The 60,948-nt window shown below is 38.9% G+C and overlaps 1 protein-coding gene across 5 annotated transcripts; it reads right to left on the bottom strand.

Moving 5' to 3' along the window:
- Positions 1-765: 765 nt before the first annotated feature.
- On the bottom strand, positions 766-48,407 carry INPP4A (inositol polyphosphate-4-phosphatase type I A). 5 transcript variants are annotated; one of them, XM_080346483.1, is made up of 23 exons: positions 48,216-48,407; positions 47,375-47,419; positions 45,806-45,924; positions 45,574-45,690; positions 44,470-44,549; positions 41,855-41,966; positions 40,816-40,906; positions 39,982-40,129; positions 38,648-38,778; positions 38,168-38,272; positions 37,256-37,364; positions 32,898-33,081; positions 31,347-31,565; positions 29,906-30,197; positions 26,566-26,598; positions 22,173-22,345; positions 20,600-20,723; positions 19,848-19,974; positions 16,719-16,859; positions 15,094-15,191; positions 13,364-13,476; positions 12,852-13,006; positions 766-3,755 (listed from the first exon to the last, which is right to left on the bottom strand). In XM_080346483.1, exons 1-23 carry the CDS (start codon positions 48,319-48,321, stop codon positions 3,623-3,625), a joined length of 2,955 nt encoding a protein of 984 aa, XP_080202609.1. In that variant the 5' UTR covers positions 48,322-48,407; the 3' UTR covers positions 766-3,622. The 5 variants fall into 5 exon arrangements, with proteins under 5 accessions (XP_080202609.1, XP_080202612.1, XP_080202611.1 ...); XM_080346486.1 differs by having other exon boundaries at positions 30,059-30,197; XM_080346485.1 differs by lacking the exon at positions 16,719-16,859.
- Positions 48,408-60,948: the final 12,541 nt, after the last annotated feature.

Genomic DNA, 60,948 nt, shown 5'->3' with positions numbered 1-60,948 from the left:
ATTTAGGAATTCCTACCTGTCAAGCATGTTCTCTTTTTGCATGTTGAATGAAAGGCAGTGTGGGTTTTCCCCTGGTACTGTTTTTCTTTCTATGTAACAAGAAAAACTAATTCATTGAGCCCCACCCCGGCCCTCTGTCGTGCCAATAAAATGGTATTGGGCAGTTCTCAAACATCCAGTGACAGCAGCATTATATTTTTGTTTTCTTTCTATTTTATAGAAATCAGAATGCTCTGGATTACTGTCTGTTACACCACTATATACAATTTATTTAACCTGAAATCAGAACGACAATCAACAATGACAACCTATCCCTGCTGAAAAGCAGCACAACCACCAAAGCTGCTGGAGGGAAGAGTTGGCTGAAGTGGAAACAGCAGCAGAGAAGGAGTTCTGTTAATAGAAGGAAGAGTGAAAAACATTCAATGACGCTCAGTAAGGTCTCATAGAAAATTCATGGAGAAAGTATATAAAATATTTTTAAAATATTTCATACTGCTGCTTTGTTTAACTGTTGCTGCTGAATGATTAGAGTGTGGGACAAACTGGTGCCTGACTTAATTACAGAAAATTGATAGCAGCTGTCCTTTAGCAGGGTAACTACTTCCTGACTTGCAGATCTCTATAAAATATCCCCATACACAACTTAATATATTCCCCAGCAAATACAACATATCAAACCCAGAAACCTGAAAGCGTTGTTTTTAATTTACCATAAACACATTAGAAGTAAGCCGTCATTTGTTATTCTTGTCAGTTCTTTATTGGTTTTCATCCTAAAGACTAGCACATTTACAGCATACATGGATTTGATGAACTAGAATATATAAAACAATAGCCATATGTTTATGATATATTAATACTGCCCAAAAACAAATAAATAAAATATTTCAATGCACAAAGCTTGGCAAATACAGTTGTGTTGGGACAAAACAGTGTTGTATTATACAATAATTTTACATGTATAAATGAAACAAAAGGCAACTGTGCTGTAGGTACTTTCACAGAACATACACAGAACATACTTGGCAACATTTTTTTTTACCTTTGTATGTTTTGTAATTTAAAAAATGTACTCAAAAAAAGAACATTAGACAGAACTTCACTTTACAGTAATCCTTAAATTTGTCTCTCCTGTGCAACAGAAAAGCTTACTTCACCCTGGTGAAGCGTCCTACGTGGATTTCAAGTTTCACAGTTTTTTGATGAACTGCTCGAGATCTTACGGTTCATTCCGCCCTTTAAACAAGCCCGTCGACGAGCATGTAACAACCATGTTGTATCTATAAAATGCTAGCTGGATGACCATGTTGTACATGTAAGTATACTGAAATCAGAATATTTTAAACAAAATAATGCAGTACTTGAGATCGGTATTCCACCACTTTAAAAAGGTGAGCAAAAACCATGCACGTACAAAATCCTGCAACTTCTTCCGATGATAATGGTATACAAAATAAATAAAGGATCGTTAAGTTCTAGAGTAGTTCTAATGTTTGTTGGCCACAGTCTAAGAGAGTGGCTCTGCTAATTGTTACAATAGACCTCTTGTTATTTTCTTCTGAAGCTGAACATTGGAATATTTTTAGTGTAACAATATAGGACTTAAAATAAAATTAATTATGTTTAAAATATACAAAATAAAATTATCAACTCATAAAAACTAAGGGATATAAAGAGTATAGTTTATACAAAAATAAATGTAACATTTAATAATGGGTTGAGGTTAAGCAGAACTAATGGACTAACGTGGAAAGAGATCCCATTCAAATGTTTTTCACCACGTGTTTACACATTAGCAATAAAATAAAATCAACTCTCATGTATTAATTGGCATAGAGGGTTTGTACAGTTTCCAAGGGACTTTTCTACTGTAGATGATTTGTTCAGACCTGGGACAGGTATGACAATACACTGGATTTGCACAGCATTTAGTGAGCTTTTATCCTAGAGAGAATGAAGGAATGGTAACAACCTAGTTCAGCAGAACTCTGTGACCTGGCTTTGTGACATGCTGCTCAGGGTTAAACTGAAAAAAAGCAAAATGCAAAAACTGCTAGACCTGGAACCCCCAAACCTACATGGGAGCAGAATGGACATGACTGATTGATAGAGCAGTGACAGCACAGACAAACATCAGTGAGAGGGCGAAAGAAATCAGAAAACAGCCATATACTTACCTGGCTGTTGCTACTCTCACCAGAATAAATAGGCAGATTTTTCTATTTTAAAGCTTATATGCTTAGAAACCAAGAAGGAAAAGGGCATAGTGTGCTGAATGAAGCTAGCTAGAGGTGACTTAATCCTGTTAAAATTTGGAAATAATGTTGAGCTGCTTTTTAAAAAGGTATCTTAGCTTCAAAGTCATTCTTTGGGGATCCTTTCTGAGGAGATCTGTTGAACATTTTTCATCAAATGATATCCAACTGATCTCCTTAGTCATAAGCTAGAAAACATCTGCAGTTCTCATGCATTAGCAGTAGCACATGAGCAGTTCCTTTCTATTAACACGGGGCATTGCCACCTTCCTCGCAAATACTCTGAATACAGTTGTACTTTCCTCCCCCTCCGGGATTCTGAACATCTACCCAGGTAAAATGCAAAGCTAAACAGAAACCAGTTTTGATTATGAAGTAACGAGGATGCGCTGGGCACTTTGAGCACTTTTCTGTTGGCATACAAAATTGATATGAAAAAAAAAAACACCAATCAAAAAAAGGTGACACCCCAAGATACTAATGCTTACAATCCAAAAGTGATATAAAAACCCATGGATAAAAATGTGTGAATTAATGTACAATATCATGGAACATCCTGAACATGTCACGTGCAACATTAGCAACTGCTTGTTGCACTTGCCTTCTAGTGGGGAAGGGCAGGGGGAACAGTTGCTGGCATTAATAGTTAAGTATCATTATGGTTTTGAAATACTTTTTAAAATCAGTTACGATGTGTGCCCAAGTCCTGATCTGCCCAAGACAATAATTTGTTTTATTTGGACGGAACCAGAAACTAAACCTCATATGCATGGCCTTGTACGTATTGTTAATTTCATATACGAAGGTGGCATCCTATATACAGTAAAATAATTTATACTCCTGGTTTTTATTGTGCTGATTCATTTTAAAAAGTTAAACTTCGGTTTCATGATTGTAACAATGCATTCTACAGTTATTAGACTGTCTAGGATCCAATTCCTTTTTATTTACAACTTCGGAGTTTTACTCTCAGTTTTAAAAAGTTTATGAAAAGCTCAATCTCAAGTCAACTCAGTATAAAAAGATGTCATGTGAAACAGCTGCCTAAATGCCGTTCTTAGAGTCCTTGCCCATCCAGGAGGTACCTAACTATTTGCATATAGGTAATTATTAAGTAGCACAATATCTGTTCATCTTACAAACACTGAAGGCTATTTAAATGGGCAGAGAGTCATCACACTATTCTCAAGCTAAGGTGTCAGAATAATTGTTACTATAGATTCCAATTCTGTAGGTAACATGCTCTGTGTAACCTAGTGAAACGTACGAAAAGGTTATTGATCTCTTCTGGATGACAAAATCATGTATTAATCTAGAGTGTATCCACATGTTTAAATGAACAGCAATTAAAGGACATAGGATGCTTATGTTTCAACTTTTCCATAAGTTCCTTCTGGAGGCCTGTAATACTTTGGGAAAGCCTTCAGTTGCAGGGAATTAAATGCATACTTGCGACATCCAACATTCTTCATTGTATTTTCTCGCCGACAACCCTCACTGGGGAAAAAAAACAAGCACAAAAAATGACAGCAGTAAAAAAGAAAAAAAAAAGACTTAAACTAAGATGAAATGAACTGGTTATTTTATAGCATTAACAAAAAGCTGGTTATACTTCATGAGCATTTAATTAATTTGCCACTGCAAATATTGAAAATGATGACTCATCATTCAATGCTAGTAAGAAGCACACAGAATGGATACATGCTATGTCTGATTGCTAGTTTTGCATTTGTAAAAAGCAGCAGTGCATCTACTGAAAAATGTTCTTTCACGACGGTTTCATGTATTTCAGGGTGCACCATTGTGGAGTTCACATGCCACTTCATTGCACAAGAGATCCCATGAGATTGCTTAAAAGCAGTTCTGCTAATTTATTAGTATATTAAGCTGAAAAACTGCTATCTCCCAATAAGAGCTTTAAAGTAATTTTACTGTTCCACGTATGTCAGCATTATCAGTACTTAAAGATTAGAGCTGATACAAAAATAATGAATTTTCCCTTATCTCTCCATGCATAAACTGACTTGAAAACCAACATACTCTAAAAACAAATCTTGATCACGAAATATCAGCTTTGAGTGCAAAAAAGATCGGCTGTGTTGACAGTCATCACCCCAATGAAACAAAGCTGTGAGAAATTTAATTAGTTTTGGTGCAACTGCCCCACATTGCAAAGAGGTTCTGTGCTACAATAAAAAACTACTTCAGTTATAAGGCTTCTTTACACTTGTAAATCTACTCCACAGTTCCTTTGATTATATCCAAAAACAGACATACAAAGAGGAAGCACTATCTTTAAAATATATATTAGAAATCAATTTAGGCTTGTAGGAGGATGTCTTTCCCTGATAGAGAACCAAAACCTAAACAATGAATAGTAGAACTTTATGGCAAAGCGTACAGTACACCATCTGATGGTGGAAGTGTCCTGTCTTGGAGATGGCTGCAGCATCTACCAGGTAGGCTGTGGTCATCTCATTCAACAGGAGGATTTGGATTCTGGTTCAGTTTTAAAGTTTTCTTGCGGACCTCATTGTTCTTCTAATTTTGGCTAATCAAACTGACTGTAACTGTGTTCTGTGTGGACCGCTTAGTTTGACTTCATAAAACATTGTAACTTTTTGCTTTCAGAAACAAGTTCAAGTAAATTTGAAATTTGTCTCTGGAGCACATTCTGTGCATGCTTTTTAAAATAGAATGGATCATACGTGATGACACTATTTTCATGGTATTGTGTCGTGTTTTACAGACCTCCCCGCCCCCCCCCCCCCCCAGGCTGTCAAAGTCAAATAGTTCCATCAAAAATTTGCACAAATTATACTTCAGAGATCTAAGAAAAACTTGTTTAACTAGCAAATCTGGGATGCTAGATGAGCATTTTCACTCCAAATGGAATAATTATTTTCATAACTCATTCCACTGCATCTGGCTATTGCACATGTCTCCCTGTGGCACAGCTGGCCCACAGATATGGTGACAAAGACGTATTTCACACACCATTTCATGTGCCACGTTTCTTCTGCTGGAGGCATGTAAGCGGTGTGCACTACAGCATTTTAAATCTGAATGCCTGAACAAAAGCAGAGATCAAGCTAAGAAAGAAAAGTGATGAAAACTTGTCCCCACCAAAGTTTAAGAAAAAAAAAGAAAAAAACTACATTATTTTCAAAAAACTTAGGCTTTCATTCTTGATGAATTTAAGGGTGGACTTACTGCAGCTCTAATGATAGTCGTTATCAAAGCCTTCACACGAATTAATAATTAAACAGATCAATAATCTCAGGGAGTTGAGTGCAGATATGCCTAATAAAGTTACTTTCACATGGTGAGAGACTGAACCCAGGACACCCAATCACATTGTGAGATTGAGGCCACAGTGCAACCTGACATTTGTTTGCTTGGTAAATAGGTAGATTTTGGTACCCATAACAAATGAACCAGTGCTTGTCAGAAAGAAGAGATAACTTGTACAGAGACACAGTGGTATTAGATATTAACACAGGACATGGATATGTCCAATACCATCATACCACGATTTTAAATCTCATCAGTAGCAAGGCTTTACCTAAATTCACTGCAACTAGAAACAAATATGATACATGCTTAAATATATTAATGTAAATATACATGCATGTCTTTTTTTTTTCTTTTAAAAAGAAAATTGGAAAAATAGTGAGGAAAAACACCAGGAGATAGTGTACTGTACAGTCTGATTTCACAAAGACACAAATATAACCACATACTTTTTCCTTAGTTAGAATATCCAGCAACTTTAGGATTTTATTCTGATTTTTATTCTGTGCTTTTTTCTTTTCTTAAGGTTACCTCTCTCAGAAACTTTCCAGTTTCATTGAAGTTGATAATAAAAGCTATAGCTACCTATGTTTTTTGAGTGAGTTAATAATAGTAGAAAATAGAAATCACAGTACTAGAAGAATTCTCCTCAGAAGCCCACTTTTCTGTCATCTCAGGCACCAAGCGAAGTAAATCCCTTTATGAATTTAGCAAACTACATTAAATGAGGTTAGGTTTTTTGATCAGCTATTGCTATTGCCAAGCTCTGCCAGACCACGGCATCAACAAAATCTTTTGGTTTAAGTAGGCCTTTCACAGTTTGGTGCAATATATAAATGATGATTAAATTTCATCTGTAATTATTCTGCGTGACTAAACTAGGTAAGCTGCTTTAGTCTCACCACTTAAATAAATGTTAACTTAACCATCATTCGTTTATCTCTAAGTCACTATCAACATCATAATTTATTAAAGCTGTCCAACACTTATAAATGGAAATAACAGTAATATTTAGTCTAGTGTAATTAAAACAAAGCTCAACGGAAAACCTCAAAGCCACCTACTAGAGGAGGTAACTGATACCTCCCTCCTCTTGCCTGAAATATTAACAATCAGTATCTTAACTTCTAAGATGATAATGACCCTGTTTCAGACTAAATTCTCTAACAAAGCACCTGAAACAGATAATGGATCATTAGCAGGCTAATGCCAATTACATCTTCTTCCTAACCACAAGTCATTCTCTTTATGTCTTCAATACATTACAAAATGCAGATCTACAAACAGAATGAAATAATCCTGCATGCAGCGCACCGCAAGTTATTTTTTGAGAGGGTACACTAGTCTATTGGAACATACTTAACCATGAGAAAGGAACAAGACAGTTCTACAGGAACAACAACAGTTCTACAAACTGTTCAGTAGTGGAATTTGGATATTATGCTTTGAAACAAAGGTAGAAATTTGTCTATTTCTTTAAATAAATGTCTTATAATTTCTTATAAACCCCACCCATGTTTTTATTTTTCTCTTCATACCTCATAAAAATGAAAGGCAAGATTCGCATACACCTTAGATATACAAAAAGATACAAAATCTTTCAGATAGAGTTCCTTTCTCTGGAATACATGAAACAAGTAACACAAAACTATATTTGGATCTTCAGGCCGGCTAAAGTAACGAGGTAACAGGCCAATGTCAGACTATGTTACAAGCACTGAAAGCAGAACAATAAAGTTTCAATACAATTCTTTTTGATAAAATAATTTGATGTATATTTACAGTTTAGTACAATAGAAACGTAAAATTGTAAGGCATAATAATTCTTGGCAGACAATGCTATGACACATTCCTTTGTCCAGCAGGTACCAAGTGGCAAAACACATTCAAGCACTTTTTTTGTTTGTTTAAATCATCTTTATCTTCACTTGCAACGTAATCTGGCCACCAGGTATGCTATGCTCAGAAACAGCCACACAATCAGTAAATTGGGGCTGAGAGCTAGTAAAGGAATAGAGTAGAGAAGGCTGGGATCTAGTCTGAAATCTCGGATGGGCACCAAGCCACTCAAGTTCTTCTGGGTGACTACCTCCCGTGTTCCAATGCTGTGAAAAGGAAGAAGGTTGGGAGGAGGGAAAATAAAACAGAAAGGAAGACGGACATGCAAATGAATGTATAAAAAGAGATGGTAACACAAGGTGGTCGAGAAAATGAAAAAACATGGAAGAAAGCACAACAAAACCAGAAGATGAAGTAAAGAAGGAGTGGAAAAAACATCTCAAAAATATGTATCAGCATAATTACAGAAATAAGGAGAGGGAAAGAGAATAAAAGAGAAAAATAAGAAAGAAGTACTGTAGTCTACTGAAAATAAACACATGTAGGTTGAACATAAATGGTTTTCCATGTTCATTCTTTCAGATTACTAAGCAACAATATCCCATGCTGCTCTGCCATGCTTCCACATGCTGCAAAGAAGTGGAGCTCTGAAAAGCAAGCTGAACATGAATAACCATTGTGGTATTTGACCCTTTCAAACATCTTTCCATGTAGGCTGCAGTGAAATAATTTAACCTCTTAACTACCTACTCAATATACAAACAAAAACACCAAACCACCCACTTACTCTTCTGCTTCAACAAGAATTCAAATGTGTATCAATATGCTTTCCAAATCCCATGTTTGTGAAGTGCCTCAATATATGCATGTGAAGGCGAGACACGCTATAGAGCCCATCTCATTAGGCTGAGGCTTTATAGTGTGGTGTTTCATTTTGGATCACTCTGACACCCTGTGCAGTCCAACTCTATTTTTAGTTCACAAAACAACAACTAAATGCAATCTGTGAGCCTGATCCTGTTAGAACAAGTGCACTCACTCCATCCATAAGAGGTAATACATAACCTTGCTGGTTGTGTAGTGAGGTTAGGTAACCAACAGAGAATGTCTTGGAAGACATCAGAGGTGGTCAAAGAGAAAAGTAGCCTTCGGATACCAGTGACACTTCAAGTCAAATGGAATTAGGTGGGCAGAGAGCTAAACCAACTGTATTTCTGATCTGGATTATGTTTTCACTCCTGGTGCCTACACTGGATAAGGGCAGATCGAATCTGTGATGCCCACAAATCCCAATTCTCTTTGGAGGGGAAGGGAGGGGTGTGTGTGATCAGGAGAATCAGTAAGTGGGAAACTGATGTTGACTGGAAGGTGATGGATAAAGCTGAAACAGAATAGTCTGGAGGAAGAAAAGTGGTTTAGGATATAGATAAGGAAGTAAAACAACTGGAGAGGGAAAGAGAGAAGAAAGGCTCAAAAATGACAGTTTTACACAAAGACATATGCACAGACACATACAGTGGGAATGAAGGCAAGAGCTGGAAAGTGCTTTTCTTGTTACTGTTGGCCCATGAAGACGTTTCCAACTGAGGGGCAAAAAGTCACCTCTTGAAAATACTAAATATACCAAATTGTACAGTGTCTTAAATCAAAACATTCATCAGCAGACCATCTCTAGGAGAGGACCAGGGTAAAGAGACGAAGCAAATTCAGTGCTCATCCAGCTTGTGTATGGGAATCCTCTCTGTGAGAAGATGCCAGGGCTGCCCCGTGATGGACACAACCAGCTCCAGCTGAGTCAAATGGAACCACCGCAGGCACAGCCAAGCCCCTCAGCTGCGATAGCGGCGCCTTGGGGAAAACGTGCGTAAGAAAAGGCAAAACGCTGCATAGCAGTGAGAAGTGATGGGAAAAGATGCAAAAAACAGCCCTGCGAGCACCGAAGTCAGAGAAGAAGGGAAGAAGGTGCCCCAGGTGCTGGAGCAGGGATTCCCCTGCAGCTGTGAACATGACCATGGTGGAGCAGATATCCACACTGCAGCTGTGGAGGACCCAATGGTGGAACAGGTGAATATCTCCTGAAGGAAACAGGAGCCTGTGGGGAGCCCACACAGGAGTAGGTTTGTCTTGAAGGGCTGCAGCCTGTGGGATGGACCCATGCTGGAGTGGGGGAATGTTGTGAGGAGGAAGGAACAGCAGAGAGGAGGTGTTGTGGACTGACCACAAACACCTGTTCCCCATCCCCTGTGCACTTCTCACTGTGGGGCGGAGATAGAGGAGCTGGGAACGAAGGAGTGAAGCACTTGGGCCTGGGACAAAAGGGGTTGTGGAGGAAAGGTGTTTTCATTTTTGTCTTTGTTTCTTACCATCCAAATCTATTTGCAATACAATAATTTTCTCTGAGTCTGTTTTGCCTGTAACAATAACTCGCAAGGGATCTCCCTGTCTTTATCTCAACACATGAGCTTTTTCATCATATTTTCTCCCCGTCATGTTAAGGAGGTGGAGTGAGAAAGTGTCTGGGTGGGCGTCTGCCAGGTGGCCAAGGTCTACCCACCACAATTTTATTCTTAAAGGAGGTCAACCAGTGAAGAAGTTTGATCAAGCTTTTTATCATGGCAGTTTTACTGCAGTGGGTAGTCATATCCAAACATGACTATGTAGTCTTTCAGTCTATGTAGTCTTTTTACTCAGCACCAAGGCAGCTAAAAGTGATTATTTCCCTCACCCCATTTCCAGTTGCTTTTTAAGAGTCTATATCAGAGACAGCTCTCCTCTGTTGTCTGAACTGCTTGTGTCACAGCTTGCTAATTGGTTTAATGAAAATGAGCTAGGCTACCTTAAATGTGTAAAGCATTTTGCTACCCAGGCTGATTTTAACTGAAACTGGATTAGAGCATATTCCCACAAACAGCTCTGCTGGTGTATCTGACAGGACAGCAATCAATGGGGAGGGCAGGGGGTCATGGGTCTAGTGGGGGGTGTTGGTACTACTGCAGATGGAAGAGGCTACGTGATCCAGTTGGACTTTGATTCTTGAGCTGCCTTTATTGGCCAGGTATTCATTTCCTCTGTAGCTTGGACTTCAGACACATCATCATTATTTTACTACTTGTAGGCTGTGAGTTACCATATCTTTGATTTGAGATTGGAAAAGCTGCAACTTATTTAAAGAAAAGTGAGTTCATTCTAATAGGATATTTGTTCCTAAGGGGAAAGACACAAACTTGTATCTCTGAATTGCTACAAGAATCTATAATGGGCACTCAGTGTCCTCTTCCTCATGTCCATGCTCACTGAATATAATTATTATGGATACATAATTATCACAAGACTAGGAAGGAAAGGAAGTCCATGAGGATGAGTAAGTGGAAACTTACACCTCTGAAGACCAATGTCACGTGAGAGAAGAAGGTGCTTTCTTTGATTTTTCAAGAAGAGCGTATGCAAGGATAATTTTCTTCTCTGGAAAATTACCAGTAGAGATGAAATACTTCTTTGAGTCCCACAACTTAATAGTACTTCTTTCCTGCCCTTCCAACTGCCCCCGAAACTTGAGAAGTCTTCAAGACTGAACCAAGCCTTCCTTCTCCAGTACAGTTACACAAATAAAAAGATGCAAGTTAAAAGAAAAAGCACATCTTCTGAATGCCCTGAAAGTAATTTGTTACCCTTTCACTTCCTATTTCTGTCATCTAGGTCAGGTCATCCTATCCAGGCAGAAATGGGTTTGGGTGGAGTTGGACTCCTACATATTTGTTCCATAATCCTATCTCTTTCATTAAGCTTTGTTAATTCTGTGACCTTGTTTCTGAGCAGAATTGGCAAATACTTTTAAAAACACAACCACCTACCCCAAAGAGCAATGAGATGTGAGGAAGAAAGAGTGATGAAGAATGGTCTAATCTTAGCATTCCTTCAGGACTAGTTAGTATTTGTTCTGCACTACCTCTCTTAGTCAAAGACTTAACAGAAGAAGAGAAAGTCATGTCTGTCACCTGTCAGAGCAAACCCCTGATGTTGCTAGAAGACACAAGCCAAAGGTTTTGATTAAATTGGCCCTCCTTCCATATCCCTGTGTAGGTCAACATAAAGCAATGCAGGTTTTGGGTCATTATTTTACCTGATCCTGTGTTATACTAAACTGACGGTCCAAAACAATGTTATTATTAACCTCTGTCTCTCCTGTGTCCACAACTACGGTAAAAAAATAACTAATTTAAAGAACATTGAGTTTTTATTCTTAGTAAATAGACAATTGTGCAAAACACTTTTTTTTTCTTTCAGATATCTAAGTCAACAAGCTGCAAAATTTAAATAAAGATACTGGAGAGCCACTTAGCTCCAGTTAAGTTAGTAACTTCTGCCTCACAAAGCTGTTCCAAGTTTTGTTTCTAACATCAAGGTTTAGTCTCTGAATGGTTTTTGTGTACTGTACTACCTCTGTAACAATACAGCAAAAGGTGCAGCTAAAGTGAAAATAAAAAAGTCCAGAGACATCCAATTAGATGTAGATATAAAAAAAAATTACGAGTGTAAGAAGTTGCAAGCGTTATAAGACATTCTCCGTCTAGGTAACCGAAGAGTAAGAAAGGGTCAAACAGTAAAAACATACAGAAAGGATAAGAGAATTGAACACTCTTGAGAATTCGGTGGGAAGACACACAGTACGGTACATTCGGTAAGAGTGAATGTTGAAAAACAGGACTGAACAGCATTGTTGAACTACATTGATAAAGACTAAAGCTAGATTTCTTATCCTTTCTTTTGGTATGTGACTTACGGAGTTTTCCAGCAGTGCTTGAAACAAGGCATTGAACAACAGTAAACAGATATTTTTTTTTAGTACAGTAATTCTGCAAACATCTCTGCTGCTTCAGAATACAGAACATCCTTATATTGATACGACAACAGCACACTTGACACATTGTGATGAAATTTGGTTGCTGTATTGTGAAACACTCATACTGACACTTCACCCAGTGAGCAATGTTTCACTGCTAAAGAGTACACGTGACAAACCAGTGCAAACTGCAGGTGTCTCTGTTTTCAAGAAAAAAAGACAGGTCATCCCCAAGAACTCTGTCTGATCTAGAACTAACTCAGGGCTATGACAGTTCAGGTAACCTTGTCATTAAGCAGCTTTCAAAACAGCACCAGTTTCCTGTTCTGTAAGCTCAGCATTAACTGGAAACACGTTTTTACGTAATTCTCTGAAAACTCCCCATTCACTACTGAAAACTAAAGCCCATCTGATCCAAATCTGGTAACAACCACTTTAGCATATGAAACTGACTAATACATGCAAGGGAGGGATGAATTCTACCAGATTTGCTGTTTTCTCGCTTTATTTTACCTTGGTTTTTTTGTTCTTTTTTTTTCTCGATAGAAACAGAGACCATTGCTGTTCTGCAGTTTGCATGATTCCTCATTTAGGAATAAGTGACACAGTCAAACTCTTACCTCCTCATACACTCCAGAGCCTGGGTGAAGACCTGTGGAGCCATTCCATGTTCATGCTGTAGGATTAAACACTGCTCCAGGGTGACCGACATGGCAGTCCTGTCCTTGGCACTTTTACAGCTTGTAAATCGAACACCATTCAGCCTGCGGCATATCTAGAAACAAGATATATAATTCAGCATTCCTTCCTCACGCAATAACCTTCTGTCAGAGAGCACACCTGGGTTCCTCCTTAGACAGACACAAATGCTGTGTAGGACTTTGATGTCAAAAGCTGTCATATGTGAGAGAGCAAGAACTTTTGTTACATGAGTTGCAGGGAAAATACTGATGTGGAAACACATTTTATCTCCCCATGTCTCATTCTAGAGGAGGTTTAACCTGGCAGCATTTCCAAGCTACATTCAAGCAAATGAAGACATTTGAACATATCAGTAATAACAAAAGGGAAAAATACATGTGCATACAGAAAATCAGCTGAACTATGCAGAGATGCTCAGATTAATACATACCTCAGCAGCTTGCCAAAGGATATCAACATTCTTATTTTTCCTTGCATGTACATTTTGTCCCAGAAATCTTAACAGTTCAGGCAGGCACGTCTGACTACGAGATCGAGGTAGACCTATAAAACAAATAAAACCAACTCCACTTACTTATCTGTATTTGGCACTTTCACAAAGATAAGTTACATGGGAAGTGTTCCTATCTGTGTGTTGCAAACACCATCATGTTTTCTTGAAATTATCAAAGCTTACAACAATTAATCCAATTCTTAATTACTTAGTACCACCAACAAAATAAATTCCAGTTTAATTAAACTCAATTGAAAATATACATTTATGTTATTTAAAATTTTCCAGGCTCAGAATCTGATAGCAATAATGGAGTGAAGAAAAGGAGCAAGAAGGTACAGTATCTTGGTTTGTGTGGCACAGATGTACTTGCTTTCACATGCTGTTCAGAACTGTATAGAAACATGTAACTGCCTGTATTATCACCCTGCTGAGGTGACAGGATAACATGCATGTCTCTACAGAAACTCTGAAGATAGCATTTTACATTCTGCACACATTTTCAACTTCAAATTTGAAAGCTGGCCAGTTTTCAATTGCAAGAAAAACTCTCTGCAACAGGACACTACACTGCCATGGCCTGTTAATGAATATGTCACTAAGTGAAAATAAACGAGTTGAAATTTTTCAATATTTCAGAGTGCTTTTAGTATTCATATGTTCAAAATGTTGCACATGATCTCTTAAATATGTAGCAAGATAGTCAAGACAATCAATGACAAGCATTAAATGGGTGTTTGGGGTTTTTTTAAGGGGTAACTACCAAGGACACCAGTTAAATTGGATAAATAAGGAGGTATACACTGTTAAAAAATGAGTATGCAAAAAAAAGTATCCTACATGGATGATACACGAGGTTTTAATTTTTGGACCACATCTTTTCTGACAGTAATTAGTATGTCTGCAACATTGTGCCTACCCTGGTCTGCTCTGCAGGAACTCTACACCTAGAAAGAAATACTTGTAAACAAAAACAGTGCACAGACCATCTCCCCAAGTATTTCTAAAGACAAGGAGAGCTAATGGAACAAAGACAAGGAGCTAATGAAGCTAAGACAGTAATTCACTTCTTAGAAATTCTGTGGTGCTCAGAACTAAGAGCACTGGGACAAGGACAGTGGATCAGGAATCAACTTTCCTTGTATTTTGTTCTTGAAGTGAACATTTCCTGAACATCTCGTGCCCTAGAATGATCCATTGGGTTTTCCTTTTGCCTGTACTTATCACAGACTATACCACTGGCTGGTCATAATAACCACCTGTTTTACAGTTAAATCGTAAAATGTAAAAAACCCTTGACGAGGGTTCACGTAAAAGTATGTTTTACTTTGTATGTTCTATACATCACCACAGAAAAGGTACAAAACACACTTCTATGCTTTCCCCTCATGGCAATCTAACTGCATGTGTACACGGCACATAATGTTGCTTAGAAGGAGCAGAAAAGTAAATTAAAAAAGGAAAGTTAAACAGACTGACCTTTAAACCTCTTGAATCTGCTCTACTTAGTTATAATCTATTACAACATGAGTTGCCTCATTTCTTGGAGGTTACAAATCCTGGTGTATCGTCAACATTTAAACAACTAATGTGAAGCCAATAAACGAAAAAAATCAGCCTGAATTGTGCTGTTTAACCGAATTTGCTGTTAATTACCAAATACTTACAATCATCAGGCAAAACTTCCTTGAACTGCTCAAAGTATGAATTCAACCGTACTAAGCTTTCCATGTTAATTACTTCTTGCAGTGAAGTGTCTCCAAACCTTTAAAAGGTGAAGAACGGAATAGTTAAGCCCAAGGTCAAGGGTTTCTCCTGTTCTTTGACACAACTGCATTTGGGAACATGAACACCACAAACCAGTTTAAACATTTACCCCATGAAATTCCAAAACCATTCAAATACAGGGTAAAGTGTAACAGAGAAGTGCTGTAGAGATTCAGTACAGAAAAAGAAAATATATGAGTGTGAAAGGAAAAGCAGGAAAGGAGGTGAAAAAAAATCTTGTAGCAAATGCAACTTAAAATTCTTTAGCTTTTGTGTCTCTCTTTCAACATTAAATACCCTTTTGGTAAATCATTTTGTCAAAATTCAAACTTTTAATAATGGATTTACTAGTTTAGTTATAATTATAACCATAATATCAGCAGATAGGATTGAGAACTTTGACTTCAAATATGTATATGAGAATTATGGATCTAGGAGTAATAACCCATGAATGTAACAAATACCATCAACAATGCCATGATTCTCCTCATCTAATTGTATCTACATACATAGATATACACACAGTGTTGACATCTGTAACTATGCTTGTCACCTTGGGCTCCCTTTATAGGCAAGAGAGGACAACAGTAACTGATGGAATGCCTTTGTTAGACTTTTTCTAGGCATCCACCATCATACCGCACGCTACACCTGGGTATCAAGGCTGCATGTGCCTGATTTCACTGGAGTTCTCTGTTAGAGCCGAGCTTCGTCAATGTGTCTTTTACAGGACACGGCCATACCAGAGGGAAGCTCTGCTGGCCCTTCCAAAATGGAACAGTTTCCCTAGTAAACATAATTACATATTTTGCAGCTTTACCAGAACAGTGTTGCATTATATAAGTAGTGAAAGGATATATTAAAACAAAGGTCCATCTAGCCCAGTGGTGTCAAATACATTTTCCCTGGGAGCCACATCAGCCTCATGTTTGCCTTCAAAGGGCTGAATGTAATTTTAGGATTCTATACACGTAGGAGTAGTTACATTTATACAGTCCTAACATTACATTCGGCCCTTTGAAGGCAAACATGAAGCTGATGTGGCCCCTGGGGAAAATGAGTTTGACATCCTTGATCTAGCCCATTATACTGTTTTTTGACAGTGACCAGAAGAGGGAGTCTAGAGGGCAACGCAAAACCAAGAGGGCAAACACACAGTGATAGTCAGAAAGATCTCTTGGTCTCTGGTGATCTGTCACTCACAGAGGTCACAAGCAGCACCTCTGTGTTAAATACGCTATGATAGATTTCCTCTTCTAAAAATTCACTTCTGAACCACATAAACCTGCACTAGACTCAGACCCATGAGGTAAGGGGCTCCACAGTTATGTGCCATATGAAGAAGAACCTCATTTTGTTTGTTTTGCATTTGACAGCTTCATTTAATATTCCCTTATTAGTGTATGGGAGATACTGAATCACTGCTAGTAATGCAACAGTGCAACTCCATAGAGAAATAACTTCCATCAGAACAGGAGACTGCTGGACTGCCATTAAGGTTGAGCTTGCATGGATGAATACATACTTCTCTGCTAGGGTTTGCTGCTCATTGATTCCCACATTGAAAAGAACAGGCTGAACCCTCAGTAACATGCCACTTTGAATCTCTCGCGGCAACAAATCAAACAAGGCGCTTGGCAGAGGGATCCTCACGTTAAATCCATCACTGCAAATAAATAAACAGCTATTAGATGTAAATATCAAAAAGCTACATTCTGAGCATGTGTTATTTATATAAAGAGGGATAACATATTTTTTAATAGTCATATCATGTTCTGTAAGTATCAGTCAAAACTGAGGAATTTAAGAAACTGGCACAGCTTGCCCCTAAGCAGAAAAGCTATTCTAGTTCAAAACCAAACCTGTAGCAACCTGTAATGTTGATTTTATATCCTCATGGACATTTCAATCAGATCTGCCAACTTCCTGACAAAAGCTGGTTTTGCTCTGCTCATTAACACTACAGCTCTTGTACAACTTGGCTAGAAAAAGCCAAATTTTTCCTCATCTCATCAAGAGTAAAGTATATTTATCTTAAAGTGATAAAGCCCAGTGATAATGCACACGCATAAAAGGATACATTTTTTGATACAGTAAGTATTACTGACATTTCTGAGAATGACTGGAGCACTGGTAGTAGCGACCCAAGCATAAATTGAATGGGGAACTAACAAAGGCACTTATACAAGAACTTGATGTCTCAGACCTTCAAGCTGTTCCTGCAGCAAAACAGGTTACTTTGGGTCAGCTGTACTACTGCAAAAGAGCACTGTGTATGCTTTATCTCATGACAAATGTTAGGTAATACAACATATCTTATCCCATAACATCAGTGCAGATTAAGGTATGTCGTATTACCCAGTGTTGGAACTGCTCAGACAGAAGTTACTATGTTTTGTCTTCTGCATGTTAACCTATCAGCAGCAATACCTTGGCAGAACCCTCAAGTATAGCATATACTTTCAAGTGCAGCAAAAGATCTCTGAGAAGTGTACAGTAAAATAATCAAAATTGGCCTACCCAACATTTACATTGGTTGGACACACAAATCCTATGCTATGTTTGAAAGCATAAAAACCTATTTTTACCTCTAAATGTAAAGCTTCCAATAGTTTGGACCAAAATAAATACACACGCAAAATAATAAGCAACACTATCAAACGTGAAACTAATGAAGACTGGTTTCCTGCTGATTAGTGTCCTATAGCTGATGGCAAGTTTCAACTAAAGATTTTCTTTGAAAGGAGTTTTCTGTCAGCTCTTAGCCATTTCCATAGGTCTCAGCCACTTCTGTAACATACATGATTGTACTGCAGACCTCCTTCAGCGACAGCACTTTTCATTGCATGTGAACCTTAATGAAGTTCCTCTAAATGTTTTTATCTTTGAGAATTCTAGCTCCTTTTCAGATGTGGACAAAGCTGGGCAAAGCTTCAGTGGAGCTTGGTACAGCACACTGTAATTGAATAAGCCCAATTTCCTCCAGAAATCAGAAACTAAAATATTCTGAAGACTCTGAAATACAGAAACATTAAAACATCAGCTTCCACGAGGCCTCTGTCCTTCCACAGCTTAATCCTCATTTATGAAGGCTGGGGAATGACCTATTAGAAAGCAGTGTAGGGGAGAGGGACCTGGGGGTCCAGGTGGACAAAAAGATGACCATGAACCAGCACTGTGCCCTTGTGGCCAGGAAGGCCAATGGCATCCTGGGGTGTATTAGAAGGGGGGTGGTTAGTAGCTCGAGAGAGGTTCTCCTTCCCCTCTACTCCTCCCTGGTGAGACCACACCTGGAATATTGTGTCCAGTTCTGGGCCCCTCAGTTCCAGAAGGACAGGGAACTGCTGGAGAGGGTCCAGTGCAGGGCAACAAAGATGATGAAGGGAGTGGAGCATCTGCCTTATGAAGAAAGGCTGAGGGAGCTGGGTCTCTTTAGTCTGGAGAAGGGGAGACTAAGGGGGGACCTTATTAATGTCTATTAAGTATATAAAAGGTGAGTGCCATGAGGAGGATGGAGCCAGGCTCTTCTCGGTGGCAAACAATGACAGGACAAGGGGTAATGGGATCAAGCTGGAACACAAGAGGTTCCACTTAAATTTGAGAAAAAACTTCTTCTCAGTGAGGGTGACGGAGCACTGGAACAGGCTGCCCAGGGGGGTTGTGGAGTCTCCTTCCCTGGAGACATTCAAAACCTGCCTGGACATGTTCCTGTGTGACCTCACCTAGGCGTTCCTGCTCTGGCAGGGGGATTGGACTAGATGATCTTCTGAGGTCACTTCCAATCCCAAACATACTGTGATACTGTGAACTGGCAGCCCCTGGGCAAGAACTTCTGCAAGGGCTCACCAGCCACATCAGAAACCAGTGTAAGGCCAGCTCATGAGCCGGCTGAGGCAGCAAAACTGAAGTTTGACACTGTTGTAAATGCTTCCCGTCATAATAAACCTGTAACAGGTCACTCTCACTCCATTTTACATGAGGATGGGAATGTTTGTTACTTCAGACTTTTAAAAGAAAAATTGCTTTTAAGCTCAAACTGGAAAATATCTCTTTTCAGACAAGTGACCAAAATGAGCAGCAGTCTGGTGTTTCACAAGCATCAGTAAGTTAAAGCCAGCTTGGCCCTGATACTTTGGAAATTGAATCTAAATAGTGGCCCTGATACTTTGGAAATTGATCCTAAATAGGCCTCACTTCAGCAGCAGCCCATCAACTGCCTGATAGATGTTCCACATCCTGTTGTGCTAATGGTGACCCATTAGTCAATGGCATACAGTAAAGCAGTGACCAACTGATCAACAGCAGCGAATTTCAGACAGTGAGATCAGTCTAAAAAGTAAGTCTGAAATTTAAAAACAGCACAAGTGCTTAAGAAAAGATTGAATACTTCTGGCTTATGATTTTTGGAAGGCTAGGTCAAGATGACATTTGTTCATGAAACACTACTGCCATGTTTGCCATATATCCCTTTTCAGCTTAGCTCCCTGTAAAATGAAATAGTGGTAAAAATGAGTAAGGCCACTTCAAAACATTTCTTTGAAATTCTGAGGAGAAGACCAGCACAGTACAACAGCAAATAATTCATTTCAAGTGCAGTATCACTGCTTCTCCTGTCTGCAGTCCCACCCCACTTCCCGCCCCCCCATTTTTTTACCGATTTCCAGTGATGACTGGCAGCATGTCGGTAGATGTATTTGATGTGGCCTGAGTTACTTTAAAGGTTACATTCCTCAAGTCCATGATTCCCAAACTCATGTCCTCCAGCATTGCCAGCTCCTCACCTAAATCAAGGAGGAAAAAATGAATTGTAATCATTATTTGTTACATACAACTTCCCTTTATCAATCTGATGATGACTGCAGGTCATCACTCTCATAAAGAAGTTTTATGGACGAAACGAGTGCAAAGCCCAGGCCTTCACCTTGATGTACAGACAATGTAATTATTTACTTTATGGGTTTAGTAAGTTTAGGAAACACCAATTAACTAGCACGGCCCAGATTATTGTTATTGAAGTAGATTATATGCTGATTTTCCAATTTGGACAATGCTAGTAAGGTCTTCCTGGCATTGTCACAGCCATGATGCCCTTTGTGTTGGAAAAGTTATAAGGTATTCCAGATTTGTTCAGTAAAGCATTCCCTAACTGGCATCCAGATGGCTGTTTAGACACAGGACTGAAACACTTTACTTTTATCCTTCAGAAGTAGTTCAATTAAATGCAAAGAAAATCAGAGTTGCTAGCTAATTAAGTACTCCAGATATAATCTGAATTTGCATTTCAGTTTTCAAAATTTTGTAGCTAAGCTGCAGACAGTTCCAAACACTCATGTCCTGCTGTAGCCAATTTAAAACAGTATTTGCTGACTCAACAGCTAATACCACCCACTTGCCCTGTGTCTTTACCATAAGTGCTCAGCAGGCTCTCAAACTGTGCCAGTAAGCCAATGGTGTAGAGTTGTCTTAGAAATCCATCATCATGCAGGCAATTCCGCAGCTTGATAATGAAACCACAAATGAGAGCTGTCAGCTGTGGGAGAGAAAACACAGAGGAGTGAAATGATTCCAGACAAAAAAGGCTCTTCGGTCCCAAACAGAAACAATATCACATATAAGAGATGCCATAAAATCTGTCAGACTGTTGCTCTTTTCTCTTAAGCATCACTCTTCCTTGCAGCTGAAGAGAGACAACGAATCCAGAAAAAAACAAAACACTCATAAAATCAGATTTAGGGCACACTGCCTTCATCTTGTAAGCTCTCCCAAGACAGGACCGCTGTTGATCTTCCATCTATTTGTTTTCTGGACACAACCACTTGCATTAAGGTCTACAACTTACAAAGTACAAAAGAGTCTCCTTGGAGAACTGTTTTAGTTACAGATGGAAAAGCAACACATCTGGTTCCAGGCCACGAATTCTGACAGTATGAATAAATTATTTCTTTTAAAAACAGTATTGTAAAAAAATGTAAAAATGCAATATGTTTGCATTACGCAAAGATTCAAACTCTAGCGTTACGAGATATTCAGGACAAAGTCCTGAAGACACAGTACTAAGATCTAAGATTAGTACTAGCCTTAACTCACTCTGTCAACAAAGGAATTTCCCAGGTGATTGCCATATGTTACGTACACAGGTGTATAACTTCATTACAGAATTAAACAGAAGGGAATACAGTTCTGCTTATGATGTGGCAACATATTCAAAACTATCTGCAATATGAAGTGGGTTTTGAATAGAAAAATACCCTGAATTTATCTCTATGAGATATTATATTTTGAGACAACAGCCCTACCAAACAATGTCCAAGAGATAAGCTGTTTGAAATAAATGAGTAAGATACTGATTTCACAGGGAAGCAGACACACTACAGAAGTGTCATGGGCAGAGGAAATGTGGAAGGTTTTTTAGTGCAGACACCTGCTAATCAGTGGCTGACAGAAAAGATCCCAGCAGGACTAGAAACAGAACATCTAGGAAAAAAAAATAGCACTAATTTCTCTCCCTATAACTAGACTTCTCTCCTTAGGTACCACAGATGCTGTCAGTTTTCTTGATGTGGAAAACAACAAAGGTAATTGAAGGAGCACACTTTCTGCTCATGGGCTTCCCTGCACCGCCCCCCCCCCCCCCCCCCCCCCCCCCCTCGCCTCTTTCATATCTTTTGATTTTAGTTTGGTGGCATTGGAAGGCAAAGGTTCTTTCTGCAGTCAGCAGTATGTTTTCCATAGTTCTGGAATAATGTTTTTTTCAAATACTGAATGCATATCCAAGGGGCCACTTAAGTTATTTATTGCCAAATACATGTAGGTGACATGTAAGGACAGGATAGTACAGCCTGTGAGAGATCATCACAGTGTTAAACCCAAGTGTAGAACAGATCTGAAACATACTGAAAACAGTCATAATTCATGTTTCATATAAAACCCATCACATGTCAAAGTGGTGCAATCAAATAATGCATATTTGCTTGCTTACAGTTTGGCAGAAGACAACATCCCTGCGATACTGAAGGCTCAGGCAGAGCCCTATTGTCGGGGCGCTGTCCTGCATTAATAAAAAGACCATGGCTTTCTTTGCCTTGTCACTCATCATGGCTACGCAGTCTGTGAGTGTTGTCAGCAAAGGATAAAGAGCTTCGCTCCATTCACCTGGTTAAAAGAAAAAAAAATGGCAGCACTGTAAGTACCTTATTTGAAACAAACACGCATTAAGAAGAAACTTCCTTTTGCAAGTCCAAGTTGTTGATAATTCACATTTAGGTCTTCTTTTATTTTCACTGGCTGGTTACTCCCTGCTTGTTATTAATTAAATAATCTTACAGGATTTTATTCTGTAAGGATGTTATGACTTTCCTGACCATGTAATAGTTCCCAGATTTGCGCCCACAGGATAGGCTATACAATCGCTCATTTGGAAAGCATAACAGAAAGATTAATTTCTATATACACAAGTGTATGTAACTGTGTATACATGTGCAAACATACCCTTTCACAGTGCATATGTGGACAGACAGTGTGGAGTCCAACATATAACAGAGACAGTGACTATTTGCTTAGCCATTTCTGTCAATGAGATTACTCCCAAATATCTTGCCTTGAATCTTTTGTGAACTCATAGATATATCATTCAACTGCCTCACCAACTCATTGACCCTTGTTGCACCTCAGTGAGGTAAGACAATGCTTATGTCTCATTTGCAGCCTAGAAACAGTAAGGCAGAGAGGTGAAAAATCCATGTAGGTATTCTCAGGTGTCCTCTGCTGAGTGGCTTTGAAGGCTTAGAGCTAGCTAGCAAGAAACACTTAGTGACTTAAAAGCGAGTCAGACAGATCCTTGGAAGTAGTTTGGAGCTTGACTTCCACTGAAATACATGACACCTGTCCCAGAGGGTCTCTGTTCAAGGTCCCACACAGGGAGTACACAAATCAAACTGGGTTGCCAAAGTCCCATTTTAGTACCCCAAACATTGTGTCACTCCCCTCTCCCTAAGAGATTGCTCTGCCTTAAAACGCCCCACAAGTTCAGTTGCTTTTCTTTCCTTCTTTCACTTGCTGTCTTAACCAGCAATTTAAAAAAACCTATTTCCAAGACTGTATGAAAAATTATTCAGATTCCATACCAAAACCCATTCCCTCTGCAATACAAAAGAAAATACAACAGTGCTTTGGTTTTGCCCTCCTTAATGTAAAGTTCAAACAGAAGAAAACTCCTCTTTTTAAAGGGAAGGACAATGTGTTTTATTTTTAAAAAGCATCGGAGCTCACAAACAGAACACAGACAACCCTAGCCTGGTTGGCTGTAGGAAGAAGGCAACATACAGATCAGAACCTGCACGAGTGGGGCACTGCAAGCCCCTGAAAGGAAGTTGTTTGGGATTTTGACTCAAAGGCAGGACCAAGAGCTAGGAATAATAAACGGCTTTGATAAACAGCCAAAAAGGGGATCTTTGGAAGTCTCTTAACAGAAACAGAACTGACAAGATTAACAGGACTATCCTTCTTGCTTTTGTTCTGTGCGGTAGATAGATAACATAATAAACTACACAAAGGGGAAGTTGTTTGGCTCTGTTCCCTTGCCATAAAAAAGCAGGAAAAATCAAAAGAACAGGCGAAGAATTACAGCTTGTCTTTTATGTTCTTTTAAATGTCTTTCTCTCAAAATACATCAGATGCTATAACATGGCCCCATGAACACTTAAAAAGCAAAACACAGATAATACTAGCAGTGTTTCTCTTACTGCATTTTACAACTATTCTATAAACAAATGAGAATGACAAAAAGAACAGAAAAGATCTTCCAGCACATCATCATCATCCCATTGCCTGGATATACATATATAAATATAGTTATTAACTCAGTGGAGGTTTCAAATTGTAGTGTGTCTGGCAGCACTTAATTTGAAAAAAGTATGCTTATTTGTGGTAATTGCAAAGTATACTGGTGGTATACCAGCCTGTCTGAAGACAAAGCAATTGTTAGATGTTTTCTTTCTCCCAACACTCACACTCAATGCAGTGGTCCACACAGGGTAATGAGCAAAAAATCCGCTGGGCTGTGTATTCTCTTGGTTTAAAATTTGGGCCATGAAAAAACAAACCCTTGTCAGCCTGCAGAATTCTAAATGCTTTTTGCTGCCTACTTCACAGAGGTGCCACCTGTGTTTTTTAAACTTTTTTTCGTCAATGGTAGTTGCTACTAACAGTAAACAGGAATAAAAGGAATTGCACTCCCAGGCTCAAATCAGGTTGGAAAATTTCACTGGCAGCAATTTAATAAATGTGAAAGGACTCTAAGTGTTCAAATTTCACCTGGATTTTCCTGTCCTTCTGTCTTCCCCTCATTAATTTTCCTAAGAGAACTTTATTACTGAAAGTATATTTTCTATCAAATCAATCAACGGCACCTTCAAACACCATGAGGCATCAATTCTAATGTGAAATCTACTCTGAGGTCTCCTCCTACATTCTGTGAGATGACCAGAACTTTAAAGAACTATTATAGACTCCACTGGGCAGATCCGCAGGTAGGATGATTTGGCACAGGGCCTGCGAAATGGAGATGCAACAAGTGTTACAAGTTTACAACTGCTAAAGACCTAGTCAAAGTTAGCTGTTGGTATGTCTGGGACAGAAATCCTGCTTTTTAATCAGAGCTTTCTAGTTCATGTTAAAAGTTATTCTGTCTAAAAACTGGCCTCGTGCAAACCATCAGGATGCCTGTCATTTGCTTGAGGTGCTTCATATTGTACAGGAAGAAGCAAATCCTGCAGTGTCCAGGCAGACAGCTACCACTGAATTCTGGCAGGTAAGGAAGGGCCAGACTTGGCCCCATAAGTCTTTGCTATTTTTCTTACGACTGCTGCTGACCAAAGTCATACCTTAATGTACACTTGGAAATGTGGCATTTTGAAAAAGAGGGACAGAGAGAGTTATGCTACGAAGGCCTATGAGTTCACGTAGTGGACCTTCTCTGACTATATACTACTGACTATTTTATAAAACAATGTTAAGAGAACCTAATACATAAAGCCTGTATGAATCAAGGATGTAATGACAGGTGGGAAAAGTTTTTGCTTTTTCTCTCTTCTCCGGAGCAATAAAAATATTATTAAAATAATTGTCCTCCAGAACCCTGAAAATGTATTTCTAGTCTTTTCATATTAAAAAGAAACCTTAGTATCCATACTGTGCTCACACAGTTGCCCTCGGTTTAGGTCAGAGTTGCAAGCACTTATGATCACTAAAAAAGAGATTTACTAAGTAAGTGTCAGTTACTTAGGCCTGATCCAGTAAAGTATAATGGGCAACTCACTTAAGCACACAGTCATGTCACATTTGGCTTAAGAGGAAGCAAGTATCTCACTACACTGTGGCTTCAACCACTTATGTTTAAGATGTGGTTTTGTGTATATCTGGGTACCCAGTTGGGGTAACTTGGCTGCTTTTAATTACTCCCATCTTAAAAACATAAAAATAGCATTCATTTATGTACTACATTAATATTTTGCAAAAACTAAAGGGATGTTCCAGGAATTAAAAATGTGTGGAGCTGTTATTGTTAGAAACACTTTCTTAGAGACAGAAGAAAACAGAGTAGACAGCTGAGAAGAACATTAATATATTTCGTGAAGATGAAAATCATACCCACACTGGAACTTTATTTTCCCTTAGTTCCACTAAACCCAGAAGGCCATGCTGTAACAGTGCAAAGACTGAACCTTCACTGAACTCAGATTAAACTACTCTCAAATGGGAGAAATTGCAGCCATCTAGTTGGGAGAGAGCAGTATTACAGAGGTATATTATTCAGACCTTGTAAATGCAACACTAGTGTGTGGAAGTACAAGGACAGCAGAAGGAAGGCTAACAGCGCAATGAAATTCTCCTCAATTCTGTATTCTGAAACATTAGATTTGCAGTGTACAGCACTGCTTGGTGTGTACCCACAGAGATTTTCCATCTGCCTTGCTGACTGCTCCATGTTCTACTCGAGTTCTCATTCAGAAAGGCCAGCTCAACAGCACATATGAAAGGGCATGTCTGAAACAGCTGAAATGTCAGACTCCCACAGAGTTCAGCGACATTCGGAAAAGGCCTCAAATTGTTGTCAGCTTCAACAGTTTGCTGAAACACATCAACTGGAGAAAGCAAAGAGGCCATGAACAAGTGCTTTCCCATATCTGGACATGAGAAGTCACCAGATACTCCCTTGCACTATTATTTAGAAAACAATAACTTCTCAATATGCTTAATGCAGAGCATTACCATTTCAAAATGGCCAATCTTAACAGCAAGGCACTTGTTCAGCTGTTAATTACGAACAAACCCCTGCAATTTTCAGAAGAAGCAGAAGCCATGAATGCACGTACCTGGGCCGGATTCTTCCGGAGCGGGGCTGCAATCTGCACAGAAATGGAGGGGCAACATGCATGATTAAGGAGCAGCAACATAGTCTAAACAAAAGCAACTCAAATGCTCAATGCCAGAGTTCTCAAACACTTTCACCAAGGAAGAGGAGCTCCTTTGCCTGCAGGCACCAAGGGCATGGGCTATCTCCTCCACTCCACTGTTTCTGATCAGAGTAACACCTGGATGGAGACCTGGAGGAAAGCCTGCGAGCTCAAGGGCGCTCTGTGGGATTACCAGCAAGTTCACTGTCAATCCCCAGCAATCCACAGGGCACAATTTGAGAACCACTGGTTTAGTGCAATTATATAATAAGCTGGCAATAAGGCTGCTAAACAGAATAGCAAAAGACTAGCAGTAAATTCAATGCGCTTAACAGAAGATTATATTTAGGCACCTACAATGCAAGAGTAATAAAGAAACAGGACCTCACTATCTTAGACAAATTTCTGCTAGACAATTTTTGAGATAGTTAACACAAGCATTAGATTGTATGTTAAGGTCTGAAACCTCACCAGTGAAGGTTGTGAATGTTCAACACTCACTTCAGTGGGAGCAACAAGCTCTCAGATTAAAACACACTTCAGTGCAAGGCAAACAGTAAAAAGATAATATACACCCTGTTAGAGCAAGTCTTGCATTATTGGAAAGTAGTAGCTAAAAGGATTTCAACTTCTGTTATTTATATCTAGATTCACTAGTAAATGAATTATGAATTTAAAAGTAACAACAGAAAATATCAAATTCAGTTTTATGCATTAGGACAATCAGCTGACCTAGATGATCCAAGACAAAAACCTCTCAGTAAATTAAAACTCGTGTCCATTAAAGAAGCTATATGCCCCAGGCAATTTTAGTAATGAATACCTAAGCCTATAGCAAAAATACAGTTTAAAAGGATTTCTTAAATCCCCCTTCTACTATTTCAGGCAGTATTTTCTTTCACAAACATTCATTTCTAGAGAGATTCTCTGAAGTCCTCTGATAACATTCTACTCTCTCTCACACCAATTCTGGAACTATCTCCGTTTGCTGGTTTTCACATTGCTTTCAAAAAAATTTCTGGCCACTCTTTGCTCAGTGTCATTTATTCAAAGCTCAAAATGTAGTAACAGAAAAAGTGTTAGTTCTTTGAACACATGACAAGAAAAAACTTTTAAAATGTTGTGATTTTGTACTTAGGGAAAAGATCTTCTTTGTCCCTCAATTATTCCCATGATTAGTTGTCACAAGTGACAGTGAAAGGGTAAATCATAGAATCACAGAATAGTTTGAGTTGGAAGGGACCTTCAGAGGCCATCTAGTCCAGCCGCCTGCAATGAGCAGGGACATCTTCAACTAGATCAGGTTGCTCAGAGCCCCGTCCAGCCTGGCCTGGAATGTCTCCAGGGATGGGGCATCTACCACCTCTCTGGGCAATGCATTCAGTGTTTCATCACTGTCACTGTAAAATATTCCTTCCTTCCATCTAGTCTAAATCTACCATCTTTTAGTTTAAAACCATTTAACAGGCCAGGTTGGTGTAGAGTCAAGGAAAGCAACTCAGCTGAAAAATTCCCGTTCATTTCAGTAAGACCAGTTTTTTTCATAGCATTGAACATGTTCATCTGTCAAAAATACTGACCATTAATTAGGAGCTACATTTGATAAGACTATGATCAAGTATTCAGCTTGCCATGGCTTACAACAAGCTTCTGAAGTGCAATTCTTGATTTAATGTTTCTGTCCCAGGTTCTGCGGATTAAATGGTAAGATTTTTTTCCTATTTTGAAGGAACATCAGGGAAAGATTACAGAAACTCTTGCCACAAACAAAACCTTTGGTAGGTAAATGCAGCTAATTCTACTTTTATATGGCATAAGAGTCAAAATCCAGAGTAGATTTAAAAGATCAACTGAAAATGAAAGACAATTATTGTACTAAGGTGTTTTCAGCATCAAATTGTCTTGGGAAAAGTTTCTGATATCATCCACCACAGATTTTTCCTATTCTTTTTAATATTAAAAATCCACAACTTTTAGTCATTGTTATGAAGGTGCACTAAAGTTTACTGATAAAACTTTCATGTAAATACATATAAAACTTCATGTAAACTAGCTAGCAAATAAAAACATTTAAAGGTATCAAACCGTAGAAGAAATTTTGTCCAAGATTAATAGAGAACACAATCTGAAACAAGAACCAACTCTCCTATTCCTTTATAATACACAAAAATGTCAGCCTAATCTAGAAAAACACGGTCATTTAAGATACAAAGAAAACCATATGTAACATTTAAAAAGCCATACAGAAATATATTAACATTTAACTTCCTTCTTGCTTTCTTTTTGTTAAGGTACTGCCTTCCACTGCAAATGTTAACAATGGGATGGACATGAAGTCACAGACACACATAAGGGACAAAGGGCCATCAAACAGTAAGACAGAACAGGCAAAGGAAATGAAAACACAAATCAGTCTTTCTAGAGCATAACTTGGCACAGCTGCTCTATGAAGTGGCCAAATCATAGTGACCACATGTAAAGAATGTGAGAATAAGCCAAATAAGTACATATGTAAATAAAATAATTCTGAAACTTAATGCATGGCTGCAAAACTGTCAACCTAAGCTGATAAGAATTTCCTTCATTCACATGCTAATGGCATTATGCTGGATTCAATCCAGCACCCACTTTACCTCAAAGTTTGATCGGATTATTCCACTGAGAGATTGCACTGCCAATTCCTACCTCCCAGCTACAGGACGTCTAACTAATTGAGTGCCTCAGCACCACAGCTTTTGACAATTTGGGATAAAATTTGCATTACACTCCAGTAGGTTCATCCAAGTTCAGCTCAGTCTAATGGGACTCCTTGGCTCCCCTTCCTATGCTTTCGCAGCCTGGCTGGGACCATTAGCATTGCAGTAGTGCCTGCACTTCTCTCATGTTTTATTTATCTTTTATAGAGGTTCACTGTCATGAGCTTTGATTGCTGCAAAGAAGCTGAAGCCTCCAGGAGAGCTATGGGTGGTGTTTGACATGTGTAACCCAAACACCTGTTTTACCAGCTTAAGACACCCAGTATGAAAACCAAATGCCACTGTCACCAATGGATTTGGCAATGATTTCAGTGGGATCGGGATTTCAAAACAAGTAATGGGCTTAGCAGGTCTCTGTACACCACTAGCCCCTTTTGCCTGTCATCAGTGCTCAACACCACTACTAAACTAAAAAACACATGGAAGGACGTAGCGGAGGTTTAGGAATGATGCCAGCGCACAGCAAGAGAGCAGCAGTGAGAAGCGGTGTCTGGCATACGCACTTGTCTTTCTGAGAGAATGGCATGCACAGGATGGTGTGGATGAAGGTGGTGGTGAGGATGATGAAGGTGGTGAGGATGATGAAGGTGGTGAGGATGATGAGGTCTCATTTAAATCTTCTGGATTTATCCAGTAGGCACGAGTGTCCCGATTACCTTTCTTACTAGTACAGCTGACGTCGCACTGGAAAACGTCTTCACAGCTGTCACTCTGCAAGCGCTCCTTCTGGAGAAGTTTGTCCACTCTCTGTATAATACACTCCAGACTTTTGTCAACATTCAACCAAACTTTCTCCTTAAAAAAAAGATTTGTTTCTCAATTGAAAATGAAAAGACACATTGGGTAACAAATTCCTTAGCAATATATTTTCTCCTGTGATTCTAGTCACAATTCCTCTGCAGAGTTTCCTCTGGGTTATCACATTTACACTTGTGCACATACAAACTCTGGATATATAAATAATGTATACCAGCATGTCAACAATATGTGGTGACACGACTTGTGTGGTAAATTGCAAAGTTATTTTCTAAGTATATCTGCCTCTTCCCACAGTATGGCTCCAGTTTCCACTTGGCACTATTGTTTATTCTTGGAACTCATGTTTCATGTAATAATTGTATACAATCACACATCATTTTTTGTATATGACTCAGTGAATAACAGATAAAATTACTGTATTGTATTATTATCTAAATAATTAAATCAGCTTTACTTGTATCTCATTATTGCGAGTTTGACTGTAAATCAAAGTAAGCCAAAACAATTCAAACTAGCAAGGCTCCATTTCCAAAATTAATTTGATCTCATTTCTCAATTGATATTTCACAATATTAATAAGGTTTTAATTAATCTTGACTATTTTTTGAGATCTAATTCACTTCTGTTTATATTACACAATGACAGAATTTAAACAGCCCAATTCTCATTTCACTTGGCAGTGTGGGAAGGAAAACCATTTAAATTCTTTGTGCAAACAGTTTTAAAATGCTGTTCATAATCAAAACAGAGATGTTCTGCAAGTTCTAAATATTTAGATGAGAACAAAAGCCAGGAAGGCTGAATTGTATAGCTAACACATGCAAAATATGTTTTATCTTGGAGAAATGTAAAAGCCCTTTGTAGTATTGTCTTTTTTTTTTTTTTTTTTTACATTAAAAGCTGTTTACTTTCCCTTGGAACTAACTTCAGAAAAGCCATGCACCTACTGCAATGATCTCCACTGTTCAGGAGATACATAAATATTCATTAAGGCCTGTTTGTAGCCCAGTGCCAACGAGTAACTGAGCACAGGCTGGAGGAAGCATCTTTGCTAGCTGAACAATACCTCCAAAACAGTCATCGTGTGCGTATCTGGTGAGAAGTTATGGAGCTTATAAACAAAAGAACAAAGCAAACAAAGTCTAAAAAGAAGAAAACATTCATCACTCCACTAACCAAACATACCCATTCCTCTTCATGCCAATCCACCTGCAGAGAAGATCGGCTGTTTCTTCCTGTCCATCTGGCCACAAGTGTATCTTGATCATTCCTCAGCATCACTTGCTCCCCTTCTCCAGAGGTTGGAGAAGCTTTTGAAGCTATATAATCTGGCCTTGCAGTGTTCAGTCCGTGTATTGAATTTGCCAACAGCTTACAGTCACAGACTGTGACAAGTTGCCGGGTCTAAAAAGCAATAAACCACCCACATGTTAACAACATTTCCATTTATAGCAATTTATTCTGTATTCTTTCACAGAATGAAAAAAGAACAACTTGTATCTGGAAAACAAACTAACCACTGTCTCTAAGGTGCCTTCAAAGGTGTTTTACAGAATGGCCTTTAAAAGAATTTAGGATACCAAACGACAAATGGTACATTTCCAAAGTCAGTTCTACTATATTAGCCTTGCAGCTGTTGAAAATTTTACTAATAAATGTGCAATTCACCCTTTTTTTGCACTCTGTATTTGATGAAAGCTTAGAACAATGTGCAGACATTTTTACACCCCACACAATAGTTGCCACACCAGAGAGATCATGCTTAACCTCCACCATCCTGTCTGAAATCAGAACAAGACAAGAGGAGGGCTGAAGATATAACCCCCTAATCAAAGCAACTTGGTCCCTGTCTTATTTACTGGTGGTGTATTAAAGAGTTTCTGCAAGTTATGTGATTATAAAAAGTATCTGGCCTGTACATCTATTAAAAAAAGAAAACAACAAACAAGCCCTTACTATATTATACATACACATTTGTCCAGCTGTAGAAAATCCCACAGATCAGTTATACACACTGTACTCATCTAGAGTGAATATTATAATAAATAATACATATACATGGGGTCACATAATTTTTTGCACTCTACAAAGTCATATGGATATCCCCTCCACTCGGGCAATTTATGGCAAGCATACTGGCCATTACTGCCATTTCCAACCTTCAGATCTGCTTCAGGGACAGAGGATGTCACTAAAACTGAATGTGATTCTTTGTCCATCTAAATAAAATTGTGTTCAGCTGTGGGTCCAGTCTTGTGGGTCCAGAATACCTCATTCACATCACTATAATTTAAGCAAAGGCTAAGTCAACATTATTCCTTATTTCACCAGTGGAAAAATACAGAACTGCTTCATTTACTTAAGTTATGCCCAGTTGCTGCTGCTTGACAGATGACTCAGAGGAACATTTTAAAGAAAAGAAGGTGGTTATGGAGAAAAGGGAATAAAAGAAAGTGAAAAACACACAGTTCTGGAATATAATGAATTAATAGAGGGAACCAGAGGACATTGCTCTCCACTGCACTCTCAAGAGGAGGTAAAGGCAAGAGTGTGAAAAGTAGGAGACAACCTAAATAAAAAGCAGTAAATTTTAAAAGTTGGTCTGATTCTGCTTTTGCTTTAGGACTGTACATGTTACAATACACTACTGAACAAGGCAAAATTGATGCTTCAAGAAAAGACAGAGACAGAATAAAATATGCTGTGCTTCAGTGTATAAATGTATTTCTCTCCTACCTTGTCTGCTAGGATGGCAAGTGTTCTTTCAAGGCCATTAGCTGATCTATCCTTGGCAGCTCTTGAGAGCCTTTCTGCATAGTAACTGACTTGTGTTTTCAAGGTGTTGATCTGTGCAATAATTTCCTTTGCTCTAACGATGTCCTGTGGGATGTATATTATAGACTGGGAACTTGTTGAAGTGCTGGGAAAGAAAGACTGATTTTAGGGAGAAAATTGATCTAGGGGTACACACATTATAGTGGCATGCAGGGGAATTAATGGCAGACAACAAAAAATTACCTAAGCTAGCAATCAACAGTGAAAGGCCAGTGGGCAATTGCACAGCAGGAACATGATCCTAGAGCCTTCTCTGCCTTTACTGAAAGCATTTAGATGCAGATTTACTACTCCCTTATTCCAAGGGACTGTAGGCAGAGCTTGTATACCAGAGGGACAGTTTTGCTGATGAGAATGTGGGTGATACAGATTTTTCCATCAGATGCAGAACCACTGTTTGCAGAGACAGCTTGCCCCACTCTCCCTCTCCTTATGACACAGACACTTCCCTGAGGCCTGGTGTAAAAACCTGTATTATAACAGCTCTTAACACCATGAAAAGAAAATCTGCACTCCTTCCAACACAGAAATGCCACCCAGATTTGTAATGAAAACACTGTGGTATTAACAAGAATTCCTTCTGCTAGTGTATAGTTTCCTCTATTTCAGGCCTGATTCAAGTTACACCAGCAGAAGCAATCTTATGACACATAAAAAACAAAGTATAACTCCAGGCTAATCCAAGGACCCTGTCCTTGGTGTAGGTTCTGTTTGTATACGTTTACTATACCAAACTAGGGACATAGTACAACTCTCCCTAGTATAAACTCAGCTGTAACAATATAAAGCAATACCAATCTATATATTGGGATACTACAGCTCCACTGAGACTGCTTACTTGGCGGTGGAGGAGAACAGCTCATGTCCTCTAAGATTAGATATCTACACAAGTTGCTTATCCAGTCCAAGACAGATGCTTGGACTCTGTCTGTAAGTGTGGCAGAGAGAACAGCACTTCTAAAGGGTGATTGAAACTTAACTGAGAAGAGCTATCCACAAAAGCTGCCTTTTAGCTTCAAAAATTAGTTGAAATTGAAATTGCTTTCTTAGTTAACTATTTGGAACCAACCCACCACTACTCCCTTTGCCAGGCAGTGTGCCACTTTTTTTCTCCCCAGTAGGAAAACTATACAAAGACCAGGCCTTCACATCAGGACCAGTTGTGACAAGTGTTATGCCCATTCAGGATGTGGCATCAAGCATGAGGTGACACCAGTTGTATATTGTCTTAATTTTATTCATTTTTCCCCAGTCATGAATGGCTTCAGCACAGAATAACCTACTGCTCGCACCAATCTCAGCACTGTTCGATGGACACAGCTACACTGAGAGACTACACAGAGGAGTTTCTTTTCCAGGCACAGTTATATCAGATCATAACCTCCGTGGAGTGTTGATTTCTGCAGTGTGTCTGTGAGGTAAGACATGAGGGTTGCATGGGGCATGCTTTAAAATCATTGCCACAAACACCAGCTGTCACTTAATGAATATTAAGGCAAAGGAGCAGCTTAATCCCAGGACCTGTCTGAGCTCCGTTATGATAAAAGATTGGGGCTTTGTTTTTCAAAGGATATACTGTAGAAGTGATTCTTGAAAGAATTTCCTTATTTGCGTCCCTCTGGTCACCCACCTGAGTGGAGCAGAGAACAACCACTCCTCAGTACTGCTATGCCACACAGCAAATTAATTTCCGCTTTTAGGACTTTCCCTGTACATGCTTTTTGCCCTCTATTGACTGGTGATCTTAGTGACAATTCCTCTGAGCAATTTCTTTCCACGACAGTGTGGTTAACATGCATAAAGACGTATTTGGCAGGAAAGGCCATGCAGCATATTGAGATTTGATTTAGAATTATAACATTTTTAATCACAAACATTCGCTGGGATGATCAGGGGGAAAAATTCATGGTGTAAAGTTCACATATATTTACTTTCCAACCTGCAATTGCTTTTTCAAATGAACAGCTCTCTTTGTACTATATCAGCAAACTGTAACACAGCCTTAAACCCCCAGCGAATTAAGGGTTCAACCTTTAAGATGAGCAATTTAGAGCAGAACTTCTGTGCTGATGAACCATGAAGTAAGATTTCCTTCTCATAGTACTGAACATCATGACAAAGAAAAATACACAAAAATTAAGTGAAAATATTTAAATGAAGACATGGGTTACAAAAATATAAACCATGCCCAATCTATCACCATAAAGATTTACAAATATGTAGATTTATCTTAATTATCTTCCACCTCTGCCAGAGTGTTTCTCTCTCCATGCAGTTTTCAGGGGAAATAACAGAGAAAAATATATAAAATTCTTATGTTCTGATCTTTAGCTTTCTAACTTCTTACGATCAAAGAGAGCCAGGAAGCTAGCTGTTCATTACAAACAAACATTGCAGGTGAAATGAAATTCATTCACACATCCTGCTCTACAAAGCAGCTACAATTACTTTGAGCACAATTAGGGATATCATGATGCATGACATTAAAAAGCCCTGCACACTTTAAAACACACCAGATCTTTGCCAAAGAAAATAAAAGAAAAAGAAAACAACCCAAAGAACAAAAACCCTCTCTACAGAACTCTCAGAAACATAAAACTCACCAACACTCCTCATAACTGCTAAAAAAACAAAAACCAAAATAAAATTAGCAGATTGTTAGCAAATACCAAAAGCAGAAAACAAAATAAAGGATGTTTGGGGAAATAACTTCGAGTCATTTTTTCAACAAGGCGGGTACATAATGATTAAACTTGTAAGCATAAAACCACAGATTGCCAGATGCCCAAGTGTTGTTTCAGGGAAATGTTGTGGATGCACCAAGCACAGTTTTGTGAATGAAAGGAGAAAGAACTGAACTATATCTATGTAACAGAGAAATTGAGGAGATGGATTTCAGTTCTACTATACTGGCTTTTATGATAACACAGAAGAACTTGAAAGGAAAGTTATTCTTCAAATGTTGAACCTGCAGTTTTCATGGACCAAGAAAGAACAGTTCTGTAAAGCTTAGAGGAAAACGTACTGCATAAAAATCAACTGATCAGCTAATTATTGGGTGAGGGCGGAAAAAAACAAAACCAAAAGATGTGGGAATGTAGACACTGCAGGAGTGAGGATCATTTCAGCAGCTAAACTGACAGGTTATTTCAGAAACGAATAGTGGTATCAAAGGAACAAGACAGGTAAGCCTAGCATATCAGTGTTTCTAGGTTTACTGTTCCCTCTAGTCCCATTCTAGCACACTTTGGAAGTCAGGAATAATTACACCAGGCATATTTTTGCAGCCATCTTTTCATCAGTACATATCTGATTAATGTTCACAGGATGCTGATTAATGTTCACAGGATGCTGCTATTCAGTTCTCCACTGCCAAAACTAATTCTGCAGTTGGCAGCGCCTGGTTCCCACGTCACTCTCTCCTCCCATCAGTTCCAAATCCTACAAATCCTTTCTTTGGAAGGGCATTATCAAGGTCTCCTTTTCCCTAGCTACAACGACTCCTTGTTCCTTAAATTCTCCATACTGCAGGAAAAGGAATGCAGACCCTGATGGCATTATCTCTTGCTTGGGAGCTGGGGTGGGTGCCACGCAAGTCTCTCCCTTCAGTATATGTGACCTTCCCAATTTTTATCCCTTCCTGTAGTTGCACTTCCAGAGAGGTCACTGGACAGTCTCTGAAGACAGGACAGTGGAGGTCAAGTAGCCTGTAGAGCAGAGTAAGGCCAGGTTGGCAACCCTAATCTGTGCATAAACCTCGAGGCAGTACAGAAAAGCCTCCAGCAATAGTCCCAGAACAGAACCCAAGTTGTCAACAAGGAATCTGCCTATCAGGCAGAGCTGTTCTGTACTAAAGAGAGTTCAGTAACAGGACCCTGAAGCTTTGAAAGGAGTGAAAGTCTGCTGAAAATAATAAATTAAAAGCATGACGTAGTGTATCTGAGGAGGTTCTACAGACAATTTTTCACAGTTAGGCAGAACCTAAACTCAACACCTAAAATAGCTAAATTAAATGAACCAAGAAGTATTCATTAAAGATTTCCCTAAAAAGACTGTTAGAAAGGGCTCATCAGTAAAACAAACACACACGGTAATATAAAGGGGAAAAAAAACCAAAACACGGAATAATCTTCACATTGTATAGTAGAACTACTGAATGAAGTACAACAAAATCAGAGAATGGAATGGTTTTTCAAATCACTGATCATGAACTGGAATGAAAAAGCACAATAACAGCTGACAACAATATTTCTACTTACTGTTTCTTTGCTTCTTCAAATTTATGCAGTTTTTTCCGCAAGCCACCTGATTTAAAGCCTTGACAATGAGCTGCTGGTGCTCCTATGGTGACTATGTCGTAGTTCTGATCTGGGATGGACAAAAGGGACTTAAAAATGAGAGCTTGTCATCTTTACTGTGGACAATTGTGGAAAATTCAAAAACTACTCTGAAGCTAATTTTTGTAAAAATTTGTGCCAGTGTTTTGAAGAACATGGAAAACCAAATTGTTTTAGAAGCCCTGGAATTCCTTCATGTACTTTTGAGGTGAAAGAATCATACTTGAATGCAGGTCCTCTGTTTCATAATCTAGAAGACTGACAGTGAAAAAGAAGCCTTGAACACTGGTCTTTACACAAAACCTGTCATTACTGGAATCCATCACATGGCTACATGGGACAAGTGTATCCATGGCTAGTGGGAATTACTGTTAAAAGGGAAAACCTAGGTTATTTATAAAGAAACAAGCTTGATATGAACAAACCAGTGTGATACTGCGTAACTGTACATGATGGTTCCAGATAAAAAATGCACAAGCTTAACAAACACCAGTCAGAACCTTTGCTGTTCTGCTACAATCCAAAATGACTCTAAGGGATACAGCAGCTTAATCCAATATATTCTCTAGTACAAAGGCTGACTTGTGGCACCTAGGGCACAGTTAATTCCAGAACCTATTTTTGCCACCTGTAGGATAGCGATAACTATACTTACACCTCTTCTTTTGCCAAAAGATTTAGAATCTGAGGATAGAAAGTATAACAAAAATGCTAAGTAGCACAAGTGCTACAGAACAGTAGTTTGTAGAGACTTGGCTATATGGCTGAGGACAGAAAAAGAAATGGAGGGTAAAGTAACAGAATAAGGTGAAGGAAGAGAGAACAAACAAATACCTGATCCTCCATCATCCTGGACTCTCATTCTCTGTATATGTAAATTTGTAGGAACAAATTCCAATTTTTTATCAGCTTTCAAGCTACTGGCTTTAAATGAAGGACCTGAGAAATGCAGGAGAAAAGGAAGCATAAAAACCCTCTGCTTCTGCTTATGCTAAAACATTCAAAGAGCTTCATTCATCATTTTCTACGTGCTGAAAGTAAAGCAGAAAAAGTAAAATATATATCTATATATATATATCTATCTATCTTTCGGTTACTGTTCATAACTGGTTTTGATTTTCAGGGTAAAATAAGGGAATGAATAAAGCAGATAAATATAGCCAGATCATAAGTAAACTCACAATAAACATTAACAAAGTAATCTAATAATAGTATTTTTTACTCATCGAACTAAAACATTCTGAATTCCAAATTTCAGAGGAGCACTAGCAATCACAGCTGAGAAGTATCATGTTATTATGAAAAATAAATCACCTTTATACTGATGCAGGTCAGTTAGATTTTCCTGATAAGTTAAAATAATTGTTTGGTACTGAGTAACTATTTGTCGACGAAGGCTTTCCCAACAAGGAGACAGTTCTCCTAATTCTTCTAGTTCACAAACCCTAGGGAGGAAAAATAAACAGATAAAAATAAGAAAGAAAAGAAAGAAAGAAAAGAAAAGAAAGAAAAGAAAAGAAAGAAAGAAAAGAAAAGAAAGAAAGAAAAGAAAGAAAGAAAAGAAAGAAAGAAAAGAAAGAAAGAAAAGAAAGAAAGAAAAGAAAGAAAGAAAAGAAAGAAAGAAAAGAAAGAAAAGAAAGAAAAGAAAGAAAAGAAAGAAAAGAAAGAAAAGAAAGAAAAGAAAGAAAAGAAAGAAAAGAAAGAAAGAAAAGAAAAGAAAAGAAAGAAAAGAAAAGAAAGAAAAGAAAAGAAAGAAAGAAAAGAAAAGAAAGAAAGAAAAGAAAAGAAAGAAAGAAAAGAAAGAAAGAAAAGAAAGAAAGAAAAGAAAGAAAAGAAAGAAAAGAAAGAAAAGAAAGAAAAGAAAGAAAAGAAAGAAAAGAAAGAAAAGAAAGAAAAGAAAGAAAAGAAAGAAAGAAAGAAAAGAAAGAAAGAGAAAGAAAGAAAGAAAAAGATAGGTGTTTAGCTCCATTTCCACTTGACCAAGAACGAGTTTCACATTTTACCAATATAGCACCATCTGCAGCTGGCACATTCTCAGTTCACTCTGGTCTAAACTACTCATCAGACTGGGAATGCTTCCAAACGTATGTCCCAAAGCAGAGCTGTTGGGCTCTAATGCAAGGTAGATAGGTTCCTCACAAGCAGAATACACTGTGTGTCCCCCCAGGAGCCCCAGGTGTTGGTCAAAACCAAAGCTTCCCTCCCACCTTTCTGTTCTCAAACAATATGATGATTTGCAAACGATGGGCACTGCCATCATGTCAGGTGACTCGGGACAATGAAGTCCTCTTTAGGCCACGCCACTGAACTTTGGTGGCTCTCAAATCAGAACTGTGATAAGGGTTACGCAGGAGATTAGCACCCATCTATTAGGTACAAGGAGTATCTGTGCTGGCCAGGTATCTACACAACAGTTTTCAAGGCCAGGCAGGAAAGGCCCAAGAAGCATAAGCACTTATAAGGGTTTGGAGAGACTAAAGATGAGTCAACAAAACCTTAATCTGAGATTCTGTACTGTCAGCAACTTGGTGCTTTTACTATTTTTGTTTCAGTGCCTCTGTGCATGACGACAGATACATTCCTTGGTAACTCAAATAAGAGCCATATCACTGCTGTATTATCATACATGCAAACCAGCCTGAACTCACCTTGCTGCATCTTCTTCTAGAAGCAGCTTCACAAATTGCCTAGGGATGTGCAGCGACAGGACACTCTCAGCCATCTGCTCCAAGATTCTCAAGTGGTTTCCATCAGTGGTTGGGAAGCGATACATTCGGCAAATGGCGCCACCAAACACTAAAGAATTAAAATAATGTTATTTTAGCATAAAGTTTGAGTTGAAAGTTTAGAAAGTCTGTCCTTTTTTAAAGCAAATGGCTTCAATTCACTAACATGCTGCAACACACTGCTGTAAAGAACTGGTTTAATCAGGCAACAGTCTAGCTTTTCCAAGCATGGTCATTCTGCAATGATCATTCTTCCGGTGTTATCAGGAAAAACCTCCAAATGATTTAAAATACTGGTAAGGAAATAAAATACACATTCAACTTCTAAACTACTTTTATTTTTTTAACACACTGTGCATTTTCCTCTCAAGCGATAATTTCCTGGAAAACAAATCTTTCTTCAAGAAATTTCTTCTAAAGCCACTGTTTTCCTCTGTCCCACCCCTCACCCTCCAATGATTGCTTTGGAATAGACTAGCAAATTGCATGGAAAATTTTATACTACAGTCATCTTAATGACAAAAGTTTGCTTCTGCTGTTTTTACTATACAGTTGATAAAATAAAATAAAATAAAATATGCAGATGATAAAATCATTTATTCTTGAATGACCCTCAGAGGGCTGCTCAATCAGCAGCCTGTTCCTATTCAAATGAAGCATCTGCTTAAATAAATGCCCTGGGGCCACAGACAGACAGCAAGAGATCAGCTTGTACTGATGCCTAATGCTTACTTGTTATAGGCCACAGCAGCTTACCAGATTTCAGTAGTGCATCTTTCCGTAATGAAGCATATTTGGATCTGATTCCTAAAGATTCTGTTAAACTTTCATCAACTGGCAACACAGTCTAAACAAAAACAAAAATAACACAAATAGCAAAGAATAAAACCTCAGTGCCAGGGCAATATGCAGTAATATGCTGTTACACAAACTTGAAGGTAATATTTAACACAATGGATGGTTAAAATAAGTATTTCAAATATGTTTACCATGGGCAAAAAACACCGCAAGCTGAAATAATTCATGAGCTTAAACCCTCCAATATAAATATTCTTATTTACTTCTACTGCACAGTTTGAAATGCTGTAAAATTTGTCATCCGGCCCATTAACTACTTCACGTTAGCACAGCTCCACAGTGCTTAAAGGTACCGCACCAATATCTGGCAGATACAGGTCTGGCTGGATAGAAAGTGATACTAATCCACATTGTGACTGTGTTACACAGATAGGAGTACAATTATCAGCAGAATATTCAGAACACACGGTTTACAGAATTAAACATATGCTGAGAAAGCGCTCAGCCTTTGGGGATCAGGAAAAACCATACACTCCAATACTGAAGTAATATATTAAGTTTTACTAAAATATTTCAAGTGAAAATTCTGGAAATTCCCAGAGCATCCCCATTACAGATTTGCTTAATGCCAACTTCCAATACACAACATGTAGTAGTCTTCCAATTCTTTGTGAAACTGTTTATCTATGCATCAAGTATACCAACACACAATATCGCAAGCATATTCTGATGAAGGGCATGAGCTCTTGAAGCTACAGCTTAATCACTGTGAACTAACTTTTTCCTCAAGACTTTTAACCCCAAACACGAGCATCAAGAGCTCTGCAAAACAACAAAACCACTTCACCACCATTAGGCTGCTCTTTACAGTATTTTGAAATTGTAAAGCAATGCTAAATACCAAGAGGGACAGGAAAGCTGACAGCAGATCTCAACTTATTTCAATACTACCAATCAATCTGCATTTTTCTGAAGCTGATACAATACTCATACTCACCCTTCCATTAATTGTGTCGGGTGACCTTGTCACTGGAGGCCTTTGGTCAGTTTTTTCCTCCATTTGCCATCCAATAACTGTAATGTTACCTACACGGTCACTTTCAGCCGACCTGCAACAAATACTCTGCGTTGAGATTTTTTTGGAGGTGGACCTGTTTATCAACAAGGGAACACTTATAAAAGGCTATTAATCTTAAACTTAATGAACATTTTATATAGGAAGTTTTGCAACTTCATTTTACATATTTTTATAATGTGTTATTTCAACAGGAAAACGCTCCCCACATTCTGCAGGCATACTGTACAGACCTCCTTAAGAAAGACAAACCAAATCCATGCATGTGTTTCAATACTTCTGTAAAACCAGAAGGAGTTCAGATTTTACAACTAGCCTGTTGTAGGCAAAAGCAGCTTAAACAGGGAGCAGATACTTGCATGTATGTGCAAATGTGTGTGTGCCTATGTGAACCTTTTAACTCTCAATCAGAAGCCTGTTACTTGCCAGCTGCTACTGGTAGAGCTGCAACTGCTAAATTTGGATAATACATGGACTAAACAGAAGTAGCACATCCCAAATCTTCTACTTAATAGAGAAGTCAGCCAAGGTCAGCAATTAGGAGGCTGATCTTATCTTGTGCTTCTGCAAATAGACTATTTAGATTGGGAAAACTGGGGGCCTAACATTCCAGAAAGAAAAGCTGATGCTAAAAAGGAGGATTCCGAAAAAAAGCGGTCTAGGGAAGAAGGTGAAGATTCTCAATGGAGCAAAGATCCCTGAGGTAGGGGAAAATCCTGGAGATCAGGGAAATGCATGGAAACAAATGCTGGGGATCCCCAGGGACCTGGCCACTGTCAGCCGAGACAGGTCACTAACAGCTGGGCAGCCACACAGCACAAGCTGTCACAGCTTTCTGTCCCACTTTCCCAGACCAGAAGCCATCTCCCTGCTGGGGAGGGAACTGAGACTGTATAACACATGGCAGAGTAGGGTGTGAGTGAGAGTGACTCGGAGACAGAGAATCAAGCGGGGTAAAAGCTCTAATCTTGCTGGTTTTATATCCACACTGGTACCCAGATCTACCATGGCTGTCATTTATCCCGTCTCAGCCCATGACACACAGTAATTTTGGCAGAGACTTTACGTTGTTGTTTTAAGATAGATTCTAAATTGTTGTTTACATGTAAAAATATGCTGAGACAAAAGCACACAAGAGGACTACAAGGACTACAAGAAAAGGTTTAAGTAGCTAAATCATTCAGTATGTTTATAGACATTGCTTGTACATCCAGGGCATAACAAGACAATGAGAAGACATTCTCACACTTTCATAATCCAAATATACTTGATACCAAAACAAGAGAGTTTAATAGAAGTCCATTTTCAATTCAGTCATGAAATAATAAATCTAACAGAATAACAATGTCTAACACAACCATGAAACTCTCTTGCCATCACATTCCTCCTCTTTTTCATCTCCCTCAAAACACCCTCATTTTCACACTTATGATAAATCAGACCATCTTACGCATCACCAATATCGTAGTTTTGGTGTCTTTTCTGACTCATTTCCCTAATCCGCTGCTCCTTGTTAAATCATGTCAACCTTTTATTTGCAACACTTTGTGGAAAAGCTGAAAACCTTATGCATCTCTCTGCATTAAAAGCTTTGCCCATGTTTTGTTAGTTGTGTCTGGGCTACGAAATTTCTGTAAGTTTATCATAGTTCCTGTTTCTAGCACTGATTTTCCTGATACCACCACCACCATCTTCCTCAGTCTCTTTGATTACACTTTCCTCCTTTAACTGACTCCCCCTTGCCTGCTCTGACAAGGATGCCTGTCCTACTTTCAACACCTACTATTACAGCGTGCATTTACACATCAGTGCTCTCTTTCCTTAATCTCACTTTGCTTTCTTCATTCTTCCCCAACCCTCTGCTTAACTCTGTCTCACACTGGATTTCAAGAGTGTGGTTTGATTCCTACGATTAGAACCACTACCTCAAGGACTGGTGTTAGACTCACACCCTCTTTTTCATTCCCTCCTGAGTCATGTTACTTCCACAAAAGTTTCCAATACAAATTAAGCTAGAAAATTACATCAATGTTGCTGTCATGTGACTCCTCCTGTTCCTAGTGCATTATATTGATAAATACACTATTCACCAACAAATACACAATTCAGCAACAAGTAGGTGTTGGAATAGTAAATAGAGCCTAGATTTATCTAAGCCAAGGTATTCCAAACAGCTAAGATAACCCTCTGTTTCATTAGGTTTCATTCTACCCATCACAGTTTCTTTATACACCAGCACAGTTAAAAATACACAATTTTGCCACTGTCCACAGACACATACACTGAGGTAATAGGATGAAATGCACAGAAATGAAATTGTTCTTGACAATATTTTCTTGATTTGTAGAACTAGAACCAATGTCTAACATTATTCACTATGTCGTATTGGTCTTGTTCTACGTGTTTTAATTACCATGCAATATAAAATAGTTTTCCCTTAATAGTGGCCTGGAAATAAACAAATGTTTTTCATCACATCTTAAGCATGCTTTCAATAACAAAGAATTAATTCCTAAATGGAGAAGAATATTACAAACCTTAGTGTTAGGTGCAACCTGTGATTCTTCTCCTGAAGAAGTTCTTTTACAGTGAACATCCCAGAACCCAACAAATACATCTGAAATAAGATCATTAGAAGAATTGTAATTATTCACCTTTACAATGAGCAAAGGCTTCATTCACAGCACTAAATCCCAAAACACAATTATTATGCACAAAAGTCTTAGAACAAAAATATAATTACATGTGGCCATACGTAACTAATTAAAAGCCTTTAAAAATTAATAAATTGGGTAACTTCTCAAAAATCCTTTTCCTCCTGGAGGACAACAAACATTTTTCTTTCTCTAGGATTTGAGCTGAGGCACGTTAACATATACAAGGTTAGGCCCAGCAATACAGGAATACTGTAAGCAATGACTAAATGGGGCTCAGAGTGACTAGGTCAACACTTCATAGTCCCTCCCTGACCCAAACTTGGCTCCTCCTGAAAAACCTACCTCCTCTGGAGGCATTGTTTTTCCCCAGAGCCTCCCCATGAAGCACTTTCCAGAGAGGGATAGCCCTGCTGCCCCTAAGAAAGTCATGGAAAAGCAGACGTGTGCGGCCTGGACCAGTATTCTGGGCAACAGGCTAAGAAAAAGTGGCCTGAGTTGCCCCACAGATTCAAGCAGCTACATGGGAGGGCTGGTATTTAAAACTTTTTCCATAAGGGAAGAAATCTTACCCCTGAACAAAGTCATTAAGGGGTCAGGGCAGGGCAATTTCTGGAATTTAGCAGCTCTGTTCAAAAAGACTTTTGGCACAGGTTAGAGGCCTTCAGGTAGGGGTGCTGGATCCTGTTCCTTATCTAGTTCAGTGAAGAGGTCCACAACATAAAAGAACAAGCGACAGAACCTCTTCATTTAAATTAGTGGTTCCCAAACTTGACAAGCCTTATTTGAGAACATTGGCGATGCTCCCCACTCTGCCAAGTCCATCTCACAGCATTTTTCCCTCCTTCCCCTGCCCATCTAGCTTTCTCTAGGACCAATGCTGCTTCCTCTTTGCTTTATTCCACAAAAGTTACTAGTTTTATCTCCTTGCCTCTCATTTCCTTGCTCCACACTGACTGGGGAGGCAACAGAAAAAAGAAAACTTACTGTTCCCTGAGATCTGTCTTTGACGTCGTACACAGAGAGTTTGATTTGTGTCATTTGATTGATAAGAGAGTCTTGGAAAAAGGCAATGCTGCTTAGAAAGATAGGATTACTTGTTCCCTGCAACCATAAACAAAAAAGGCCAAAATTAATGCAAGGTGATATCTGTTAGGGAGAAATACTTCTTTTGTTAGCTTCAATTTTAAATCTAATCCAAGAGTACCTCACCACTTACCTCAATAATTTCGGTCTGTGCATGCTTCGTCCAAAACGCCTGAGGAGGTGTAGTTACACTCACTGCTACAAAACTATTTGGTTTTCGATCTAGCGATGGAGTTAGCAGCTCACTGCAAGCTTTAGATAAATAAATTTAGATTCAGGATCTTTTTCATACTGCTGTAAGACTCTACACTCTTATAAAAGCAAATTATATACCCTGAGCCATGAAGGGCCTAATATTCATTCTAACGCCATGCTATAAAGGTAGACAACACTCACCTTTGTACATGCAAACAATAAATGTGCAATCAGATCAGCCTGGCACCAAGCTGTAGAACTGTAATTTAAACTTCTTTTCTTCCAACACCTGCCTATCCACCCCCCTGGCACACAGCTCATTAGACCAGAGCACATGCATAGGTTTTCCTCTGGGAATCTCATGAGCATGGCTGCATTTGATTTGAAGTCACGCTCCATTAAGCCCATTACCAAACGGCATTTTGCCAGAGAGAACCAACAGAAGCGCTTGAACACTGATCAAGCAGCGCTGCTAGGAGAAGAACTAGCTTGTGACTGTAAAAGGACAGTTATTTATTTCCTCTAAAATGCTATTGTGAGTTTAACTGCTGGGAAGGGATTATGGCGAGTAGCAAACAAGTACCAAAAATTTCAGTAAAATGACTCTACACAATTACACTAAACTTCAGAGCCAAATTCTAGCTAGCTAGATCAGCTAATTACAGCGTGGTCTGACTGCTTCAGCTAGATGCAGAAAGTTAATACTAAAATTGACCTTGGCAAGCAAAATACTCAAATGTACTCTAAGCAGCTTTGCAGATCTATATATTTGAATTTATCTGTAAATATTTAAGGTACCTTAACAGCTCTAGTGCATTCTTAAGATTATTATTCATAACACAAGTACAAACATCTGAGAAAACGTACTGTTAAGAGCACAACCTTCCAAACATCAGTCCACTATTAAGCCAAGAAAACCATGCTGCAGTTGAAAATGTAGACTGATTTTTCTTGAAGAAAATACTATTCACTTTTTCTTCAAGTGAAGAATTCACAAGCTTCTTGTCCAAATTTAACCATCCCAGAAATTAGGTCACTTTTGCATCTCACATTATCACTGTGCAGCAAAGACCACAGGAAAGAAGGTATGTGTAATAGCTGGTAACTCTCAGAAAATATTCTGTCCTAAAATGTTGCTTCCAGCAAATCTTCAGTTTGCTTGAAAACCTGAACTGCTTGATATGCTGAGACTGAAGACAGTTTCACTGTATCTTCACATAAACAAAACAAACATGTAAAAATAATATTAACGTAGTAAAGATTTAAAATTTTATAGGACAGATATTTTAAGTACAGATTTCAAAAAACATGACAAAATCAAACTGCTGGTTGTCTATCAAAATATACTGTACAGGCAGCAAGAAAACTGTACCACATCTCCATAAAAATCAAGGAAAAGTTTCAATCCTTGCTATATCAAAGGCACTTCAAAATCAACTATTAAAAAACTGCACACACACTCAATAGCATGTATCATCAAATTTAGCATAAAAATCACTAAACCTACCTAAACTGAACTCTAAAATTGGCTCATCTGGATCCTGAATGTTTCCTGTAAATCAGAAAAATTAATACAAGATTAGCCAAACATTGCTGTCAAGTGAATCCTTACCTCAAGTTGCAGTCATACAGAAAAAGAAATAAAATTTTATAGAGAAAAAATAAATTTTTAATTCAATGAGCCATGACTGGTGTTTAGAACATAAGCTAATCTTTGGTATATAAAAATTATTTGATAATCTCATTTGATAAAACATGTTAAAATACGTAAAACTATGCAAGATTATATGGAATATGGGAATATAAAATACCCAACCTCAGTAGAAAACAGCAGGATTAAAGCCACTGAGTGTCTGAGCCACTATTAACTCCAAATTATGGAATCAGATACGTCTCCTCTGTGATCAGTGAACAGGGAGAAGTTTGAAGTACTTGTCTCTCTCACTAATCAAAGAAAGCCTCTGGGGGCTACAATCCTAATTTTCTCACTATAAAAGTGAAGGAGGTAATTCTCAGCTTCCTGAACTCTCTTGAAAATTTTATACAATGTCAAACAAGAAGGTTGCCTAGACTCTTCCTCGACCTTGACATTCTTGGGTTGTTTTCTCCCTCTGCTGCTTATTTTTGACCAACAAACAGAACTACATAAAATGTAGTTTAATTTATGTATTTTTCTTTCCTTCCTCCTCCAATTTTAATGTTTTTTCTATTTTAAAAATGTCAAGTTTAAGATTTTTTTTTTTAAAGTATAACGCCTTTATCGTATTCATTCCAGATAACCAGACACATCTAAATCTTCTACCAACTAAAAGAAAAAAAAATTAATGCATGGTAGATTCTGTACATACCTGCTAGAGAAAGGCCTAGCATGTCAGAGGTGACATCAATGGTGGAGGCCCGTTGCATGGTGCGGGATTTTGCCCCATGGCGGGGACTGTGTTCTCTTGCTGTCATTTTGTCATGAAGAATCCTTCTTTTCTTGCTGCTTGGCTTTACTGATGTTTGTCTTACACAGCAGCAGAGTGCAGCAGGTTGTCTCCAGCTGCTATTCCTCTCACATTACAACGCTAAGCAATAAAGAGAGCAAAAACATCCACCCAAATTTAAGGTCATGATCAGCTACTGTACTTTTTAAGAGCAGCAAACCTACTGCCATAAAAACCTCAGGTCACTCGAATAAAACACTCAAAGCAGATCCAATGCAGAGTAGCTCGATTTGCATGTACATCTGTAGCATTTTACTGCAAACTGTTGAAGACTGCACCACACACAAGAAAGGCCCTTCTGTCAGAGAATGGGGGTTAAGAGAGACTCGTTAACAGACCAGCTGCTCTTCTCCTTTGTCTAAGTTATTAAAACAGCCTTAATGAAGTTTCCTGGTTTTCATAATCCCAGGGGAGCACAAGTAGATTTGTCAGATGGGGCCTCTGTTTGCAGAGGTAGGACAAGGGATAAAGACGAAGGGACAACGGGTCAGCAGAATGCAGCACAAAAGGGCAGGACATGTTGTTGGTGTCAGCAGGCTGTGTCGTTCCAGGCCCTACTGCCATGAGAAAGGGATATTTATAGTTTTCACTATAAACAAAACACACTGGGCCAGAGCAAGGCTGACATTCTGGGATGGTGATGGAAAGAAAAAGCAAAAGGGGATGCCTATTGATGTGGCACACGGCAGTCCCTGTGCTTTTCCTTCACCCTACACTTTATTGGTCTACAAGACATCCATGACAATTGTTCTTCCCACATGACATCTATGAAGCAAAATGTTATACTAGCAAGGAAGGACACAGCCTATAGAAAATTTGGTTACTTTGTTAAATGTGATGTTTTCGGTTTGGCTGATAAATGTGAATGTTCCTTCTGTCAGCCACGTTAGCACTGTAGTTATGGAACTTTTGTATTAGTTTCATACTATTATTACAAAGTCCATTCATTTAAGAAGTGAGATTAGGAGCAAAATCCAATAAACCTGAAATGTTTATTATACAGTGAGTGACTAATTCCTCTTCAGTTGAGGAACCTAATAATTGACAAGATGCAGTCTAATCAAATAAAACATCTAGCTTTTACCTGTGTTTTAAACAGGCATTTTAAAACTGTCTGAAGGCCTCCAAATGAACATTCAACGTGCCTAACTTAAGTCTCTAAATATAACTACTCAGCATCTCCCTCTGGAGGATTTCAAAAGAATCTCCCTCTCTCCACAGGGAACTCAGGCATTGTCTCAACTAGCAATGGTTCACTGGCTATCTGAAACTCAGATGCAAGTTAAGCATCTAAGACAACTGAATTGAACACAACCCTGGCCATCTACATGAGCTTAGGAGTGAAATTTTAAATTGGGAGCTCATTCTAGAGAGGAAGGAATTTAGGTTGTGTCCACCAGATGGGTCAGTCTATTGCTACTCAAAACTAATAGTTTGCTTCAGTGATTCAACCCAGGTTTATACAACAAGTTAAAAGCCAGTTCCAAATAGGAAAAATGTAAATTCTTGAGTGGAAGAAGCAGAAATTGAGAGCTCTGAACATCCCATCCCCAAAAGGTTTGAAACTCAGTGACAACAGACAAAACAACACTCTGCTTATAGGTATAATTTGTGATACCCAAAAATTAAAGCAAGCAGTTTTCCAATTCATACAGAATCACAGGATAGTTGAGGTTTGAAAGGATATCTGGTGTTCATCTAATCCAACCCCTCCCGCTCAAAACCAGAGTCACCTAAAGCAAGTTGCTCAGGACTCTGTCCAGTTGGTTTTGTGCAAGTGGTTAAGAAGCTAGTGAATCACTAGGCTTTCTTAAATAGTACTGAATAGCATAAAATTTGGTCAAATAAAACTTCTACCAAAAGTCTCTGTCCATTTCCAAGTATTTCCATTGTACTATTTTTTCCTTTCTTTCAGTAAAAGGTTTTCCTTGGTTCATTATCTATGTAATGTGAAGTTTAATGGTTTGTAAGTCCATTAAACCTACTGCCTAACGAAACAGAACACCTACAGAACGTGCTTGCAGAGATTTAGGCAGGACATCATAGCCCCTGTCCTGAAATCCTACAAATACTTTGTTAGAGAATAACTAACACATTTGCATAGGTACAGTTAAGTTAAAGAGTACAGTTGTTTTTCAGCTAAAATCTCTGTAAATGCCAACATACTTAAAAAGGGTCAATCCTTGAGAAATTAAAATAGGGTCAGGTATTTTCTTTGTTTTGAAACTATTTCTATTGAAATATTACTGAGCGTAATAACTTTCCAAGGCTAAGTTCTCAACTATTCATTTAAATTGCAACATTGATTTATCAACTACTGATACATTTTTAATTTACTTACACTAATCATACTCACAGAGGGCTTTTTTCCTCATTTGTGAAGGGATTTTCATATCATAACATCAGTTAAGTCCACATCTAAGAATTAACAAAATAATCATCATAAATAAACAATTTTTTAATACAGCATAAATCACATACAAGGGGCAGGTGCCATTCTCAGATCAACTGTAAATTTAAATTCTGATTACTAAGTGTCATGTTAAAGTCTACTGGAAATAGAACCAGCACTACTCATATCAATAGCCAGTCAGAGCAAAAGCACAAATAAATAAGCTTATGCTGAAAAGGACTGACTTCAGGTCCATACTTGGTGAGTGGGTAGAAGGGCTGTAAGAAACATACGTTAACATGTTTACTGAAAGGCTTGGTGCTATTAAGAAACGGAATGTATATGGTAAGTCGAGTACGAGACAGAATTTCTTACTACGCTTACTTTTCCATAGTTAAACTTTCAAATTTTTCTGTTTGGAAGAGTTATGATCATCACTGTCAGCAGAAAAGATCCTGTGTAAAAACACAGATGTTCAAAAGATCAGGGTGAAGGGCTCTTTCTCCATTGGGTGAAATCACTATGTGAGGTAGGTTTTTACAAAATAAGCATGTGGGAAAAGTGAATTATTTTTAAATCTACTGCAGGTTAACTGAAGGTTTGTATTTGCTAGTGGTACCATCTCACGCAAGTACACTTACATTAATAGGATATGCCTTTTCAGATCCCCCATGTATGCCATATTAGAGTAAACGAGAGGGGAAGTCTAGTCATGGTCTTAGACCAGTTTGATTTAATCGCCAGCCCTACCAATAACCCAAGACTGCTCAAGAACATAGGTGTGAGTTCTTACCACTTATGGAAAGGGTTTTATCTCACCTAATCTGCATAGGAAGCAGGTATCTGATCTCAACTCATTGCCCAGGTTCTCTACATAGTCAATGGTGAGACACGGGCACTTCCCCAGAATGAGTCACCATTTTCCAAGGTAGGTGGGATGAATCACCCCATGAAGGTATCTCTCTCTCTCTCTAATTATAGAAAGAATTTAGATGACTACGTTAGGCCTGATGCTGCAGCTAAGCAAACTGCATCCCTCCCACACTTGTGCTAACTCAAGCAGGGATGACTTAGATTCACTGTATAGCCTGACAGATCCAAACGACAGGTCCTCTGATCACTCTCTTGAATTACAACTGTTTCAACTATTACAACCTTATGATCATGTTTTTTATAAAAATCAGTAGAGGGAGGATTCCTACCAAATTAAAGGCAGTATTAACACAGCAGAGAGTTTCTGCAATGGTACAAAAGACTAATACCACTCCTGGAGCCAGCAGTCCCAAAGGCTGCTGTAATTCAAGTCCAGGCAAACCCAGTGTTAAAGATGGCACATGCACCTAGACAGAGCCTTTGGCTTCGCCCTTGCTAATGCTGTAGACAGTTGATGCTGACAATACATCCAACTTTGCACTTCACGAAGTTGCTGCAAGCCCAGTTTTCAATTGTGGCTTCAAAAGAAGTGTGAAAAGCTGGTGTTGACTTCCAACACCAGTAACGGTCATTTCCATTGTGCAGAAAAGGCTTCTAAAGAAACCCTCCTTGTGTTATGTGAATATTTATTTGGTGCTCTATTAGCACAAAAGCACATGGCCATAAGAAAAGATCTTCACCAGATGCCACTTCAGTCTTGGCTGAAGCCAGTGCCACTCTGCTCAGCTGCAGGGCTCCATGTGCTGTGGGCTCGAAACTCTCAGACATTCAGTTTCACTCTGACTGCTTGCAAGTCCTCAAGCAAAAGCAATGATCATCTGCGGGCCCCCAAATCATCCCCTGATGATTACCTTGTACAAGTTAGTGTTCTCCTTATGTCTGCAATTGTTTTGACAAAGTGCTTGGTCTGTTCCCTTCTTGGAAAAAAAAGTACCTCCTACCAAACCAACCTGTGTCAGATGACATCAAACCTTCTTTCACACTTACACCTACTTTTTGACACTCATTACACAACTGTAAGAAACAGGATTTTTCCAATTCACACATCAGTAAACAGGAAAAAGAGGCTACTCCAATTACAGACTAAATCAAAACCTACTTTGAGATTGCACTTTTCTACAGCCATAGTGCTCTGGGTTTATGGCATTTGATTGGGTAACGAGACATACCAATGCTGAAAATGCAACAGCAGTGGAAGGTTAAATGTCATTGGTACATCTACATGAAGAGAATAATAGAGAAAGGGAGAGTGTGACAGCTTCATTAATGCTTTAAGAAAATGGGGATGCAACCCTACTAGAAGTTTATCATAATCTTCAAGAGGGAGTGAAAAAGTAGTTGTGGGGTAATTACTGAAGCTGAAAATTACTGCAATTAGTTTTACCACTCTCTGGACTGTAAGATCCTTAAAAATTAGAGTTCCTGTTCCTGAACAATCAGTTTCCAAACATCAAGAGGGCTTCTTCAGCCAAGTGCATTCTTCAGATAACATCTTAGTAAAATGTTTCTCTGCTTGAAAATGATTTAGCAAACACAAAAGGGTAGAAATGAATACTGCCTGAAACAGTAAGTATTTTTGACCTGCAAGATGGCCAAGTTTCCAGCTAACAACCTATTAACTGTGTGATTATGGACAAAATAATGAAGAGGATGAAATGCCAGATAATGCTAAGTTATTATTTTTTTTTACTTTTTAAAAATTTTTTTAACTTCCAACTCTAGAAAACCTTGGTAGTGAAACAAGATTTGCCATGCTGGCTCAAGATCAATCTTCCAGCAACTCCAAATTCCAGCATCTCAACAGCTTTTTCAAAGAAGATGCAAGGAAATCTATTGACCATGCTTCAAGGTCTGAGGTGAAGTTCTGGATCAATCCTACCACTCATGGCTGCAGAGGGAGCCCAACAGCAGAACATTAACTCAAAGGACAGCAGGTCCCAGTGAAAGCCTGGTAAGACCAGCACCGACTAAGAGCTATTTTTTTTACAATCCCACAAGCACTTCACTCTTCTGTCTCATTTAATTAAATATCCTGAATCTCACACAAATCACAACAACAGGAAACCCAGAGCCATAAGCCTGATACCTTGAGTCAGATTCTTCCTTCGGGCCAAATTCATGGGAGTGGCAACACAAACTACACCTCCTGCAGATCCATTCACTCTCCTTCAGCTACCTTATGATCTAGGACATCCTGCTTACAGTGCCCCTTGGGAAGGCAAAAGGAAGTTAAGTGGAGCCAGCATCCATTATGGACCTTTTATCTCCAACTGCAATCACTTCCCCATCAAGAACAAGTTTGGCAGGTGCTAGTCCATCAGCTTCACAAAGAAGCTGCATTTCCCTCTCTCAGTCTGCCCCTGAAGTCTACGTTCCCCTCACAATCTGGTTCAACATCCCCCTCTCCCACTGACTGGAAACTTGATTACCAAGGAGAAAAAACACCAAGTTTGCCCTGAAGAGTTTTCTTGTCACTCTCTGAAGCCCTCAGAATTCTGAGCAAGTCAGGGACCTCAGCAAGAACAGGAAAAAGTCTTCCAAAAAATGAAATAAACTATGGCAAGATACAATGAATACATTTGTGTAATGCGGAAATTCCCAAATGCAACCTTTAAGTGATATTTAGATAAAAGGCCATTTCAGCAGCAAAAAGTAGCGTGCTTTCTTTGCTTTCTGTCCACCCTCTCCCACTTACAGAGAAAACTGTAAATCACATTCTTCTTGATCCTTCCCACTACGAATTTCAGCAAATTCAATTAATCTAAAAACCCAATTTTATCTCTCCAATACATTTGAGTACTTTTAATAGAAAACTGCAATTTAGGCCACTTGGGCTTTTTGTGCAAATTAAGTCTATATTCACAACAGAAATACAATTAGCATTCTTCTTAATGAGATATTGTTTTAATTTCACTTGTCATCACAACACTGCTATTTCTTCAGTATTACTTCTATGAGCAGCAAAATATGCACACCCACAGGTGGAAGCGAGCATTTATAACACATAGTTGCTAACTAAAAAAGGAAAAGCACAGCACTGTTTCATTTCACAGAACAGCTTGTATCAAGTTAAGCACAGCATAATGCCATGGAAAATAATGAGTCTTGCTATAAAGCACTTTGAAGTCCAACCCCCTCAGCCTCCTCCGTTGTTTAACCAACAGAAACTGAAACAGCTTACAAATGGTCTTTACTCCAAATTAATCTTTTCCCTCTTCACAAGAAACGTTCTGGGCACATTGTGGTGAAGTTTCCTGTGTGTGGGATGACTTTTCTCCCAGTGACCCAGGTTTCTCACACAACCTGTACAGACATGGAAAAGCCCATCAGAACAGGGGACATATTTTCTTTGGAGGAGTTTGGCATGATAACACATTTCTGATTTAGATGGTTCTTTGGACACACTCCTAAAGCTTGCCTCTTCTAAAGCAGTCTTCTTTGAAACCATGATGCTCACAATGCAGAAACATCATTGCTCTAACTGGAAAAAAACAGTTTAACCTCCTCTCTGTGCTCCTCCTGTTGTAGGAAAAGGTGGAGCAGGGGAACAGAGGCAGAAAAAAAAAAGCAAACAAAAAACCCCAACAGTTTATGACTTGTAAAAGAAATGAACTAGACCTTAACATTTGCTAAAGATTTCCTATTCCTGCTGATTACACATGGATGGCAGTAAAATATCCTCCAACATACAGGCAAGGTGAGAGAGGCACCGCAGAAGACAGGGAGGGATAAAAGCACTAACACTAGATCTATAATCAAAAGTTTTGGTCAAGTTTGGATTACAATAAAAAGTCTAGGGAACTATCTGATCTATTTGCCTATAATACTCACCCCCCTTCACAGACTAACATAGCACTAATTGAAGCTAGTGTATTCTGGTCAAAACAACCCAGGAGTCACAGGCTACTGTCAGCACTATCCTCTGTGTGCTGAGATCTCACATTCTGCTCTGAAAACATTGGGTTATGCTGAGCTTCACCTGTGCAACGGGACTGCACTCTGGGTCACAGTGTAAACATTTACTTACTTTCCTGAAACTATATTTTCCCACATGGAAGGAATGCTCTATTAGGTCATAGCCACACCAAAAGAATCTCCCAAGCACCCTTAATTTTTTACATGGCATTGCTCTGCCTTGCTGTGATTCCGATGCTTACTGTTGAAACATTCATATAAATTAAAAATACATAGTAGCATCTGAGGACAAACCAGAAATGCATGAATTCTTTCTCTAAAATACGTGTTTTCAATAAGACATAACTAATTGACTCATTAAATGAAAGTGTGTCAAGTATTTAGAAAATTTAAAAGAAATGTTAGTGTGGGAGTAATATTCCACAAGAGTTATTACCAGGATTTAGGCAGCACAGCAAAACTGGAGTTTTATGCTTCTAATACAAATCCACTGATGCATATTTCTGCATCAACATTTGTTTTGTACTCCTGAACTGTGTTTTGTATGTGTATTTCTCATCCATATATGTGGGGTTTTTTTCTCAATGCATGCCTAGACTGTGTCTACTAGCCATGTTATTGGATGTCTTTTCAAATGAAATAATTACTTTTTTGGTTCCAGATATCTGATTCCTTTGTGCTGCTTTCATGTCTTCTTCCCGGAAAATAAAATTATTTGTTTGTTTACCTTGATCTTTCTAAATAAATGGGAGAAAGGGTTGTTGTGGGCCAAGATGCTGACCACAAGGCTCTTTCCTGGATTCCTTTCTGGAATCATGTAAACAATGGGTATGATGCTGACAGTTCAGAAGCATAAGCATCCAATTCCACACAGGCCAACAACAGTGAACGCTTCCCACCACTGCTCCCATTTCAATGCCTTGGTGGGACAGCCGTCCCAGTGAAAGGAATCCTTTTTCATGTCAATCCTACCCTCTGGATTAACAGTAAGATCACCCTGTAAGATATAACAGGGGGTCTGTGCTGCCTCAATATCTTGCCAGTTTCTGAAAATATTTTCCTTGACAACTATCTAGACAGCATGCAGACTCCACTTTTCTGGTCCTGTCAAAGACTTCAGACTCATCTAGAAAATCCTGTCCACATTCTTAGGATATGGGCCAAAGCCTCCCAATGTTAGGGCTGCTCTCTTGCCCAAGTTGTGAGAAGAAAGTATGGAGTTTCACACAGGGCTATCTACTGGACAGATAAAGGCAGATCTGAGCTGAGATGAAAGCCAAAAGGGAGTAGGGCTGGTAGGTTTGAGGATGGATGGATGGATGGATGGATGGATGGATGGATTGCTGAGCAGCTTCTCAAGAAGCGATAGGACTCAGGACTAAGCAGAGCAAAAGATATTCCTCATCACCTGTCAGCTATTAGCTATGCCTCAAGACAGACACTGAAAGAAGAAATAAACCTATTTCTGAGTGGGCCTTGAGCAAGATGCAGCCTTTATATACTTGAAAATGTTTATACATTAAAAAAATATTCAGGAGCATCAGCACTGTGAAGAAGTAAGAGGAGACTCAGAGACAACTAAAGGGACCTGGGGGTCCTGGTGGACAGCAGGAGGACCATGAGCCAGCACTGTGCCCTTGTGGCCAAGAAGGCCAATGGCATCCTGGGGTGTATTAGAAGGGGGTGGTTAGTAGGTCAAGAGAGGTTCTCCTTCCCCTCTACTCTGCCCTGGTGAGACCACACCTGGAATATTGTGTCCAGTTCTGGGCTCCTCAGTTCAAGAAGGACAGGGAACTGCTGGACAGGGTCCAGTATAGGGCAACAAAGATGATGAAGGGAGTGGAGCATCTCCCTTATGAAGAAAGGCTGAGGGAGCTGGGTCTCTTTAGTTTGGAGGAGACTGAGGGGTGACCTTATTAATGTTTATAAATATATAAAGGGTGAGTGCCACGAGGATGGAGCCAGGCTCTTCTTGGTGACAACCAATGATAGGACAAGGGGCAATGGATACAAACTAGAACACAGGAGGTTCCACTTAAATATGAGAAGAAACAACTTCTCAGTGAGGGTGTCAGAGCACTGGAACAGGCTGCCCAGGGGGGTTGTGGAGTCTCCTACTCTGCAGACATTCAAAACCCACCTGGACACATTCCTGCATAGCCTCATCTAGGTGTTCCTGCTCCGGCAGGGGGATTGGACTAGGTGATCTTTCGAGGTCACTTCCAATCCCTGACATTTTGTGATTCTGTGACCGTGTTACTGGGTTGCATTGTCCAATGCAGCAGGTGCACTCCAGGTCAGTGGGTGCAGAATGTGCTACCCCAGTTCCTCCCTGCACCCCACAGCTCCCTCCCCACCCTTCACAACATGGCCACAGCAGCCACATTCTGATCATGGCCAATGAGACAGGGAAGCAGGAAGTGAAGTGACAGGGTCTGAGATACACTAATTTGTCCGAGTTTTTCTGCTATAGGCAAGGAACTGCTGCAGACAGCTCTCTTTCAGAAAAGGAAGCCACAATTTCACTTCCCAACAAAGCCAGAAAACATGAAAAAGTAATTTTTCAGAGGTCTCAGAATGTCACTATCTGCCCATTGCAGGTCACAAGGAAGGATACTACTCTTCAGAAAAAAACTGGTTAGGATGGTAACTTCAGAGAAACCAACATTTCTACACTTCAGTGTCAACAACAATAGCTTCACTTTAGTGACTGTACTGATGAGAACTGTCAGCAGTAGACAGTACATCTAGAATTCAGGTAAGAAAGAAGAAATAGGAAGATGTAAGCAAGGCCCAGTGAAATAGTTCACAGAAAGCTGTATTATATTTCCATATGTGTTTTTCACATGGAATAAACTGCACCTGGATTTTAAGAGAAGGCATATTTCACCACATCTGCAAAAAGCAAAGTCCATGTCAAGTATAAACTGAACTGTTGCTAACAGGAACTGACAAAGTCATTTACTAAATGGACTGTTAACATGTAGCAGAGCTACTGACACACAACAGAGTGTGAGAGATTACATGTATCGACAGACAGGGGTCATTTTATAACATACTGGAAAAATATCTGGAATATATTGAAACATGTTGTATTTGTTTGCTGAATTTAAAAGGCCTAAATCAGTAAAAAAAACCTGGAATGAATAAAGTACGTGACCTACAAAAAAACGAACCTTAAGTGGCTTCCATGTCTTTGAGGCGACCTCATAAGAGGAAATCAGACCAAATATTTCTACACTGAAATATTTTTATGAATTTAATTATGAATTATTCTCCAATATAAGATCAGTGGCTTTCTATTAGAATATCACATTTCAAAAATTGTCCTTTACTTGTGAAAATTTCCATGAGGCTTCCAAGCTTTTTCTATCAGGCTTACTGAAATACTATATTCTTTGTTGAGGTGTGATTGAATAAAGGAAATATTAAAGAAAATAAATGTCTTGTACTGAATATTATGATATCTCTGAGAAAACACTGAATATTATTATAAGCTCTAAGGCAGAAATGTCAAAGATAAAGTTTGGAACTACTAACTAACAGTATTACTGCTACTCTGATGGGCTTAATGTGTAAAATAAGCAAACATAAGAACACCTGCAGACAAATAAAAATGTTGGGGGTACTTATTTGGAAGGTTTATGTCTCCTCACTCCAACATATTACAGATTAAAGTGGTCTGTTCAGACAGAGAAGGTAGCAAGTCCTTGTATAGCCGCAGTATGTGTTGTGCAACACTTTATTCTGCTCTGACTACATCTGCTTACAGATCAAATGTAACAAACGTTTCAGCCCAAAATTCAGAGAAAAATTAAGACTCCTATAGGTTTTGGCCACCAATTTCACATTTCTAAAGTCCAGGGCTTTTAAAACCAATTTTAAAATAACCACAATCTGCTGGTTTGTTTTCAGCGACTGGTATTGATCAATCTTTAGAACTGACTCAGTTTAGTGGGCTTCAGAAGTTTATTTAAAAAAATAATATCTGCAGCGGGGATGGTAGCAAAGACCACAAAAAGATATAAATGCTCTGCAAGGACAAAGGGCAAATATTAGTGCTGAGTTCCTTGCAGTGCTCAAAAATATGAGCTTAAATGTCAGAACTTTGCCAATTCTCCAAGCACTAACATGCCTTATAAAACTGCTATGTTACTATAGGCCAAGTTTATGCGAATCTTGCTTTTTTAAAAAGCAAATTTTGCATGGATACAGAAAAGCCTGAAAATGTGAAGGATGCATCTGAAATGACTTTCCTTCTTAAAGTTCATGACTAACTCGCTCTCATGATGGATATATCTGACTCTCAATTTTGTATGCTGCAGGCAAGCAACAGTGACACTGGCTTCTCCTGCTAACTCCTGATGCCTCCCACCACACCTTCTCAGAAATTCATAAGCATGCTGCCTATCACAGTAGTTAAACCTCCAAGGTAAGGCAGGCAAGGCAGCCAAGATGATGTTTCTGCCCTCAGCTGCCTGTCTTGGTCATCTGGCCCAGGTGCAAATAGCTACCTGCACTTCAGCCACACAAGTTCTTAGTCCATGGTCTCATCAAAGCCACAGGTCACACTAAGATACCAAACGGCATCTCAGTGTGGGCACACATTTCTACATCGGCTATCTCTGCTAGAGAGGCAGTATCTTTTGGCAAAAGGGTAGGAACAAAAGCTGAATATGAAGACTGGGTCAGAGCAAAAGGTTAATCAAGACTGAAGTCCTCTCTGAGAGCAGGCAGTGCTAAAGACTGAGAAAACCAGTACAATGAACAGTACTGGTATTTTGTGAAGCATCTCCAGGTTTGCATTCCCAGATTCATCTGACAAGCACTCTAGGAACTTTCTGAGCTGGACACCATACACAGACCTCTGTATTTAAGAGCTGGTGGTAACATGACAGCTAATGTGTTACCACAGTTCATCATGGTCTCTTGTAGCACTGTTACCCTGTAACCCTGTAATACCATATTGCCAGCACTAGTGACTGGCCATAAGCCTTGCAGGGGGGCTTGCAAAAGCTGAGGACTTCAGCTTTTCAGCCTTGCTTTGTCTGAACTTTACTTGACCCGCCTGCAACTTTGTTTTAGCCTGCAATTAAACTTGGTTTAGTTGTAATAACAATTTTTCCAACTGCCCAGAATTCAGTGGCTAATTTGTTCTTACTTTTGTTTATCTTTGTGTGGTAGCATCATCATTTCATAACTCCCCAGCAATCACAGAATTATAGAATAGTTTGAGTTGGAAGGGACCTTCAAAGGCCACCCAGTCCAACCCCCTGCACTGAGCAGGGACATCTTCAACTAGATCAGGTTGCTCAGAGCCCCGTCCAGCCTGGCCTGGAATGTCTCCAGGGATGC

Source organism: Nesoenas mayeri (assembly GCF_963082525.1).
Source record: "Nesoenas mayeri genome assembly, chromosome: 1".
NCBI lineage: Eukaryota > Metazoa > Chordata > Aves > Columbiformes > Columbidae > Nesoenas > Nesoenas mayeri.
The sequence above is the reverse complement of the archived record's forward strand: the minus strand, read 5'-3'. Positions and strand labels throughout refer to the sequence as shown.

Excerpts from the sequence above, each read along its gene's own strand:
- INPP4A (XM_080346483.1), bottom strand. The coding sequence starts at position 48,321 with ATGACAGCAAGAGAACACAGTCCCCGCCATGGGGCAAAATCCCGCACC. Across the intron at positions 45,691-45,805 it reads CACAGACCGAAATTATTGAG|GGAACAAGTAATCCTATCTT; the intron begins GTAAGTGGTGAG and ends TTATGGTTGCAG. Across the intron at positions 40,130-40,815 it reads AGATGCACTACTGAAATCTG|TGTTTGGTGGCGCCATTTGC; the intron begins GTAAGCTGCTGT and ends TTAATTCTTTAG.